The sequence below is a fragment of the Apium graveolens genome, chromosome 5 (genome assembly GCF_009905375.1).
Source record: "Apium graveolens cultivar Ventura chromosome 5, ASM990537v1, whole genome shotgun sequence".
NCBI lineage: Eukaryota > Viridiplantae > Streptophyta > Magnoliopsida > Apiales > Apiaceae > Apium > Apium graveolens.
This window is the reverse complement of record NC_133651.1, coordinates 151,564,869-151,636,957: the sequence shown is the minus strand read 5'-3', so window position 1 is coordinate 151,636,957 and position 72,089 is coordinate 151,564,869. Positions and strand designations below refer to the sequence as shown.

General features: G+C 35.9%; 2 protein-coding genes and 1 non-coding gene across 3 annotated transcripts; 2 read left to right on the top strand and 1 right to left on the bottom strand.

The window, feature by feature from the left end:
• The first annotated feature begins 34,391 nt into the window (after nucleotides 1-34,391).
• Nucleotides 34,392-36,829, top strand: LOC141724574 (mitochondrial outer membrane protein porin of 36 kDa-like). Its single transcript, XM_074526763.1, has 6 exons — nucleotides 34,392-34,548; nucleotides 34,626-34,687; nucleotides 34,759-34,872; nucleotides 34,993-35,079; nucleotides 35,288-35,502; nucleotides 35,861-36,829. The coding sequence occupies exons 1-6, from the start codon at nucleotides 34,500-34,502 to the stop codon at nucleotides 36,213-36,215; spliced, it is 882 nt and encodes a 293-aa protein (XP_074382864.1). The 5' UTR covers nucleotides 34,392-34,499; the 3' UTR covers nucleotides 36,216-36,829.
• Nucleotides 36,830-37,186: 357 nt separating this feature from the next.
• LOC141724573 (eukaryotic initiation factor 4A-8) lies at nucleotides 37,187-40,560 on the bottom strand. Its single transcript, XM_074526762.1, has 5 exons — nucleotides 40,401-40,560; nucleotides 39,678-39,741; nucleotides 39,391-39,497; nucleotides 38,397-38,827; nucleotides 37,187-38,077 (listed from the first exon to the last, which is right to left on the bottom strand). The coding sequence occupies exons 2-5, from the start codon at nucleotides 39,737-39,739 to the stop codon at nucleotides 37,442-37,444; spliced, it is 1,236 nt and encodes a 411-aa protein (XP_074382863.1). The 5' UTR covers nucleotides 39,740-39,741; nucleotides 40,401-40,560; the 3' UTR covers nucleotides 37,187-37,441.
• A 20,257-nt stretch (nucleotides 40,561-60,817) lies between these two features.
• LOC141663464 (small nucleolar RNA R71) lies at nucleotides 60,818-60,924 on the top strand. Its single transcript, XR_012551533.1, has one exon. It is a non-coding gene; the product is annotated as a small nucleolar RNA R71 (small nucleolar RNA).
• The last annotated feature ends 11,165 nt before the right edge of the window (nucleotides 60,925-72,089 follow it).

The window sequence follows — 72,089 nt, the reverse complement described above, 5'->3', positions numbered from 1 at the left end:
GATATAGCAAATGCTGATAGCAGTCCTGAAGCTGCTGAGTTAAAGGTACCTCAAACTACTTATGCCTTTCATACTGATGATATTAATGAGTTGAGAAGATATCTTAAAACCATGTTCATTAGCTATAGAGATCAAACTTTAACATGTGAGAGATTAACTTCTGAAAATCTTGCTTGTAAGAAGAGGAATGATTATTTAGAAAAAGAGTTAGTCATGTTCCATCAAACTCAGAAAGATAGAGATAATGCTTTCTATGTTAGGGATGAAGTACTTAAAATTAATGAATCTCTAAAAGCTGAGTTAGAAAAGGAAAGAGAGATTATCAGGACTTGGACTAACTCTGGCAGAACAACTCAGAATTTGTTAAGTAGTGGAAACTGGAAAGAGGGCTTAGGTTATGGAGATGATGAGAATGATAAAGGAACTGTAGATATTAAGCCTATAGTTGCTAAACAAAAGCCAAAGTTAAAATCTGTTAAGTTTGTAGCTGTAATGTCTGATACTGAGAAATCAGAAGTTAAAAAGGAATTAACTTCTGACAAACTTAAACAGGAAAAGACAACTGAAGTAAACGTAGGCTTAATGACTAAGAAGCAGCTTAAGCATAAGCTGAAAGATGTTAAGAATGCAAACAAGGTAAAATCACCTAGGAAAAATAGGAATGGAAAGGAAGGTATGAATAAAAGCAATGATTATAAGCCTGTTCCTTATGCTCCTAGAAAAACTTGTCAAAACTGTGGAAGTTCTAACCATCTAGCTTCTTTTTGCAGGAAGAATAAGAACATAAACTCCTTACCTTCAAAGTCAGGAGTTAAGAGTCAGTCTGTTAGATATAAGCCACAAAATCCTTGTTTTCATTGTGGTAGTTTATGGCATTCCATTTATACTTGTAAGGAATATCATAGTTTGTACTATGATTATTATCAAATAAAACCTTCTTTAAAGAAAGTTTGCATTGTTCCTTCTAGTGTAAGTTCTGATTCAAAGTCTGATAGTGCAAATTATGATAAGAAAAATGTTAACATAAACTCTGATGCTAAATCCGCTGTAAATGTTAACAAACTTAATAAGGCCAAAGGATCCAAGCAAGTCTGGGTCCTTAAAACTAATCATTAGTGGTCTTTGTGATTGCAGGACAACAGGAAAAACATCCTAGTTCTAGACAGTGGATGTTCAAGACATATGACTGGAAATAAAGCCCTGCTATCAGACTTTGCGGAGAAGGTTGGCCCAAGTGTTTCTTATGGAGATGGCAATATTGGAAAAACATTGGGATATGCCAATATCAATCTTGGGAATGTTATCATTAAAGAAGTAGCTCTGGTCTTAGGACATTAACACAATCTGCTGAGTGTTAGTCAAATCTGTGATAGAGGTTATCATGTGGATTTCTTTGAAGAACACTGTGAAGTTGTAAGTAAATCTACAGGCAAAGTTGTTCTGAAAGGATACAGGCATGGTAACATTTATGAAGCCAAGCTTTCAACAAGTAATGATGGTTCTGCAATCTATCTGATGAGTAGAGCATCAATTGAACAAAGCTGGAACTGGCACAAGAAACTCTCTCATTTAAATTTCAACAATATAAACGAACTAGTCAAGAAAGATCTTGTGAGAGGACTGCCAAAGTCAGTATTTGCTTCTGATGGCCTTTGTGATTCATGTCAGAAAGCTAAACAAAGGAAATCTTCATTCAAGAGCAAGACCGAATCATCAATTCTTGAGCCTTATCACCTACTACATGTTGATCTATTTGGTCCAGTGAATGTCATGTCTATTGCAAAGAAGAAATATGCTATGGTCATAGTGGATGAGTTCACCAGATACACATGGGTGTATTTCTTGCACACAAAAAGTGAAACTGCATCTATCTTGATTGATCATGTCAAGCAACTGGATAAATTGGTCAAAGATTCTGTGAAGATAATAAGAAGTGATAATGGCACTGAGTTCAAGAATTTGACAATGGAAGAGTTCTGCAAAGACTAGGGAATCAAACAGGAATTTTCTGCTCCTGGAACTCCACGGCAAAATGGAGTTGTTGAAAGAAAGAATAGAACTCTTATTGAAGTTGCACGAACTATGCTTGAAGAAGCAAAGCTTCCAACCTATTTCTGGGCTGAAGCTGTGCAGACTGCTTGTTTTACTCCGAATGCAACACTCATTAACAAGCAAGGAAAGACACCATATGAGATGGTGAAAAAAAAGAAGCCAAATCTGAAGTATTTTCATGTATTTGGATACAAGTGTTTTATTCTTAAGACTCATCCTGAACAGCTATCCAAATTTGACTTAAAAGCTGATGAAGGAATCTTTGTTGGATATCCACTTTCCACAAAAGCCTTCAGAGTCTACAACTTGAGAACAAGGGTGGTCATGGAATCTATCAATGTCTCCTTTGATGATAAGAAGATTACTGGACTTGAAGATTTCAATGATCATGATCAGCTGAGATTCGAAAATGAAGACTTAAATTCTGATACTGAACTAACAGTCTAAGTCCTGAAATTGCAAACTCTGATGGATTAAACTCTGATGTCATTGAAACTGTGGTGAATACATCAAAGGAGGATGCACCTGTGCAGGGGGAGCATACTGAAGATAAAACCACATCTCAAGAAGCATCAGAACATATAATAGGCTCTTCAAGTTCTGATTCATCAAGTTCTGATAAGCCAAGTTCTGATTGTTCTGAAAACTTAAATTCTGAAGGATCCAACTTAGAGAGCATAGTTTCAGGGGGAGCATCAGAAAATGTTGATGAAGATAGCATGGATCATGGGGGAGCATCCAGTTCTAGAGAAAACCTTCCAACTGCAAGGAAATGGACTAAATCACATACACATGATTTAATTATTGGAAATCCTGATGCAGGTGTCAGAACTAGAACAGCTACTTCAAATGAATGTCTTTATAATTCCTTTCTCTCTCAGACTAAACCAAAGAAAGTGGAAGAAGCTCTTCAAGATGCTAATTGGGTGCAAGCAATGCAGGAAGAGTTAAATGAATTTGAAAGAAATAAAGTCTGGACCCTAGTGCCAAGACCCAAGAACAGATCTGTTGTTGGTACAAAGTGGGTATTCAGAAACAAAACTGATAGTGATGGCATAATTACAAGGAATAAAGCAAGGTTGGTTGCAAAAGGATATTCTCAACAGGAGGGAATTGATTATGATGAAACATTTGCACCAGTTACTAGATTAGAAGCCATAAGGATATTTTTGGCTTATGTTACTCACAAAAAGTTTACTATCTTTCAAATGGATGTGAAAAGTGCTTTTCTCAATAGAGAATTGGAGGAGGAAGTGTATGTTGAACAACCTCCAGGCTTTGTAGATCCTAAATATCCAAATCATGTCTACAGGCTTGATAAAGGACTTTATGGCCTTAAGCAAGCTCCAAGAGCATGGTATGAGACTTTAGCCCAGTTTCTTCTGGAAAGTGGATTTAACAGAGGAACTATAGACAAAACACTGTTCTACCTCAACCATGGAAAGGACTTACATTTGGTTCAGATATATGTATCATCTTTGGTTCTACAAATGACAGACTTTGCAAAAAGTTTTCCAAACTGATGCAGTTAAGATATCAAATGAGTATGATGAGGGAACTTAGCTATTTTCTGGGCCTTCAAGTCAAGCAGAATGAAGAAGGCACTTTTATTTGTCAAACCAAGTACACCAGAAATTTTCTGAAGAAATTTGGAATGCAGGATTGTTCAAGTGCATCCACTCTCATGGCCACTGCAATAAAACTGGATAAGGATACTGGTAAATCAGTAGATATTACTGAATATAGAGGTATGATTGGCTCTTTACTCTATCTAACTGCTAGTAGACCTGATATCATGTATGCTACCTGTCTTTGTGCAAGATTTCAAGCAGATCCAAGAGAACCTCACTTAACAGCTGTGAAAAGAATTTTCAAGTATCTTAAGGGAACAGCTGATCTGGGATTGTGGTATCCCAGAGAATCAGATTTTAAACTAATAGGTTACTCAGATGCAAATTTTGCAGGTTGCAAAATTGACAGGAAAAGCACAAGTGGAAGCTGCCAATTTCTTGGAGGCAGATTGGTTTCTTGGTTTAGCAAGAAACAAAAGTCAATTTCCACATCAACTGCAGAAGCAGAGTACATTACTGCAGGAAGCTGTTGTGCACAGATTCTTTGGATGAAGAATCAGTTACTGGATTATGGGTTAACATATTTTAAAATCCCTATTTACTGTGATAATCAAAGTGCTATTGCTATGATAGGTAATCCAGTTCAACACTCAATGACAAAGCACATTAGCATTAGGTACCACTTCATAAGGGAACATGTGGATGAAGGTACAGTGGAATTGCACTTTATTCCAACAGATCAACAACTAGCAGATATCTTCACCAAACCACTATGTGAAGCTACTTTTACAAGATTGGTAAATGAACTTGGAATGGTTTCAGGTTCTTTCTCTAAATCTGCTTAGCTTTTGTTCCGATGCATCAGACCTTGTGATCAGTATTTACAGATATTACTAACTTTGTGTATTCAGTGCTTAATTGAAAATTGCTTAAAGTACTGATTGTTCTCTGATGTGAATTTCTAAACTCTGATAGTGATATGATTGTTTCTGTGACTATTCACTCCTATGAGGATAACTGTGCTAGATGCTGACCTAGTAGTTTTTAATATACTAAAGATCCCATGTTTGTCGTAATTATTTATGTGGAAATCAATTGACACAAGCAAATTCTGATATTGAGCTTAGTTAAGTTTACTTTGTCTATCTTATTACTAAGTCAAAAACTAGAATAATGCTTCTCATCTGTTAAGCTCTGATGTTAGTAAATCTGGTGAATGTACTAAGTGCTGATAAGCCTCACTTATCAAAATAAAAGGAAAAGAAAAAGGAATAAAAATCGGGTACCCCTTTGAGATCTAGAGTAAAAATGTGGAAGGCACGACCCAAGTGCATTGCTGGTATTAAGTAATATGCATCAGAAAAGCAAAAATAAATATTTTTCTTGGTGACTTTTCACACTCTATGATTACTGGAGAAATACTCTGATAATAGCATAAATTTTGATAAGCAGTCGTGACTCACTTACACTGAGAAGCCACTGTAAAATGGAATTTCAAAAGATGCATAAAATGAGCATAAAACAGTTGAGGTGGAATCATGCATGAACTCATTCTAAAGTAGACTTCAGAATCATGACAGATTTTGAGCAAAGTTCTTAGTTATGCCTTATTTCTAAGATGTACTGAAGTGAATCAGACTTTACTCCTTATCTGATATTTAGCTTACTGCACACACATACACTCCATATGAATGATGAAAATTACTGTGGTGATAAATGATGTTTTAGATGAACAGTTTATGTGTCAGATTTCATAAATTCTGAGGACAGGTTCTGATGAACGTTCTGATGATTAAGTTCTGAAGAACCAAAATCAGAATTTGTGTGAAGAATTACAGAAATAGGCATTCACTTTTCGAGTTAAGAAATCATGTTCTGATGATTGTTAAGTTCTGATACAAGTCTAAGTTCTGATATTAACACCTGATTCTTTACTTGACTTATTTATGGTTAAAATCTGAAACAGTCGTATTTGAAATCAGAATATGTCTAGGTGAAATATTAACAGTCAATATAATTTGGATTAGTGGTACACAGCTATGCACAGTAATTTTTACTTGTTTCATGTGCGCATTAAATCCTGTTTTACACTTCCAATGACTGTTTTTCTTCTCCTAAGTCTAGGGAGACGAGGTAGAATTATTTCTACCTATAATCATTAACTTTTCCTTGCGTCTTCTGACATTCCATTGGCTATAAAAACCAACACTTCATTCCAGCCAACACATATATCATTCTCTCACAAACTCACTCTCGTTTTATTCTAAACACCAAAAATGGTTGCGTTTGGCTGGTTTTACAATTATGGCGATGAGATTGTACATGTTTTTATAAATGGAATTCCAACTCCATACCCTATCAACAACATCCCTCACAATCTCTGGATTCAATTTCCAGAGATTATTAAACGTGATATGTTGACAGTTCGAAGAGAACTACATCTCCGTCGTCTTTGACAGCAGGAGTGAATCATACGACTCGTTGTTCTTTTTGTTGAGAGCAGGAAGAAGAAATAGTTTCTGCTCCCTGTTTCTCTTCACCGTTAGCTTTGTCAGGCTTCTTAGCTTAGGACAAAAGCTGTTGATGTTAGGATTTGTAGCTTAGGACAATCTTGTAATTTTGTGATGTAATTTAAATTTCATGAAATGTATTCACTCAGTATATTAATGAAATTTTATATTGTTGCAAGATTTTGTCTCTGAGTTGGTTGGTATTTTGATGCATTGTTAAATCCTAATTAACCCATATTCTGATGACCATTTTATCACTGATACAAATCAAGTTCTGATTCTGACATGGCAGTACCTGTTTACTAGATTTATTTTTTTTGGCCATTCTCTCACTTAGTGTATTTTTACAGGATATTGGACTCGCAGTGAAAATGATTTACTACGTGGCAACAGTTTTAAATTTTAAATTAAAACTGAACTACCTTAATTAATGGGATTACTTGATAAATGAAACATTTTTTCCTTGAAAAACTGCATGTGATAAGTAATGATTACTGTTTTCCCGTGCCCATTAATTATTATTTACTGCTGCATGTCTGACAGGTGTCCAACGGTTACTTTTTCTATCGTGTATAAGTAAAAGAGAGAGAAGATTGTAAAATCTTTTATTTACTTTCACACTTTATCTCTCTTTCTTTACTTCTATTCTCTCTCATCTCCTGATGTTTTTTTTCATACAGACATTTTATCAAACACCTTACAGGCAAACCTTATTTCTCAATTTTTCTCATGGCACCTAAGGATTTGATTATAGATGGAGCCAAGTTTGTACCCAACAACTATACTGCAATCTTAAACCATGATGAAGCTCCATCTGAGTTGCACTTTGTGAAAGATCTTCTCGCACACAGTGAGATTGGGTATGCATTAACCCAGCCTCAAGTCAGTTCCAGTCAACAAGTTCTGACGTTTTGGCGGACTGGGCCTTTTGACAATGGTGGTGCTACTGGTACTCCAAGCATTATTTTTGAAGTAAATGATGTTGAGCATGTGGTAACTCCTGGAGCAGTTCGCAAAGCTCTACATTTACCAGAAGGCTGCATTTTCTCAACAGTGGAAGAACCAGTTCTACAGCAGCACATGGACAATTTGGGGTATGAGAAGAGTTTGGCCAAGCTTGGACAGTTGAAAAGAGCACATATCAGAAAGGAATGGAGCTTTTTCTTCGACTGCATCACTGAAGCATTCGGCAATAAGTGTTCCAACTTTGATGCCATTCCTATTATGAGTTAGCACATCGGGTATGCTATTATTAACCAAACTCATTTTGATTTTGCAAGTGTTGTGCTAGGCTTTATAGGGGATAGGATGACAGAGGATAGGAATGTAGTATACTTTGCTAGATTCTGTCAGCTTATATATACTTTTTGCTGTGCTAATGAACCTCAACCAGCCAGTTCTTTATTTCCACCCTTTAAACTTGCAAAATGGGCTTTTAATGACTTGGTAAATGCTGACCTTAAGAAAAAGGTGGTTAGACCCATACAGATACCTCAGTCTGTAAAACAGATCCTGGTAAATGTTGATCCTCACACTTACAGATCTGTTTACCTCGATATTTAACCCACCACCACATCCCAGACACCTCAACAACCATCAGATCATACCACACATACACCTCAACCTACTCAACCCTCTATCAGAACACATCTCAAACCTTCACAGATAACTCAACCTTCATCATCAGCACATACTGTGAAGCCTTCATCTTCCAAGCCCAAGAGGACAAAGACTGTACCTCAGACACCACAGAAGAGAAGGAGGATTGTTCTGAGAGATGAGTCAGACAGTGAGGAACAGGTTCCTGCATCAGAACCTATTATTAAAGAAGCTGAGAAAGTCTCTTCTCAGAAGGATACTGGAATTGGAGGATCTAAGCTTCTCAAAAGGCTTAGAAGAATGTCTTATGCTGAAACTCCCAAGGAATCTCCATCTTCAAAGAAAAGAAAGAAACAGAGAGCTCACAGGCCAGTTTCAGAGGATGAGGATGAAGCAACTAAAGGAGATCAAGAATCTCTGATCTCAAAAGAGCCAGAATTTGCTGAAGCTACTGCATCTCCACTTCCATTGTCACCAACACAGGAAACTACTCAAGATAAAGTATCTACACCTCCTGTGTCTCCTGTACATAAACCAGTATCTACTGCAGACCCAGGCACAAGTGCTGAAATTGATATTCACAACCTAATTGTGTCTGAGGTTCTCTACTTAGAAGCTCCACCAACTCCACTCAATCCATTAACAACACCAATTCCTGATGCTATTGCTACTCCATAATTGTCTACAACACCTTCTCTGCATCTAGACATTGAAGATCAGACTATAGGTGAGCATCCGAATATGGCTGTTGATCAGAACTTGGAAGCAGATCAGCCCTTAGAGGATGATGTTGAAGCCTCTATAGCCTCTCATACTGTTCTTTTATCAGAGGATGCTGAATCTGTAAATTCTGAGGCTGCAAATGCTGATGATACTGGTGATGCTGCTACAAATGCAGATGCTGATGAAGCTGGTCCTTCAGGACATGCACCTCAACAAACTGTTCCTAAATCTGAACTAGTCAAAAAGTTTGTTCGAGGAGATGCACCAGTACCTTGGAGTGAAACTCATAGAGGAGAGGAGTGGACTAAGGAGTGTAACACAGTTACCTTTGTTCCATCTGAAAATATTCTTGCTGAGCACTTGGCAAAAGCTGATGAGATGCTAGCTAATGCTGATTTCAAGACACAGCTGAGAGTCACTGCATTGAGTACGAGACACCTTCAAGGTCAACACTCAACAACTCATGATGAGTTGCATAAAATTCAAGAAGCTTTGCTCAAGCAAGAAATGACTATGAAAATTGAAAAGAAAAGCTTTTTCAAGCCTACCTTTGACAGAGTTGCCTACATTGAGAAGATCCAAGAGAAGCAACAATCTCAGATTAATAAAATTTTGAAAAATCAAGCTTCTCAGCAATCTCAACTCGATGAAATCCAATCCTCAGTGGAATTGCTTGTCTCTCTTCTTTTACCTGCAGATGCCAAAAAGGGGGAGAAAGTAATTAAGTCCAAATACAAAACTGTTAAGACACTGAAAGGGAAGGATGATGAAAAAGATGACCAGGGAAACTCTGGAATGGATGGAGGTCATGGTCAAGGTAGAAGTCTCTCATCAAGAAGAGCTGAAACTACAAGTCATAGAACAAGTTCTGATACTGGGGGAAGAATAACCTTTGATACTGGTAAAAGGATAAGTTCTAATGAACTTTTGGATCTTGATGAAGAAATTTCAAGACAGTTATTTCTGAAAGAAAATCCAGGGATGGACTTTGAGAGTCTGATGGAAGAAGAAGCTAGACTTAAGTCAAAAAAAGTCATTTCTAAATCTGAAGCTTCTGTTGGTAAAAAGAAACTTCCTAAGGCCAAAGGAATTGTGATAAAAGAAAGGACAAATCTTGAGGTAACCAAGGCTAAATCACAATTGCAGATAGATCCAAGGTCCAAGGGCAAAGAAAAAGTTGGTGATCCTATAAAGGTTTATGTGCCTCCTGTGGATGAAGAAAATTCTGTTGAAGATGCTGATCTTACTCTGACTTCAAGAAAGATTTCTAAGACAACCTCTGACATAGCTCAAGTTGTTCAGAGTCAAGATATAGTAAGTTCTGATATAACCTTGAAGCAAGTAACCTCTGACATAGCTCAAGTTGACTTGATATCAGAAGATAAGGAAAAGGAAACCTCTGACATTGCTCATGTTAAACCTTCAAAGATACTCCTACCAGGTTTCACCAAAGCCAAACAGACTCAACCTTTGAAGACTGCTGCAAGTGGTTTTGAAGCAAGAGTGGTTACTGGAAAGGAAGCAAGAGATAAATCTGGATTGGGTAGTGCTGATGAAAGAAGAGTACAGAACACAACCAATGATCCAACTTCCTTAAGTGAACCAGGTGTTGGAGCAACTCCTGAAAGATTGAATCAACTAGAATTTGTACAAATGGTTTACCATACTTACTTGAAAGAACACATCTTGTTATATTTCATGACAGATGGTAGGGTTTACCATATAAGGGAAAATGCTATTCCACTGAAGTATTTTGAAGAACTGGAACATGTATTATTCTTACTTCAAGTGAATGACAGAATAACAGAAAGTGCTGCAAACTATTTGAAGACTCAAATTCAGAGACAGAAAAGGCTTTATTCTGTAAAGTCTGACAGCACATATCTTCCAAAGTACAGAGAGCACAAGGGTGATATTGTTGAGATGAAGCCTAACTCTGCTAAGATTATAACTACCTTTCTGGGTTATAAGGCTGTAGAATTCAATCTTGAGTCTGACAAGGCGTATTTGATTAGACTGGATCAGGACATAAGGAAAGCTAGAATTAATGATCTCAGGGTTGCTATCTTCCAAACTGGTGAAGATTCTGCAGAGCTTAAAGATGCTAAAAGGAGGATGATTGATGAACTCAGATATGCTGAGAGATGTTTGTTAAAGAACTATCTCAGAACAACTCCTGACATCAGAGGGATCAGAAAGTGAAGCCAAGTCAAGATCTACAACTGCTCAAATTCTGATATGTATACAGACTAAAGTTGTTATCTGAAGTTAAAGTTGGTAAAGCTTTAAGGACTGTAAGTTGTAGTTATCTAGTCAGTTTTTCATGCATTTGTACGTAATTTTTTTGACATCATCAAATATCTGTTAAACTTGTATATAATGCTAATTTACAAGTTGGGGGAGATTGTTAGATATATTTGATAATGTCATAACTAATATGATTTATGTTTAGTTTTCAGATCTTACTTAAACAGGATAAATCAGTACTAACTGAAATCAGCACTTATACTGAAGTCAGAACTTAAGTCATCAGTACTTAAGGTTCAGGAGATATTTATTAGGAGATAATATCAGGACTTAAAGGAAACGTTCAGATAAGGAAGGCGGCTGATTGAAGGAAGAGAAGATCGAGACAAACGTAAGAAGAGATATGCATGAAGAAGGAATTCTATAAAGAATAGAATACTTGGAAGAAAAGATATCTGATTGATATATTTTAGGAAGCAGAATTATATTCCATATCAATTAGCGATTATCTTGTAACTATGTTGTATATAAACACAGACATAGGGTTTACACTATAAGTGTTATCATTATCAAGAATATTATTCATTATAACCCTAGCAGCTCTCGTGATATTTGTTCATCACTGAGAGAGGACAGTTCCATATTGTAACAGAGTTTATTGCTTTATTTTCTGTTACTTGTGTTATTTGAATTCAATTTGATTGTGCTATACACTGTATTCAATCCCCTTCTACAGTGTGTGTGACCTAACAGTTAGACTCTTGTTTCATACCATAACTTGTAAATGATCCGGAATAATGAGGAGTTATCTGTATATTTGTTTTAATATACAGGATTATATTGTTTAAAGTTGTTTAGTGACCCCCAATCCTGACCCCGGGATTTGGGGATGTTACAGTTGGTATTAGAGCCACGGGTTATTGGTCCCTGAAATAAGAATAGGTGGAAGATAGGATTGACAAGTTATATAAAATAAGGAAGACCCTAAGTATATTCATTTCGAGTTCGAGTTGAGTGTGAATTAAGATTAGCAGATCCGATATGGATTAGTAAGATAGGATATTGTTAAGATAAGTAGAAGGCGAATATATTGACACTATAGATATATTGAGTTCCTAGATACTATATTTGTGAAGAGTCGACAGCTCGACGGAGAATGGGTAAATTACCCTATTTTTTATGTGGTTTTAAAGAAAAAGGAGATTGATTCGCATGTGAACTTCGTATAAGGAAAGGTAGATGAGTTTCAGTATGATCCAACTTAGAATTATGTAGTTGGATAAGGTTCAGACTGGAGGTAACGAGTTGATTGAAGCTGGCGAAGAGCCAACGTTGCAAATTTCAAGGGCACCATCATTGCGAGAAGTTTCTTATCACTTTTCGGGCGCTGCTCAAGGAATGATATCTACCATATTAGGTATACCTAAGACTAGCAAGGGGATACGACCTTATCTATGGATAGAATGTTGAATTGCGTTAATTGGTTGTACATATGACATCAGGGACGATGATGAGAACATCAAAAATAACATTAGATGTCTGCATTAAAGTTAGGAACATGAATAAGATAGTATGCAATGGTAAATGAAGTTTTCGTTGACTAGTGAATGAGAAATGAACCTGAGGAGGAATAGAAGATATATCAAGGTGAATGGACCCTTATGTGGTCATTTCTTAAATTAGGTACCTCATTAACGGATTATGAGAATAACAAATAACTTATATAGTAATGAAGACCATGTGTGCAATAATACGAGGAAGTTAGTAAAGAGGTAATAAAATTGTATTTAATTATAGTAAATTTTAGAAGGTTAGATTCTTGTTTCATACCATAACATGTAAATGATCCAGAATAATGAGGGGTTATCTATATATGTTTTAATATACAGGATTATATTGTTTAAAGTTGTTTAGTGACACACAATCTTGACCCCGGGATTTGGGGATGTTACAATATATATATATATATATATATATATATATATATATATATTCAAAATAATATACACAGGCATATACACGCACCAAAAATCATATACATGCTCACATATATCAAAATTGTAAATATACAACCGAATTAAAATGTTTCGCAAGTAGCTCTGATGCCATTGTTGGGATTTGTGGCACAAACGCAGCAGAAAAATCAAAAATAAATATGAAAAACGAAACCTCAAATGCAGGATTCATGCGAAACAAGACATTTAATTCGGAGATTGGATGTTTACCTTAAATAAAGCTTTCCTTCTAATTGTAATGGAAATTCTAATCTTGATGAACCACAGCAGCCCTCCTTGCGAATATCTTCTCTCCAAGATATCCACACGAACGTTCGATCTTCCAACGATCACCGGAGCCGATACTAGCCGATTTGGTTGCCTCTTCCTCTCTCTCTTTCTCTCTAGCCTCTCTAAGATGTAGAGCTGCTAGGGTTTTTTCTTAAAAATGTGATGTGACTAGTAACCCTAAAAATATACATCTTAATGTATATATAGGGGAGAGAGGATTAAGGCCTAACCCTAAACCTAATGGGCTTATGAAAAATGACCCATTCTAATTTCGAGTTTATATTACTATAAAATTCAAATTCTAATATATATACAATTAATCAAGTCCCACTTAATTAATTTAATTATTAAATTCGAATGAATAATAATAAAATATTTAAATTCATAATTTAAATAACACTCCATTTTAAACGTTCTTTGTGTGTGACCCTTTAGGTTATTATTACATTGGCAATACTTTTTTTTTAATAATAAAATTATAAACAATGAGTGGCATCTAGTAATACATCATTGCTACCCAAGTAATAATAATAATCGGTGATTCAATTAAACCTTTTGTGAAAAATGTATAATGTAATATAATCCCTTTAGCTTTATATTATAGATCAAACTCGAGACATGCATTGTGTCATCCTCTGTTAATATAGACAGCTAAATCTTATCTAGATCATTCATGTTTCTCATACGGTTCATAATATACCCAATATCTCTTGATAAATGATAAGTCCCTACAGCTAAAATATCAACCTTTTCTCCATTTCCAACATGTAGGTCAACTTCTCCCTTCGCCAATGTCGTACTTCCCTGTAGTTCTTGCATATTTATACAAAAGTGAGAACCACATCCAGTATCTAATACCCATGAAGTAGAAGTAGATAAATTGACTTATATAACATAAATACCTGAATCAGAAGCGACAACAACCTTCTTCTTCTTCAGATCCTCCAAATAAGCATGACAGTTCCTCTTCCAATGACCTGGTTTCTTGCAATAGTGACAATCACCAACCTTTTAAACACCACCTTTGAGCTTCAAAGCCTTGGTCAGATCAAGTTTCAGATTGGCATTAGATTTAAACCCCATCTTGCTTTTACCTTTTTATTTACCCATTCAGTTGGCCTTCCCCTTATTCACCATCAACATGGGAGTAGAGGACGCCTTCTGAATTTTGGTCTCAGCAGTTTTCAACATCGCCAACAATTCGGTGGGGTTCTTATCTATCTCATTCATATTGTAATTTATCAAAAATTGAGAATAACTGTTGTTTAAATATTGTAAAATTAGAGCAATCTAGTGCTCCATGGCAATCGGGGAACCCAATTTGGCAAGGTACTCAATATACCCTATCATCCTTAAAATATATAGTTCAACCGGATCATGTTCTCCTTGCTTAAATGCGTTTAATGATTTGAAAGTATCAAACCTCTCCTGACGAGACTATCCTTCAAATATACATTTACGGTGCTCAATCATATCGTAAGAATCTATATTCTCGTGCTATTTTTGAAGTTCGGCACTCATGATCGCTAACATGAGACATTGAACATCCGTGTCATTATTGATATATTTCTGATAAACAGTATATTGGGCACGGGATGATCCTTGAGGGAGAGGTACATGGCGAGGAATATCTATCACATAGAGCTTGTGCTCTTGTTTGAGGACAATTCTCAAGTTCCTCTTCCCGTGAAGGACGTTTGTTCCTATCAGCTTGTCCTTCTCAAGGACTGATCGCACAGAGAAGTTGTTTGAATTGTTTGCCATTTGATATCTACAATGTTTTAAAATGCATAAGATAAATTAGTCTACAGATGATTATTAAATTATGTTCAAGTAATTATTCATATATATTCAAAATATATATCTTCCACTATTTTTAGCAAATTAATAGCCCTAACTATTAATTTAGAAAGAATATCTTCTATATACTTTCTAGTGAGCAAAGATCCATATTTCATCATATCTTAGGTCAGTTTTGGCTTTTCTCCCAAAACAAGATTATTTAGGTAGACAACATTTGTCAATTATATTAACTATACAGCTCTTGGATAGTTTAGTGGAACAACATTTGTTCGTATTTATCTAATAAATCTCGCCAAACTTCACACATCTAAGTTCACAATCCTATTGTGGTAACTTAGTTAAGTCTAACCCAAAGGTCTAAAAAGTATCATATACTTCAACACGCCTTACCACGATAAGTGCGAGAACTTCGCTTTGGCAAACCCACTCCTTATCGATCTAGGGGTTAACACATTGGACTCATTGGAAGGCATCTGATCAATTTAATATTAATTTTAGGGTTTTGTTAATTTTAAAATGATCATTATCCTATCATAAAGAGATTCCAAATTTTCCTTGAATAAAATACTTCAAATCAATACTCGTCAATGGTTTGATTTCCAGGTAGTGAAGGAGTCACATCGGTCTTGCTTAAAACCCACAACCTTATAAGTTCAATGAACCCGTTTTTGACAACATCGCCCCATGTCGGGAATAAAGAAAATTCATATTTTATTCTGTGTTTCATAAATGTTAGGAATATATGTATTAGTTTGATGATAAGTTAAACAAAACACTTAAGTAGAAATCTAGTATTTGTAGCCTCAACGGATAAGACCACTTTGGCTATCCGTTGATGGAGTAACTTTACATAGAAATAAGTTAGTATTGTAGCACATTTCAGTCTCTGTATTTAAGTTATAATTCTTAGAAGTTGTGGGAAATTATAAGTCATGTTGACTACTAGTGGATATGCAAATAGGAGGGCTAATTGTAAATATTTCATGCCTTGTAATTTTTTATAAATGAAGTAGTATCAACTGATAGATTAAAGGCCTTCAACGGATGAGAAACAAAGCTTCAACGGATGTCTCTAAAGCTTCAACGGATAGCATCCATCAACAGATGAGTGCATAAACGGATAAAGCTTCAACTGTTAAAGCATCAACGGAAGTCACTAAAGCATCAACGGATAAAGCTTCAACTGTTAAAGCATCAACGGATGTCACTAAAGCATCAACGGATAAAGCTATCAATGGATGAAAGCTTCAACGGATGCTCAGTTCCATAGCAATTGATAGTGACAATTCATAAGCTGACAGAGGCACATGGGTTGACAGAGACAATTGGAATGTGGTAGCCTCTTGGAGGAATCAAGAAAAAACAGCATTTCCATTCTGGTGCAAACAAGGAAGTATTCAAAGATTCACAGATTATCTTAGATTGCATTGGATAGAGAAATGAAGAAGAAACATGTGAAGAACTATTTTTTATAATTATATTTTATCTTTGTCTTCACTTGTAAACTTGGTGATATATAAACCAAGTTGCAGCTAGTAATTAGATGTGAATTTTCCAGAGCTGTTTAGAAAAACATAGAGAGAAAATCATCTAGTTTGTACTACGAAGCAGCTGTGAACAATTCTTTGTATCACAGATTTTCTGAAATACACATCTCTGGTGGAACAACAAATCCACCAGAAAAGTTTTTAAAGCCTTTGTGTTCTTTACATTTGTGTCTTGAATATACATCTGTCTGCATCTGCTCAAAGCAATTCACACACATCTGTTCATCATACACTTAGCTTTTGAAACTGCTTAAAACTTGAAAAAGTTTTGAGATTTACATTTAACCCCCCCCCTTCTATAAATCTCGTTATTAGTTCCTTGGGAATAACAATTGGTATCAGAGCAAGCTCTTGACATACAAAGAGTTTAAAGATCTATTCTACTAACATCATGAGTAAGAAGGATATTGGAGTGAAGATTTCAATCCTGGAAAGAGATAATTATCATCACTGAAAAGTGAAGATGCATCTACATCTTCTCTCTCAAGATAAAAGCTACATAAACTGCATTGAGAATGGTCCTCACATCCCTCACAAAGTGGCCACAGCTGCCACTGCCACAGTTGCTGTTGGACAGTCTATTCCCAAGCCAAAAGCAGAATGGACTGATGAAGATATTGAAGAGGTTCACAAGGACAAGAAGGCCATGAACATTCTGTTTAATGGCCTATACAAAGATATGTTTGATAATGTCATTAACAGCCAAACTGCTAAGGAAATTTGGGATATTGTACAACTTATCTATGAAGGTACTGAACAAGTTAGAGAAAACAAAATGCAGCTTCTCATTCAACAATATGAATATTTTCATTCCGAAGAAGGAGAATCATTAAATGATACCTTCAATAGATTTCAGAAACTGTTGAATGGATTGAAGCTGTATGGCAGAGTGTACCAAGTCAAGGATTCCAACTTAAAATTTCTGAGGTCTCTACCAAAGGAATGGAATCCTATGACTATTTCACTAAGGAATTCTCAAGATTATAAGGACTTCACACTTGAAAGATTATATGGAATTTTGAAGACCTATGAACTTGAGATGGAGCAAGATGAGCTGTTGGAGAAGGGAAAGAGAAAAGGTGGATCAGTTGCACTTGTAGCTGAAAATGAGAGAGTTGAAGCCAGGAATGAAGAAAAGACAATGCCAAGTCTCAAAATTGGCACAAGAAAATCAGAATCAAGCAAGGGAAAGGAGCAAGCAGCTGAGGTTAAAGACAATTCCATTCAAGATGACTCTGATGATGTTGATGAATATCTGGCTTTTCTGTCCAGAAGGTTTGCAAAGATGAAATTCAACAAAAACACTAGAGCCACTAAGCCAAACAAGAATATGGTGGACAAGTCTAAGTTCAAGTGTTATAACTGTGGCACAAGTGGACACTTTGCAAGTGAGTGCAGAAAGCCAACTTCTGAAAAGAAGAAATTTGAGCAAGTGGATCACAAAAAGAAATATTTTGAATTGCTCAAACAAAAGGAAAGGGCTTTTCTGACTCAAGAAAATGACTGGGCAGCTGATGGAGCCAATGAAGATGATGATATGGAGTATGTCAACTTAGCCCTGATGGCTAATTCTGATGAAAATGAAACTAGTTCATCAAGCAACTAGGTAATCACTACTGACCTCTCTCAGCTTTCTAAAAATGAATGCAATGAAGCTATAAATGATATGTCCAATGAATTATATCATTTACGTGTTTCCCTTAAATCACTGGCTAAAGAGAACACGAGAATTAAAGAGAATAATCTGTTTTTAAGTGATAGGAATGCTGTGTTAGAGGGTAAGGTAATTGAGCTTGAAAAAATTAAGATCAAATGCTTATCTGTTGAGAGTGAACTAGAAGAGTCTGTTAAGAAAGTAGAAGTTCTTTCTAAATAACTAGAGCGTGAGCAAGAGGTAATCAAGGCCTGGAAAACATCTAGGGATGTTAGTGCTCAAATTGTCAAGGTTCAAGGAATTGAATCACTCTGTGAGAATGCCTGGAAGAAAATCAAAAAGGAAATGGAATTAATTGATGGACTGTCAACGGATGTGGAATCAACGGATGATGAGAGTCATCCGTTAAAGGAAAAAAAGGAGCATCCGTTGAAGGCTTATCAATTGAAACAGGCAAATGACTCTAAAAAGGATAATTTGAAAAATCTCAGTAAGAAGTTTGGTTCAACTTCCAAGAACTTTGTCAAAGAAGAAGCTAGCACATCCAAAGATGCCAGTAAGGTGAATATAGGACACATGACTTTAGATCAGTTGAAAAATAGGCTTAAGTTGGTTGAGGATAAAAAGGAAAGTAAAAGAAAATATAATAGAAATGGGAAGGTAGGGATTAATAAACATAACAATTACACACCTGATAAGTATGCTCCTAGAAAAAGTTGTGTGCATTGTAGTAGTGTTAATCATCTATCTGCTAACTGCAAATCTGTTAAAAATGCTCCCATGCCTTTAACTCCTTCCATGCCTAACATGTCTATGTCACCACTGCATGTTATGCCTGTTATGTCTCAACAGAATCTACATGCACATTTTGCAAACATGCCATATGTTAATAATCCTTATTTTGCTGCATTTAGTATGCCTCAAATGCCATACAACATGCCTATGTGGAATAATATGTTTGCACAATCTATGCCTTATCAAATTCAACCAAATGTGCTAAATGATTCTGTGACTAACCCTACACTTCAACCAATTACATCTAAGATTAAGGTTGACTCAAAGTTACCTAAGTCAAAAGGTGCAGGAAGTGTGAAGTCTAGGAAAAAGACTAACAAGGCTGGACCCAAGGAAACTTGGGTACCAAAATCAGCTTGATTTGATTTTGTTGTGTGCAGGGAAAAAGAAGGAATCTATGGTACATGGACAGTGGTTGTTCAAGGCACATGACAGGAGATTTCACCCTGCTCACAAAGTTCAAGGAGAGAGCTGGCCCTAGCATAACCTTTAGAGATGACAACAAAGGGTTCACTATGGGATATGGCTTGATTTCAAAGGAAAATGTCATCATTGATGAAGTTGCATTAGTTGACGGTCTCAAACACAATCTATTGAGCATCAGTCAACTATGTGACAGAGGAAATACTGTTTCCTTCAATTCTGAAGCCTGTGTTGTTACCAGTAAGAAGGATAACAAAGTGGTTCTAACAAGTTAGAAAATGGAATGTGTACTTATCTGACTTCAACTCTACAGATGCAGAATCAATTACTTGTCTTTTCAGCAAAGCAAGTCAAGATGAAAGTTGTCTATGGCACAAGAAGCTGTCCCATTTGAATTTCAAGACAATGAATGATCTAGTCAAAAAGGACTTAGTTAGAGGAATGCCTCTAGTGGAATTCTCAAGGGATGGACTGTGTGATACTTGTTAGAAAGGAAAGCAAAAGAAAGCATCATTCAGTAAGAAGCTTGAATCTGCAATTGATGAAGCATTACAACTGCTACACATGGATCTGTTTGGACCAGTCAATGTATTGTCAATTTCAAGGAAAAGATATTGCCTAGCGATTGTAGATGATTTCTCAAAGTTTTCATGGACCTATTTTCTTGGATCAAAGGATGAAGCTAGTGAAATCATTATCAATCATATCAAGCAAGTTAACAACCATCCATATTTCAAAGTAAGGAACATCAGGAGTGACAATGGAACTGAGTTCAGGAATTCTACCATGAGGTTGTTCTGTGAAGAAAATGGGATCATGCATGAGTTCTCAGCTCCAAGGACTCCACAACAGAATGGTGTGGTAGAAAGGAAGAACATATCACTAATTGAAGTTGCAAGAACAATGCTTGAAGAGTCAAAACTCCCAACATATTTTTGGGCTGAGGCTGTTAACTGTGCATGTTACACTCAGAATATTTCTCTAATCAATCAGGCAAAAGGCATGACTCCCTATCAATTGTTCAAGAGAAGAAAATCAACCTTAAACTTCCTTCATGTCTTTCGTTGCAAATGCTACATTCTAAGGAACCAACCTGATCACAAAGGCAAGTTTGATGCAAAGGCTGATGAAGGGATATTTGTTGGTTATTCTGCTGGAAAATCATATAGGGTCTACAATCTAAGAACCAACATTGTTATGGAATCTGTGCATGTTGTGTTTGATGATAAAAAGATTGATGGAGTAACAGATGAGGGACATCATGAAGGACTCAAATTTGACAACATTGAGATATATTGTGATGATAGTGAAGATGAGAATGATGAAGAAGACACTTCAAAAAGGATTCAAAATTTGCCTTTGGATAATGCACAAAATGCTGCATCAGTTGAAAGTCATAACTCAGCATCCGTTGACAGAAGTAATGCAGTATCCGTTGAAAGACAAACTGCATCATCCGTTGAAGTACATAATGGAGCATCCGTTGATCATAGTTCATCAACGGATAATCAATTTACATCATCAGTTGATAGAACTCCCAGTTCCTTGCAAAGGACCAATAACTCAGGGGGAGTTTCAACCAATCAACACTCTATCTCACATTATGACAATACTGAGGCCACCTCATCTAGAGCTAATCTACCACCTCAAAGGAAATGGACCAAGAATCATCCCTTTGAACTAATCATTGGTGATGCAACATCTAAGGTGCAAACTAGAAGGGCTACTCAAGATGAATGTCTATACAGTAGTTTCCTATCACAGGAGGAACCTAAGAGAGTGGAAGAAGCTCTATTGGATCCAGATTGGATTTTAGCTATGCAAGAGGAGCTAAATCAATTTGAGAGGAACAAAGTATGGAAGCTGGTACCCAAGCCAAAGAACAAGAGTTCTATTGACACAAAATCGGTATTTAGAAATAAGATGGATGAAAATGGCATTGTCATAAGGAATAAAGCTAGATTGGTTGCCAAGGGCTACTCTCAACAAGAGGGAATAGATTTTGATGAGACATTTGCTCCTGTTGCAAGACTTGAAGCCATCAGAATTTTTCTAGCCTATGCAGCCCATGCCAATTTCAAAGTCTATCAAATGGATGTCAAGAGTGCATTTCTGAATAGAGAATTGGAGGAAGAAGTTTATGTGAGCCAACCTCCAGGGTTTGGAGATCCAAATTTTCCAGATCATGTGTATTATCTGTTGAAAGCACTTTATGGACTAAAGCAAGCACCTAGAGCCTGGTATGAGACTTTGTCAAAATTTCTCCTAGATAATTACTTCATAAGAGGTACTGTTGACAAAACTCTTTTCTTCAGAAATGTTAATGGCTCTACAATACTTGTTCAAATTTATGTAGATGATATTATATTTGGTTCTACAGATGATAAACTTTGTAAAAAGTTTGCTAAGTTAATGCAAAGTAAATATGAAATGAGCATGATGGGAGAGCTAACTTATTTTCTTGGTTTACAAGTTAAACAAGTTAGTGGTGGAATTTTCATTAGTCAAACTAAATATATTTATGATCTTTTAAAGAAGTTTGACTTAATGGAATGTTTATCTGCAAAAACTCCCATGGCCACTGCCACTAAGCTTGAATTAAACAAGGCTGAAAAGTCTGTCGACATTACAAGCTATAGAGGCATGGTTAGTTCACTTCTATATTTAACTGCCAGTAGACCTGATATAATGTTTTCTACATGTCTTTGTGCTAGATTTCAAGCTGATCCTAGAGAATCTCACTTAGTTGCTATTAAAAGAATTTTCAGATATCTCAAAGGGACTCCAAATCTAGGAATTTAGTACCTTAGAGAGTCTGGTTTTGATCTAATTGGCTACTCAGATGCAGATTATGCAGGTTGCAAAATAGACAGGAAAAGTACAACTGGCACCTGTCAATTTCTAGGGAATAAGCTTGTGTCATGGTTCAGTAAGAAGCAAAATTATGTTTCTACATTAACAGCTGAGGCTGAGTACATTGCTGCTGGTAGTTGCTGTGCACAGATATTATGGATAAGGAATCAACTATTTGACTATGGGCTAAATGTTGAAAAAATTCCAATATTCTGTGACAACACAAGTGCCATTGCCATTATTGAAAATCCAGTGCAGCATTCAAGAACCAAGCACATTGACATCAAGTACCACTTTATAAGGGAACATATGATGAATGGTACAGTGGAACTTCATTTTGTTCCAAGTGAAAAACAAATTGCAGACATATTTACCAAGCCACTTGATGAATCAACATTCACAAGATTGGTAAGTGAGCTAGGTATGCTTAATTATTCCTAAATTCATGTCCTTATTGTAATTTGTTTTGTAGCCTGAAATGAATTTGTTGCAAGAACAAAGTTGGCTTTAAGTAAAGCTCATTCTATCAATGGATATCCCTATCCGTTGAAAGTCAAAGTTGTTCTATCAACGGATGTCCATTATCCGTTGAAAGAAAAATACATTTCTGGTAATTTTATCCTTCAGCGGATAAAACTATGTTAGTCTTCAACGGATGACCGTTTACCTCATCCGTTGAACTGTCACATCAGGCGTTTTAAGTGAGTCACAGCCGTTGATTCTATTTTCTTAACCATTGATACATATATATATATACAGTTGTATGTATTTGTATTAAAGGCAATTTTTAGAATACATACAGTTTTTTTTCTCAAACGACTGTAATTTACTTAAAAATATTGTTTAATCATTATTTTTATGTTTTAATTTGAGAAAGTATAAAAGCCTCTTTGAATTCTTATTTTCACTTTACGCTTTCTTGTAATTTTCAAAAGCTTTTACTCTCTTTCTCTCCCAAAACTCTCAACTTTTCTCTGCAACTTCTACCCACAACAATGGCACCAGTAGTATAGATAATGTCCCAATCTGGGTTTGTCTATGAGAAAAACAATTTCGTAGCTTTGGTGGAAAAGAATGAAGCCCACTCAGATTATCACAAGATGATGGACTTCATCAAAAACTGCAAACTGAGCTATGCAATGCTGGAAGCCCCAATGATTTACTGTGAGGTAGTTGAGGAAATTTGGACAAATGCTGAGTTCAACCCCACTGATATGACCATCTCTTTCTCTCTCAAAGGTAAGGATTACTGTATTAACTGTGATGATATACAGTCATGTTTTAAATTACCTGAAAATAATGCCATGACACCACACACTGATAATAATGTATCTAGCATATTAGATTCCATAGGATATTCCCTTGATTCTACTAGTTTAGGCAGTATTAAGAGAAAAGGTCTTAGGAAAGAATGGAGTTTTCTCAGTGATGCCTTTATCAAGGTTTTCTCTGGGAAAATTAGTAATTTTGATGCAATAACTTCATCTCTTGTTAATATGCTCTATATGCTGGTTTCTGATAGGTACTATAATTTTAGCAACTATGTTATGCTAGAATTGGGTACTAGGTTAGGTAACAAGGCTAATAGACCTCATAACATCTACTATGCTAGATTCTTTATGTTATTGGCTAACCATGTTGCTGAAGGTTTGGTCATACATAATGAGAGTAATAAACTCAAATGCTGGGCATAAGAGAAGAGGGTCTTTGCAGACCTTTTAAGGATTAACCTCAACAGTAAGGTGTCATTGGTATACTTACCAATCATGGATGCACCTCAGGTAAGTGAGGTAAATACTTATTCAACTCCTACTACTTCCAACCCCATCATTTATTTGCCTTCAAGTGTGGCCATGGAATCTGTGTTAATGCCCCAATAGGTTCCTACCAAGGCCAGCAAACCTAAAGTTTCAAAATCCAAGTCAAAGAAAGCCACCTCTGTTGTCTCTCAAAAGACAACAGTTGTAACACCTACCATAAACCTTGAGGGGAGTGAACAGGGTGTTAGTGGTGAGGGGAGGGGTGAACATCAAGAGAACCCCAGAATAAGGTAGGAGAGGTGAGTGGTACCCAAGCTAGCCAAACCACAGTTTCTCAAAAGACTGTGGTGGTTGAAAAGGATTCAAACTCATCCCTAGTTGCATCCTCCTAAAAGGGTGCATCTATTGAAAATAGTCCCCAACCAGGGACACAGAACAAAAGAGGGAGGGACACTGAAGCTACACACTCACCTGTAAAAGCCTTCACAAGAAGAAAGAAGGTCAAAACCCTAGTTTCAACACAGGGTGCACACACTGCACAGATACAACCACCTGTATCTATGCCTTCACAAATTCAGGTTGATGTGACTCCAACAAATATGGAGTCACAGCCCCATTCTCTCAAAATTGACACACACCAACCACGAAATTCTCCATCAACATCTCTGGATGTGGACATGATTTTCACATAAATTCCTGATTCTCCATCTTTACAACTCAGGGAGGAGCCCCACTCAAATACTGGTGATCATCATCTTTTAGATGATTTGTTGGATTATCAGCCAATTCTTTCAAACTTAGTTGAAGAATCTGTGTCACCTAAACTAAAATCAATCCACACAGATTCAACAATTATGTCACTTTCAATTTCCACTTCTTTTCCTTCTTCAACGGATATCCCTCATCCATTGACAAGTGGTTGTTCTTCAATGGATAAGCTTAACAGCAATTATCCGTTGATACCATCAGCTTCAACTTCAACGGATATTCCTTATCCGTTGATGGTCTCTACACAAACAACTGAATTAACTCCAAGTATAGAAGACATGGTTACTGTACAATCACTTCTAGGGTTGAGGGAAGGGAGTGAAAACTTGAGTGAGAGGCTGGGTTGCTCCCAGGAAAAAGGAGAGCTTGAGAGTCTAAATATGCATGCTATTTCTTCCAGCATGGCAAAAAAAAGTGAGAGGAGTACCACCTTAGTAGGTGAAGGTGAGGGTGTGAGGAGTGTGAGCCAGGGGGAGCCCCTGATGCAAGAAAAGAGAGAAATTGAGAGAAAAGCAGGTACAGGAGGTATAAGGGTAGATCCAGCCATTGCTAGTGAGTCAATGATTGTGGATGATGCTGAAAAGGAAGGACAATTTCAGCAACATTACAAAGCTGTAATTGATAACATTTCCTTGGATGCTGACACTTTTACTCATCCTGTGTCAGCCTATCAACTGTTGGCTACTCAGGGCAATGAGGAGGCAGAAAAGACTTTAAACCTAGTACATACTTCAGAATCTCTACAAAGGGATAAAGCTGCTGTCAATGTGATGCCTTCTACAGCTGGTGAGCCATCTGAGGAATTTGGAGTAAATTCTAATGATGATGATTCTGGTTCTTTTGATGGAAGCATGAACTTAGGGGGAGATGAAGGCCCAAGTTCTATTCCAGAGTTACCTGAATGGGCATTGACAAAGGAGTCTACACCAGGGCATTTTAATGTATCCCTAGTCAAACAAGTCATGTCTATCCAAAAGGCAATTCAGGAAACTTCAAATGCTGGTACCAAGGCTATTCTTCAATCCAACTTAGATTCCCTACATCTCATGAAGCTACAACAATTAAGACAGAATCTAAGTATGGATGAACTCAAGAAGGATATAGCTGACTTGAAGTCCTACAATACTGAGAAGCTGGATTCAATCATGCCCTTTGGTACCATGCAGGAACTGTTACTGAGACTGAGAAGAGAATCAGATGCTGAAAAGAAGATGGCCAAATTGGAGGAAAGAGTTCAAGTTATTGAAAACTCTATGGTCACCATTCTTCACAATCAACAGTCTCAGACTAGTCTTTTAGTGCAACTGGCTAAAGCACAGGGCTTGACCCCTCTCCTTGATGATAACAAAAAGGCGGAGAATAAAGGGGAAGGGGAAGGGGAAGGGGAGCCATCTACACACATTCAAATATCCAAAGTGCTAGTTCCTGCCATCACTACTTCTCCAACACTTCAAATCAAAGGAAAGCTTGATGGAATTGATCTAATCCAGCTAGCAGCAGCTGAGATGAAGGTGAAAGAGCAAAGGAGGAGAATTGATGAAAGGATGCAACAAGTGTTTGGCTCTACAACTACAAAATCCTTATCTGTGAAATATAGCACAAAAGTTGAGCCAATCATTATGGAGCACAAGCCAGTAAGGAGGAATAAGGTTGGAGAAACTTTCTTAAGGAACCTGAAGCCCATGGTACTCAAGCCAACCACCAGATTCAACAAGGACTCTATAAAGAACCCTCTAAGCTTTGCTCAACTAAAAGAAGTGGATTTTCCTCTTCCAAAGCCTAATGAAGACAAAGTTTTGGGTGGCAATATCATAAAGCACAAAGAGACCAAGGATGTAGTGGAAAGAATGAATATGGCTATCATCTATAGAGAGGGAAAAAGTATCTGTGTGATGCAAGGACATCCCAAATTCTCAATACCCAAGAGGGAAGAAACCATGAGGTTAAAGGAAGAAGCTAAAAAGCTGAAGGCTGACAAAAGAGCACAAGCAAAGCTTGAAAAACAGCTAAAGTCGAGTCAAATTGAAGAAAAGAAGAAGATTGAAGACAAGAGTGAAGGAGACAAGACTGAAAGCATAAATGTGGATATGGGGAATATGGTTGGTGAGAGTGTGGAGGAAAGAAGTGAGGAAAGAAAGGAATGGCAGAAAGGGAACAGATTGAAGGCCAATGCAAAAAGAAAGAGTGGAGATGACACTGAGGAAACCCAATCAAAATCTAAACCACTACCTTCTATTCCTGAACCTGTTATGGCTGATTCCAGTATAAATATCCATGGTGAAACAATCATCCCTAAAGAGGAACCTATTGATTGGGACACCATCAAATTGCCTACCTTCTTAACTACTTCTCCACCACTAAAGAAACTGAAAAGAAAATCCAAATCAACACCTCCTCTAACCTCAAGTAAATTCACTCAGAAACATAAACCTAAGCCTAAGCCACAAGCCTCAAAGGATGATTATGTTCATATTTGTGACATAAAAGAATATACAGATATTGAACTCTACCTGGATGAGCTGGAGGAAGTAAGGGGAATAAATTCCTATGGACAGCTACCAGAAAGGTTAGTGTTCAAGTATAAAGGAAGTGTGAAAAGGACTTGGCCTCTTCAAAGAATTCTAAGTGAGGGCTATTCTACCTTGATTAGAGTCTACTCAGCTATCAAAAGGGATACTGGTTTTACCAGGACTGCCAAAACTGAGATTCTCAACAAGATTTCCAGCATAAGGAAGAATTGGTGGGAGTCAAATTTCTTGCCTAGAACATTACTCATCCCTGAGCATGGAATTACAATACATAAATCACCCCATTGGTTGATGGAGTTCAGAGACAATAAAGGAGTCAGAAGATTTTTCAGACTTGAAGACCAGCTTAAAATTGCCAGTAATGAAACTCTCAAGGACATGCAATCTAAGTTGGATATCAGTGAAGAAGATGAAGCTGAATTCTACAGACAACTCCAACTTCAAGTAGAGGAAAATGACATGAGGCTAGGGAAGAAAACAAGGGAACAAAGGAAAAGAAAATGATTTGCTCAGTCTAAAGGAGCACCCTAGGAAAGACTGTAAATCTTCTATTCTATCTCAGTACATACACTTTTGCAGCACTTTTGAATTTCTACTTGGTATCAACTCATATATTTGTAAAGTGTTTTGTTATCATCAAGTTAACCCTGAATTTATGCCTGCAATTCTAGTAGATATAAATAGGAGGAGATTGTTAGGAATATATGTATTAGTTTGATGATAAGTTAAACAAAACACTTAAGTAGAAATCTAGTGTTTGTAGCCTCAACGGATAAGACCACTTTGGCTATCCGTTGATGGAGCAGCTTTACTTACAAATAAGTTTAGTATTGTAGCACATTTCAGTCTCTGTATTTAAGTTATAATTCTTAGAAGTTGTGGGAAATTATAAGTCATGTTGACTACTAGTGGATATGCAAATAGGATGGCTAATTATAAATATTTCATGCCTTGTAATTTTGTATAAATGAAGTAGTATCAACTGATAGATTAAAGGTCTTCAACGGATGAGAAACAAAACTTCAACGGATGTCTCTAAAGCTTCGACAGATAACATCCATCAACGGATGAGTGCATCAACGGATAAAGCTTCAACTGTTAAAGCATCAACGGATGTCACTAAAGCATCAACGGATAAAGCTTCAACTGTTAAAGCATCAACGGATAAAGCCATCAATGGACGAAAGCTTCAACAGATGCTCAGTTCCATAGCAGTTGATAGTGACAATTCATAATATGACAGAGGTACATGGGTTGACAGAGACAATTAGAATGTGGTAGCCTCTTGGAGGAATCAAGAAAAAGCAGCATTTCCATTCTGGTGCAAACAAGGAAGTATTCAAAGATTCACAGATTATCTTAGATTGCATTGGATAGAGAAATGAAGAAGAAACATGTGAAGAACTATTTTTTATAATTGTATTTTATCTTTATCTTCACTTGTAAACTTGGTGATATATAAACCAAGTTGCAGCTAGTAATTAGATGTGAATTTTCCAGAGCTGTTTAGAAAAACATAGAGAGAAAATCATATAGTTTGTACTAGGAAGCAGCTGTGAACAATTCTTTGTATCACAGATTTTCTGAAATACACATCTCTGGTGGAACAACAAATCCACCAGAAAAGTTTTTAAAGCCTTTGTGTTCTTTACATTTGTGTCTTGAATATACATATGTCTGCATCTGCTCAAAGCAATTCACACACATTTGTTCATCATACATTTAGCTTTTAAAACTGCTCAAAACTTGAAAAAGTTTTGAGATTTACATTTAACCCCCCCCCCCCTTCTGTAAATCTCATTGTTAGTTCCTTGGTAATAACAATAAACACAAGAATCTCATAATCATTTATAAATTTTAAAATCTTGAGTCATTACAGATTTTATCTTTCTTAAGCATGCATAGCATGGGTGTCGTATCTAATACAAACATAAACAATCTAATTAATCATGCATTATATATCCATACATTGCAACATATACATTACATATATATAAGTGCATAAATCAGATTGTGTCATGGTTATGGCCCAATCATATGTGATCTTTTTAAGCTAATGAAAAGATTAAGGTCAATCTATGGTGGTTAAAATACTATACTATTACATGTCTTCTTCTTCTTTCTTCATTACACCAACATCCTCTTTTGGACCATCTTCTTCCTTGCAAGTCTCCATTAATTATTACATAGAATAATAAAAAAAATATTCTAATTCAATTACAAGAATAATTTGAGTTACATTCGAGATAAACGAATTACAAAGAATCAACGACATGCAAGTCATATTTAGAAACCAAAACCATAAATAAAAAACCATTAACTAAAGGGTCTTAAGGCCATAACCATACACCATGCTATCACATGACACATAACAAAATACTTATAATCTTAACATGGTATCACATATCATATTTCAGATTATATTATCAAACATAGCATATTTACCAATATTCAGAAAATTAAAATCAGCTTTCTGAAAACTAAAAATCGGTGTTTCAAGGCCTGTAACGACATTCAATGGCTTACATGTGCAAAACTGACTATGTCTGTCTTGCCCAGTAACCCAATTTCATTCAGAAAATACTTATTGTTTGCACAAATCGGACACTCGACATAGATTTCACCAAATATGTTTAGTTTTCTCAAAAATCGTATCGTAAACAATCTCCAAAGTAAAAAAACATATATCATATATACGGATACAACGATACATACAACCATCACATGATTATAAAATACATCATGAATATCATATATATTCAAAATCATATATACAGGCATATACACGCAACAAAAATCATATACATGCTTATATATATATATCAAAATTATAAACATACAACCGAATTAAAATGTTTCGCAAGTAGCTCTGATGTCATTGTTGGGATTTGTAGCACAAACGCAGTGGAAAAATCAAAAATATATATATATGAAAATGAAACCCCAAACGCAGGATCCATGGGAAACAAGACATTTAATTCGGAGATTAGAAGTTTACCTTAAACGAAACTTTAACAATTGATAAATAATGGAGGTCCAAACTTGAATCACCACGTATCTCGTATGTATGATTTACGTCTCTAGCAGTATCCACACGAACACTTGATCTTCGAAGGAGGAATGATGTACTAGCACCTAAGACTGTTTCTCTCTATCTCTCTCTTTCTGAAAAGGCTAAGGTTTTTCCAAAATAACATTAGCTTAACCAGCCTAGAAAAAGATGTATTTATAGAGTACATAAACAGGCTTTCTAGCTTATAATCTGATTGGGCCTTTAATTTATTTAAACTTTGAATTCTAATTTAAATAACTAATTCAGTCATACTTAATTAATATTTAAATATAATTCGAATTCTAATGAAATCAGATTTCTTGTTTTATTAATTAATTAAGTCCAACTTAATTAATATCATAAACAAATTTAAATTTATATTTTATTTAAATAAATTCTCCTTCACGTGTTCTTTGTGTATAACCCTATAGGTTATTATTACGTTGGCAATAATTTTATTATCCAATAATAAAATTATAAACAATGGGCGGCAATTAGTAATACATCATTGCTACCCATGTAATAATAATAAATCAGTGATTCGATTAAACCTTTTACGATAAATGTTCCATGTAATATAATATTTTTAACCTTGATATTTTGGATTAAACTCGAGGCATGGTTTGTGTCATCCTCTTCATAATTTAATCTTTATTTTCTTGATCGATGAGTAGACTATATTAAACAAATCAATATTTGAGCACGACCATGCATTTCATAGTCTCACTCAAACAAGAGGCCAATAATATCACTCCTAAACTAGGAGGGTTAAATTCCATATAGATCATTCATATTTCTCGTACGATTCATAATATACTCAATGTCTACTTTTATTATTACCCGTTTAAGGATAACTTTTAATAAAATCAAAGTGTATTAATTCTCGTATTGAAATATAATGACTTCAGGTTTAAGGACCAATACATCATTATCACTGTGAGCTTAACTTATGACACTATAAAAATATAGTATCTCACAACGGGTTAACCAGCACCATGTATCTAATACATGTGCATGTATTTTGACTTTAGTATCACCATACCTATTATCAATGAGATGTGATCATCAGTCAACAAACACACTAGTCTCAATGTATTATTATCGTCCCTTAACAATAATACTTGACTAGAGACCTTTAGGAATATCAATACTATTCTCATAATCTCATTTTTAAGTCACGTACTTAGAGATATAGATTTACATATCATATTCCAGGAATATTTATTAATCTAAGTTTTTATCGCAGAAAATAAAGATATAAAAATTTATAAATAATAATCCATAAAATCATAATTAATAATCCATATGTCTCATAACATAAACAAAATAGTGTTGTCTCTAGGGCACACATACTAACAACTTTACATATGATGTTAGGTATGAAATGCAACACAAAGGGGGGGGGCGAATGTGTTTTCTTATTTTCTTGATGAACTGTGAGTGTTTATGGCTTGTGAAACTAAACAACTAGATGAATTTGTAGTGATAAAAGACTAACTGTAAACACACAAGTAATTTATCAAAAAATCACTTGATTTGTATTAAATCAAATTTGTCTTGCTACAAATCAGTGTTCTTAAAAATAAGAACACGGCTACTTCTCTTGAGAGAATTACAAGATTTTCTAGATCTGTTTGTTACAACTAAACAAAGGACCCGTGACATGTTTTATAGATCAACATGCACAGTTTACAGAGTTTTCACTAAAATAGACTAACCCATTTTCTAAAACTTATTTGTCTGTTTCTATTTCTAGTGCAGTGTATATGTGCATAATCTACTAGGTCTGTGATCCTCCTTTGTCCAGTTTATCTTGGCCCTTGATCTTGAATTATTCAACCGACATTTGTAGCCTTCTACTTGGTCGAATAACAATCAAATATAATATAATTAAATTATATACTTACTTGATAAGAAGCATAATAGTTGCGGTATCTTGAAAATAAACAATTCCGAACATGTGTGATTATCATTATAAGATATGATATCTTGAAAGTAAACAATTCTCAAAGATATATCATTATAATACCTGTTAAGAAACATAATATTATAATTATAATATAATTATATTATATACTCGTGAAATTAATAGTTGCGGCCAAACATGAAATCACATGTATATTTTTCAAGCTGCCTAATTATCTGTAAAATACAGATAAAAAATTATCAAAACTCACTTGATTTTATTTAAAAATAAACTGGGTTGTGCTACAAATTTAACCTCTTGAATATTAGGAACTTAGCTTCCACTTGAGAGAATTACAGGAGATCTAGAGTGTTTTATTACATGTAGACAAATGATATGTGATATGCTTTTATAGAACAACATGCACAGTTTACAAGAATAGCACTAAAATAAACTAACATAATTTTTAAAACTCTTTTATCAGTTTCTATTTTAAGCTCTACAAATTTGCAGACAGTCTTTCAGAGCTGCTAAACTTATTTGTCTACTTCATCTTGATCTTTGATCTTTGCACTCCTCAAGCTTCATTTGTAAATTTTCCATTTTAATGATAAAATGATTTGTTGACGGGTGATTTGAAATCTTCATGATAGATGCATTTTGTAAATACAACTATTATCGAGATCTTCTAAGTACAAAAGCCTTGTAGAAATTTCCACATCGTGATATAAAAGACGTAAATATCTCTGCACGGTATAAAAAGATTTGTTGATATCTCCACATCGCGATATAAAAACCGTTAATTATATAAACCGGGAATATCAACCAAATTCAAGTAACTATATTTATTTTATTTTAAATATTATTTTAGTCGAGGTTGAACATTATTTTGTTTTAACCCGAATAAATAGTATATATTATTTTATTTTTCCCCATGTTATTATCGACTAACAAATTATCTTTCAGTTCTAATTTTGTTTTAACACGGTTCAATAATTTAAAATCTTAAAGTTATATATTATTTTTTTTAGCCTGATACTGCAAATCCAATTAACTATATATTCTTTAGCCCATAAAAATATTATAATTTTGTTTATACTTGGATGGATAATGTATAATATTCTTTAGTCCAATAATATAAATGTTTTTAGGGAGATCAATAGTGTTAATTATTTTATTTTAGATCGAAAATACAAATTCAACTAATTATATGTAGCCTATTTTTATTAAAAATTGAATCAATAGTATAATTTTATTTAGCCCGACCCGAACATATATTATATATTATTTTGTTTAAAACAAGAATATTATAGATATTATAATTATATTTGTATTTATATAATTATATTGTGAATATTAATCTATTTATGAGAATATTTTATTTTAAATATTGATATAATTACGGTTACCATATAGATTACCAACAACACTTTTATTATTTCCTCTTTAATATAATAGTATAGATATGTTATGACCATAATTGTTTATAAATATCTATTTGCTATAAATTTTACGGATGAATTTAATACTAATCTTTTGCAGATTAAGTGGGATTACATTTGTTTATTTACCCCTAATTCGACCTTTTTAGGATTTTTCTTTATTTGCAAAATATTACAGGGGACAGACTTGACAACAACATGATCGGCTTCCTTCTTTTAAGTAACACAGGAGCTTAAATAGAAGTATTTGTGTCAACCGAAAGTATATATCTTTTAAATTATTAATTTCTTGACGAGTTGTGTAATTTTCTTAATCATTGATATTAATTAATTAAAAATATGAACACTTGATAATTAATAATAATAAAATATGAACACTTGATAATTAATAAATTAGGACATGTTAAGTGGATAATGATTTAGGCCCCTTTTATGCCAACTTATAAGTTACTTGTAGTTTATAAGCCCCTAACGACTTATTTGAGTATTTGTCGACCCAATTTAGAAAACGACTTATTTCTGAGTATTTGTCAACCCAATTTAGAAGTTGAATTTATAACTTATAAGCTCAATGTTAGTAACAACGTACTTTTCCTCAACTTATTTTGAATTTTTGTTTTTTATTAACTTTAATTTTAAAAAATGTGTTCTAAACTATTATTTTAATATAATAATTACGAATTAAGATAACTTTATTTATAATTTATTTATTTTTATTCAATTAAATAAAATAATTCTGACTTTTATTCAAATACTTATACAACTTATAAGTATTTATCTACTTTTATCTACTTTATCAACACTTATGACAAAAAGTAGGAGTCCTTTTATTACAAAAAGAAACGTAGGAGTGCTTTTTTCTTTATAGCCTTGAAAGTGGAGTCAGTACACTAACAAAATAGCCCTGTTTAAAAGGTGGTTAGCAAAGAAGTAAAGACCAGACCAGTATATCACTCTCATATCTTAATCTATCAAGAAATTATGGAGAAGAATCCTGGTTTTTACTCATATTTCGGCAGGAAAACAAGAGGTTTGTTGTAGCAAGTGTTTTTTTTTATGTTAAAGAAGTTTATTGATTAAGGTTACATTTGTTATTTGATTTGTCAGATCTTCTGTACAAGGATCACAACAACAACCTGGACTTGAATCCATATGTTTTTACTGGATATGTGAGTTGATCATTTGCCCTATATTACATAAATCGATCTGGTTGTAGCACTTGATATATGTGTTTTTGTAGGCTTTCACGTCAGCACTCAGAAATGGACAGTTGGTGTCTAGTTTCAGTAAAAAACTTGAGTTCAAGAACATTACTCATGCCAACTTTAAACTTAAACTCGGCGAAGATTCCAATGTAAGCTCCGTTCTGTGTATTTTTTTTTAACAAGGGTCATATACTCATGTGTAACAAAATTGATGAACTTATTCTGTCTATGTAACTCTAATTTTTTCGATCATCATGCTGGATTCTCAGATATTGACCACCTTCACTGTTGATCAACTTGATCTCTTTCCTGGACTGAAGGCTATTTTTAGCTTTGACATTCTCAAGCCTCACACGGTAGGTTAAGTAATGTCTTCTTGTTAACAGGCTATTCACTTCTTTATCTTATCTATTATAGTTTACTGGCTGGTGAGGGAGGATGAGAGTTTAGACTTTAAAGAATCGATTTCCTTATATCTGCTAGGGTGAAACCTGCTGCTCCTGCTTATATGATGCATCCAAATTATTGTGATATGATTGTGTTGTGCTTAAATGCAATTAACAGATTGGACTCCGATACCTAAGTCGCTATGCTGGTATCAACGTAAACATTGGTGGTTTGTGTGGTTCCCCCATTTTCAACTTCTCAGCATCACGCTTACTAAGAGATAAAACCACTTTACTGCAATCAAATATCTCAATCGACACAAAAAGGGGAATAGCCAAGTGCAGTGCTGCTATCAGCTACTGCTACCGAGACATGAATGCCTCCTTCACCTTGTAAGTACATATTTACTACATTAATGTTATTTCAAGTAGTTTGTGGACATTTCTGTTCATTAAAAGATTCAATCAAAGCACAGAGGTATAGTATCTTTTAACACCTGCCAATTGCCAATATATAGACATAATTGTTTGCTAGTGAAGCACAAAATATAAAAATTTTATTATGGTTTTGAAGGAGGCACATATTGCAACTATATACACTTAGTTTTGGTTTCATTGAGCTAATCATGAATACTACGGTTAAGTCCAAAAGCTATTTCAATTTCAGGTTCTAGAATGAGTAATGTCTGCTTAATTCTTTGGCAGTATCCTGCTGTATGATCTACTAATGAAACCCTGTAATGTTTTACAGAAATAGTAACAGAGGGATCGCGTTGAAGGCTTCTTACTACCATAATTTGGATGGCAAACTCTGGAAGAATATGAACATTATTCAACGTGCTTTGGCTTCCCTGTCCATAACCGCAGTTGCAGCTAAAGCAAGTCACAAATTCTTAACCAATGAGAATATCATCACTGTTGGCACTCAGTTTGCATTGACTCCTGCAACCACGCTGAAAGCACGCATCAACAACGTTGGCAATGCAAGTGCTGTTATCAGGAGCAAGTGGAGCCAAAAAGCCTTCATTGTTATATCAGGTGAAGTTAACACGGAAGCAGCGGACCCGATTCCAAAGTTTGGGGTAGCTTTTTCTACCAAGTCTTGAGTCACTTTATATGCGGTTCAATTTACTTTTGGCTTTGACAAGAGTGGTGTGCTGTAATGTTGAGATAATTACATAAAAGTTTTTTATCATCTGCACCACTGACTAATCGCAAAGGAGTATTGGACTGGTAAAACCATATGATATTGATTTGAACTAGTGAGTTTCGAGTGACCTGTTTGTGTACTTAACAAAATGGAGTTGAATATCAAGTTATTCAATTGTTCACGACTCAAAATGAGCCGAGCAATTCTCGACAGACCCTTTTTAACACCTTTTTCTCGACAGAGTAAACTCCCATAGCTAGCTAGCTATTCTCTTCTTTCTCTGCAATTCAGGGTCATCGAAACTCCATCCATTCACGGACATTGCTCTCTTCAACTTATTATCTTCATTCTTGGGGACTTCCTGTACTTCAGGTTGTACATAAGAAGAAAATGTTGCACTATAACATCTCAAGTTTCGGAGATTGAAAGGTTCTGGTAATTTGCTTGTGGTGTTGAGCTCATCTTTAGTTTTGCATGTTTTCAACACCGTTGGTTTTGCGTCTCAAATCTTACACACTATCTTGTATTCAATTTTATTTATGTCTATATAACCTTTCTTTACGACAAGGATTCATATCCGTAAGTTACTAGGGACCGTAAGTTATATGAAGTTCTGTAATTGCTTTCTTGGCCCTCCGCAGAAAGGGACTATTCCCCTCTAATTGCTTACAAAAGCACTATTACAAACCCTAATTTTATTTTCTAGGCTTCATTAAAGCACTATAGGGTTTTCAAGGCCCTCTAATTGCTTCAGCCAAAAGGGCTTGTTATTTTGCATAACGAATTCACCCCTGGTGAACACAATAACATAGATGACAGAGCAACCAATTTGGATCCATCACCCTTTTTAACACCTTCTGGCAAGTGCTAAAAGATAATAAGTCAAAATAGACTAAAAACGAAAGAAAAATCGACTAAAAACAAATAAACAAATCCAAAAATAAGAAGTCAATAGAAAGACTATTAAGTTGCACACATTAGTATCAAGAAAATTGGAACCACATACACATGGCCAGAGACAGAGAACAGAAACTACCCAAGTCGCTCTGCATCTAACTATAATAAAATAAAACTCATACATATTCAAACGCAGACACTGATCCTACTTTAATAAAAAGCCCTCGCCCCTCGGAATGGAGAAACCAGATACCTTTCTCAATAACAACAGGAAGAAAAACTCAGTTACAGGAGGTCAGCAACATTTGATGGTAGCTCCTCAACTTGCACGTTGTAGAATTTCTGAATATCAAACAGCATCCTCTCATCATCCTTTGTCACAAAGTTAATAGCAACACCCTTCCTTCCAAATCGACCACTCCGTCCAATACGATGGAGATAGTTCTCAGGTTGAGTTGGAAGATCATAATTGATAACCAGGGAAACTTGCTGGACATCAATACCACGAGCCAAAAGATCAGTAGTGATGAGAACACGGGAAGACCCAGAACGGAACTCGCGCATGATAATGTCTCTAGTGTTCTGATCCATGTCTCCATGTGTGGCTGAGACTGTGTGATCACGGCTTCGCATCTTGTCCGTTAACCAGTCAACCTTGCGTCTCGTGTTCACAAAGATGACACTCTGAGTAATAGCTAATGTTTCATAAAGATCGCATAGTGTCTCGAGCTTCCATTCTTCCTTGTCAACATTGACATAAAATTGCTTAATACCTTCAAGGGTGAGCTCATCACGCTTCACAAGAATCCTAACAGGCTTATTCATGAACTTCCTTGTGATCTCGAGGGCCTCAGGAGGCATTGTGGCAGAAAAGACCCCTACCTGGACCTTGGCAGGGAGAAGCTGGAATATATCATAGATCTGCAGGCAGCAGATAAAAGATCATTAGAATATTTTGCATAATGAAGGGGTACAGTATACAGCAGTATCTAGCCTTTCATCCTACTAAACCCATTATCTGAAATTAATACAACTACATACAGATCCTAAAATTTAACATTTCATCAGCTGTTTTTAGTTTTTACACTATCTTTACAAGCCACATTATTGCAACACAGTCAAGTGCTAATCCTTACGTGTTATAAATAAAAACTGTAAACTTCCAATAGAAGTTGTATGACATTAAATATAAGTACAAAGGTAGATATTTATAGAGGCTAGTGCAGGGTCAGTGACAAACCTGATCTTTGAATCCTCGAGAAAGCATTTCATCAGCCTCGTCCAATACAAACATCTTAATGTAGTCGGGACGAAGCGATTGCCTTCGAAGCATGTCAAAAACACGTCCAGGAGTGCCAACAACAACATGAACTCCAGCAGAAAGAATGCGCTGGTCCTCTCGAACACTGGTTCCACCTACACAAGCATGCACCTTCACCCCAAGGTAGTCACCAAGAGCACGCATAACCTTCTCAATTTGTTGAGCAAGCTCACGAGTTGGTGCCAGTACCAGGGCCTGGCATTCCACTATATTGTAGTCCAGCTGTTGTAGTATACCAGAGCAAAAGGTTGCAGTCTTCCCAGTTCCAGACTGAGCCTGTTGAATGACATCAAGCCCTTTGCAGAAAGGGACTATTCCCCTTTGTTGGATAGCTGAAGGTTTCTCAAAACCTACATATAATTTCAAATACTCAAGATGACATCTTATGAAGCTAAAAAATGAGTTACCTAAAAGTTAAGGGGCAACTGATTGTAGTTGGATGTGGAAGACATCAATAGGTCAAAACGAATTCATACATCATCCTGTTGTCCTCTAGATAATAATTAGATAGTATACTCCTATCTAGAGAAAAAATATGCAAAAATCATACAAAATCTTACCGGAAAAACAAATTTTTTTTTTCCAACAAAAATATTTATATACATAGAATCTATGTTTGAAAAAATCGTTTTACTGATTCCTGTTTTTATTTGTAGCTAGTCTTTATGATTCACATCTATATATATAGAGTCCACTTCAGATAGCATGATCATATGTGCAAAATCAACACATGGTGAAGAAGCATTAAAAAAAGAATAATTCAATTAAAGCTGCAACAGCTTTACCGAAACCGATTATATAAAATAGGGTATTGTTAAAAAAAGAAGAGGAGAAAGTACGGTCAAGTAAAGTTGCAACATGTTGGCCAAAACAAAAAACATAAAAAAAAAAAACCTGGCCCAATCAGATTTACCGTATGCATAAATGCCCCTTAAAAGGTTCTCTTGCAAGCCCATTCCATCGAAACTATCGTAAACCTCATCATAGGAGGTAAAGAAATCTTGTCCATCAGATGCAAGCCTATACACAGAGACAAAGATATGACCAAGATTTACAATTCACAAACACAACAAGAACTTTAAATTAATAACAATAGAATTCGTGACCAATTCTAGATAAAATTCTAGAAGCCTTACACACAAAGGCAGTAATAGATATGCCTTAATACACACAGTAACTATGTTAAAGATAAGTACGTACAGATCGCTCATCTTTGAGTCATACTGACGAGTATCAAACTGAGATCCTTCAGGTGCCGCCATGACTGAGAAAGAAAAACAAAACATCAATATATAGATATAACTTGCTTCAAACGAATGCTAAATCGATTATCTCACAACCTCAATTAACCATGTCATAACAGATGGAGCGAGATTTAAAAACAAAAAAAAACATATGGCTGGATAGCAAGATCCAATAAAATTACAAACCACCCAATATTCCTGCAAATTCTCAATCCTGTGTTTGATCCCAATACAAAAGAACATATATTTCAACTAGCACGGAAAATTTTCTATTTAATGGAGCTAAACCATAAGCCTAAATCCAATCAAATAATACACATATCTACTCACAAATCACACTTCACAAGAAAAGAAGATCCAAAAGTCTAACAATACAAACTATTGCATCCCCCTTAGTCCTTCCACTACAAAATCAAACAAAACAACCAGATAGGCATGTACAATAACACTCAAACCCAAAAAATCTCACTTTATTACACAACCAGATGTATACATACATAAAATTGAAAAACATCAAGATTCAATACAAACCCATATACACGAAATACACAGCTTTTTGACAGAACCCAGATCAAGAGATTGCAACTTTATCACACATATACTAAAAAGATGCAATCTTTACAACAAATAACGGTATTACAAAAATCAAGAACTAGAGAGAGAGGGAGAGAGAGAGAACCTGAAACGAAGGGAGGTATTCTAGAAAGAGAGTAGGAGAAATAAAATTAGGGTTTGTATAATCCCAAACTCCTCGGATCCACGCCGTGGAGTTGAGGAAGAGGCAGAATAAAAAGTGTATTTGTGTTTCGTAAAGATGTGTGTGCGCGTGCGTGTAAATCAAAGGGCTATATATGTTGCTTTTGTATTTGTCCACTTTGCCCTCCTACCAATTACATTACGTGTCGGATTCGGAAACGCCGCCTTTCCCCTTCCCATTTATTTTTTATTTATTTATGATTTATTACTCTGTCTTTCCCATTTATTTACACTTTTCTTTTTTAATGTCTCATCCAATTGTTTATATTTCAAAACTTTCCAAAAATAGTAAGGTTCTTATAATTTTTAAAATAACTACATTAATTACTTCTCTCCATTATACCCACTTTATACATATAATATTAATCGGTCTCACTATTTTACTCACTTTTTTAACTTTCCTCCACTATTTTATCATTTTTCTTAAACTCCGCGCCCCTCCCAAAACATTTGGGAGGGACGGAGGGAGTATTTTATTATATTTATTTTAATTGTGACGCTCTCAATTTCGGGGTTAGGAAGTGAGAATTCACACCATTAACTAATATAATAATAGCGAATATAATAAACCCCGATTAAACACTAACAGGATCTAAACAGGATTAAGTATCAGACAAGATTACAACTAACAACCAGAATAAATATATTACAACCCAAAATAATAAATCCAATTTTATTCGATTTCGACATGGAATCGACAGATAACCCATTGTATCTAAACCAACTTATACAATCCTTCCAACTCATAAGGGCTGCACAGAATTCCGGTCTGGACCTGTAACCCGGACCGAACCGGGTCTACCGGACCGAGACCTGGACCGGACCGGACATACCGAGTCCGGTCCCCGGTCCTCATAATTGAAAAAATCTGGTCTTCGGTCTGGTCCGGTCCAAGACCTGAAAAAATCTGGTCCAGGCCTGAATGGACCTGAATTCATATATATAACTATTTTACCTTTAATTCATGTCTTATAAGATCATATATAAATATTAAATATTCACCCATATCATATTTTATTGATCCAAGTTAATATATAATAAATTCATATAATAAAATAGATCGATACTACACTTTAAATTATTAAATTTCGTACTTCATGTAATAAAATATTGATATTCGTACTCTTAAAATTTTATATTTACTTTTAAAATAATAAAATGTGTACTTACTTTTAATTTTTTATTGATGTACCAAGTAACAGAAATTTTAATGTATATAAATTTGAAAAAAAAAATTAAAAAAATTATATAAATAACTTTTTTATGTAAATATTAATTAAACCGGTCCAAACCGGTCCGGACCCGGTCCAATCCGGGTTTTTCCGATCCGGTCCTCGGTACTTAATTCTGAAAAAATCCGGTCTTCGATCCGGTCCGGGTCGGTCCGGTCCGGTTTTTGACCTTTGTGCAGCCCTACTCATACGCTTGCTCACACACACACAGCTACCTGCTATGGCACCTGGAAACCTACGACACGGTAGGGACCGCCAGGAACGCTCTGGCGAGCGGTGCGCCTAAGTCTGGCCATCTTCTGTCTTAACTGCCAGGGTTAGCAAAATATATGAGCAAAGAAGCTCAGCAAGTAACTATATAAACAGTTCTATAATGCAGTAACAATATCAATATCAACGTACGAGGCATTCTACTTTAAATATCTAGGTGGCAGATTTCTATTTCTGACTATTAAAGGGTTATGAAGAAAGATTTGGGCTTTCAGGAATCAAGACTCAAGATCGGATGAAAGTCGACATTCATCACAAATCATTAGCAGGACTTTGAAGTGTTTCGCAACATATGGAAACAAACCATCAAACTTTGAATCTTATCATCAACGTAAAGTGACAGGGTTCACAACATTACAATCAAAACGAAGACTCGAGTTGTTCCATTTCATTTCATTTCATCTTTTAAAGAATAAGGAGCAACTGCTCAAAGTATATAAATATATTCATCTTTATAGAATATAAGGGAACCCTTATTTGGAATATCCATCTTTAAATTATAATACAGGTGATTAGCCCGTACCGACCTATATCTGGTCGTTATGGTACCTATGACATTATAGCCTTATATTGGAGTAGCCCTGCTAGCCTCTTATGTGACTGGACTAGTCCCACTAGCCTCTTACGTCTCTATCCAATCCATCAGGAATTTGTTTGGAAAACCTTTGTATTGGAAAAAGGAAAAAAGTTAACTAATTCATTTTAACATTACCAAGAATGTGAAATCATTTGGACTCAATCAAGTCGAAAATCATTCTTAAGTTCAATTCAAGATTTCAAGTAAAGTGAACGGATAAAGCGTAAACAGGGATCAATCCAAAGGAACTGGATCAAATGATAAACAAGGTTAACTAATTTTAATTCAAAAGAGTTTCAACAATCAACTCATGACAGGGTTCACGGGTCAACGAATAATTTGGATTGATTAAGACATTAAGCAAAGAAGAATGTAAAAGTTCTTGTAGGGTTTACGGTATCATAAGATAACAAAAGAAATAATGCAATAATCAGGGTATGAATCAACAGGGTTACTATAAAGGATCGAACAGGGTCTGATATCAAATTGTCAAAAGAACAATATCAGGGTTTCTCAAAATCAATAACAGGTATATCACAATTGCAATAAAAAGCCTCTATTTAATATGGCATCAATAATTTCCTCTCTATAAACAATTCACAAGAGAAGGCAGAGTTACTTGCCTCAAATCGCTTTCCTGCTTTACTGAAACTGAACTGGTGCCACCTAGGATTCCTTTCCCTTTTCTATCCTCAATGCCTCCGCTATCCGGATCTACAATCCAAAACAGAATCCCTAATCAGCAACTTCTCGACACCCGACGTTTCTCAGAAAGCCTAATGATTACCCCATATCACGATAACACTTAACTCGTATACTCATGCATAATTATAGTATACTTACACAACACATAGCAAGTATATACTCGACCATATTCTCATAGCATAAAAAATAATATACTCGTATAGTCCAAATTTACAATTAATCATCGAATCACATAGTACGACCCAACGACATCACATAACACACTATACCTTAATACTCCAACCCTTTATATAACCTTATATCGAAATGATTCAACCTTTTCTTTTTAAACCCAAAATTTGAACCAAAATACATAGTAAACCAAACAAATAACTTGACAACCAAACAACTAAACAACTTATTCCTTTCTTTTTAACTCAAAAATTCGAACCAAAATAATGGAACCAAGCCAAGAAATCAACATGTAACCACTTATTGCCATCATGCATAATCTAGATTTTTATCCTAGCCTTATTAGGACTTAAACTAATTAAATGTGGCCATACCATCCATTCATACCACAAAATTCGAATCAAAACAAGGTCACAAGCAACAAGTTATCAAATCACAAATCTCATCAACCAATATACCTAGGACTCAACTTTCCTTTCTTCCCGAATCTGGTTAAACCTTTCCACGGAGATATTTTTAACAACACTTTGTCTCCGGGTTCGAGTAGCACATCCTTTCGGCTCTAGTCTGCATACTTTCTTTGTCGATCTTGAGCAGCTATCAGTCTTTTGCGAATCACTTCCACTTTCTCTTTCGTTTATTGCACTAATTCTGGGCCTAGCAGCTTACGCTCGCCAACTTCATCCCAATAGGTAGGGGATCTACATTTTCTTCCATACAACGCTTCATAGGGCGGTATATTGATACTCGCGTGATAACTGTTGTTGTAGGAAAACTCAATAAATGGTAAATGATCGTCCCAATTCCCTTCGAAATCCAATGTACAAGTTCTCAGCATATCCTCAATCGTTTGAATAGTCCTTTCGCGTTGTCCGTCTATCTGCGGATGATACGCGGTGCTCATTTTCAACTTCATTCCCAAATGATCATGAAATTGTCGCCAAAATATTGAGTTAAATCTCGGGTCTCTATCAGATACGGTAGACACTGGAACTCCATGGCGCATTACGATTTCATCCAAGTACAATTTGACCAACTTTTCCAATGAGAATCTTTCGTTGATAGGCAAGAAATACGTGGATTTTGTCAGTCGATCGACTATCACCCAAATCGTATCATGATTAGACTTAGTCTTTGGCAATCCTACCACGAAATCCATCGCAATATGCTCCTGTTTCCATTCGAGTATATCTAGTGGTTGAACCAATCCACTCGGTCGCTGATGTTCCGCCTTTACTCTTTGACACGTATAACATTTACTTATCCATTTCACGATTTTTTTTTCATGTTTGGCCACCAATAACTTTTTTTCAAATCCTTGTACATTTTCGTACTTCCAGGGTGAATCAAAAATTTCGAGTTATGCGCTTCGTGCAAAATCTCGTGCTTTAATTCCATAACGTTAGGAATCCAAATACGTGAGCCAACGCGATATATTCCTTTTTCGTCCTTTTGAGCTCTCACTTCTTCTCCTGTCAATTTTCCCTTTTCGTGATTCATCACTTGTTCTTGACAACATCGAATCTTTTCCAAGATTTCTGGATGAAATGCCATCGCATACATCGCTTAATTTGCAACTTCTGGAACTCGTACTTCTATTTCTAATTTTTCAAATTCCTTGATTAACTCTTCAGATGAAGTCAACACATTCAACCTTTCGTTGCGACTCAACGCATCCGCTACAACGTTCGCCTTCCCAGGATGATAGCTTATCGTATAGTCGTAATCCTTGATCAATTCCAACCATTTCATTTTCCTCATGTTTAGTTCTTTTTGCGTAAAGATATACTTTAAGCTCTTGTGATCCGTATAAATCTCACACTTTTCTCCGTATAAATAGTGCCTCCAAATCTTAAGAGCAAACATTATTGTTGCTAATTCCAAATCATGCGTAGGATACTTCTGTTCGTGGGACTTTAACTGCCTTAATGTATATGCTATTACCTTCCCGTGTTGCATTAGCAAACAACCTAGTCCTTTATACAAAGCATCGCTGTAGATGACAAACTCGCCTTTTTCATCAAGTAGAACCAATACTGGTGCGGTTACTACCTTTTTCTTTAGCTCTTGAAAACTTTCCTCGCACTTGTCTGTCCAAATAAACTTCTCGTTCTTCCTTGTCAACTTAGTCAATGGGACAGCGATCTTAGAAAAAATCTTGCACAAATATTCTATAATATCCTACTAGTCCGAGAAAACTTCTTACTTCCGTAGGAGTCTTTGGCCTATCCCAATTCATCACAGCTTCTACCTTTGCGGGATCAACTTTAATACCTTCATTGTTAACTACATGTCCAAGAAACTGAACTTCCTTTAGCCAAAATTCACACTTATAAAACTTCGCGTATAACTTCTCTTTTCTTAAAATTCCCAAAGAGATTCTCAAATGTTCCATATGTTCGGCTTCCGTCTTGGAGTATATCAAGATATCATCAATAAACACTATTACGAACTTGTCTAGATATTGCTTGAACACTCTATTCATGAGGTCCATAAATGCAGCTGGCGCATTCGTCAAACCGAACGCCATTACCAAGAATTCATAATGCCCGTATCTTGTTCGAAAAACCGTCTTGGATATATCGTTCGCTTTAATCTTTAGTTGATGATGCCCAGATCTCAAATCAATCTTCGAGAAACAAGTAGCTCCTTTTAAGTAATCAAATAAATCATCGATTCACGATATAGGGTACTTATTCTTAATCATCAACTTATTCAACTCATGATAATCGATACACATACTCATAATTCCATCTTTCTTTTTTACGAATAGCACTGGTGCACCCCACGGGGATACACTTGGGCGAATTACTCCTTTGTCTAACAATTCTTGTAATTGCGTCGCTAATTCCTTCATCTCGATAGGCGCCATTCGATAGGGAGCTTTCGAAACTGGTGTTAGGCACAAAGCATGCGCTAAATAAATCATGCAAGTACACGCGTTCGCAAGTAATATAGAATGATTTCTAGTTCGTTCCCACAGAGACTCTGATTAATTATATCTAATTAACACTTACTCACCAATGTATGATTATTCTTCAATGTCAAGACAATAAAAATTAAGGTTGATTAACTAATATTAACTACGAGAATTAAATACTTGATTTAACAATATTAAACACACATGAGATCATAACTTCATTACTACTTCATTCAATAGTCATTGTTATTGTAACACCCCCAAATCCGGGGTCGGGGATCCGGGTTGTCACGAGTTCCATTTCCCTTAATAACACCCAATCTTAATAATTAATCAACTATTTTGTACTGTGACCCCACCATAAACACACACACCACAAGTTATAGTCTCAGAGATGAATATCCAAAAATAATCACAAGTCGTTTTATTCCACAATTATATGCCTATACACCTTAAAAGGGTTTCTGAATAAATTTACATTTCTTTGCCATTATTACAATTCATAAATATACATAATCTGGTTCATCAATAGTTGAAAACCTAGCCTATTGGTAGCTCCTACCTCAGCTACGGCGGCATCAATGCTTCCAGAAAACCGCGGAACATTTTCTAACCGCTTGTGAATTGGAAGCTTGGTCCTGTTCATCTTGTCTAGCTGATGTTGTGTGATGAAAGAAGAAAGTAAGGGTGAGCAACAAGCCCACCAAAATAATATGTATAATGATTTACAATATATGAGCATTCTCATAGTACTCATGAAAGTCTTGGTCAAGAAGAAATGAACCAAGTTTGATATCTTACCGCAACCAAGTCGCAAAATATTCAGTATATATGTACATATATACTTTTCACAATCTTTGAAATCCTCTGACATGTATAATATACACAGAGTTCCCGTTTATAACTGTATAAAATATCGTTGCAAGGTGATCTCATATATCTAACCTTGTCTCAACATTTTTCCGAAAATCTTTGACATGCACAAGATAATCATTTACTAGATATAAGTTTAAAAGATGAGTTACAAGATACTCCAATATACTTATATCCGAATACTACTTGAACTACCACCGTTCAAGATATAATGAGCTTTCAATAGTTCATCACATAGATGAGACTACAAGATAAGATTTGAATAGATTAAATCTTTGAAGTATTATTGAATGAAATGAAGTTATGATATACTTCATTAAGTCCCGATATATATATATCCACATATATATCTCTTTATACATTTCCTGAAAACCTCTGTCATGTAAAGTATGAACAGAGTTTGTAACATCCAATGAATTTTTGGAAAGGAAAAGAATTGTGGCATAAACCCAGTATCTTGCTGATCAGGCAAAGATACCAATAAGTAACCTTTTCTACTGTAGATGGATGAATTCCTCGCCGGTCATCACCCTGGTCGCATTCGGACCTCGCGCTAGACCATTACCCGGCCACTCATGCGTGGATGGACTGTTACCCAGCCACTTACACCTTCATAGACCGTACCCCGGCCTGTCGCTTATGCCGACTCAATCAGATGGACTTACTTCCCGAACATTGGGCAAGTAATCAAATTGATGTCTCAAAAGAGCAACCACGTTGCGAATATAAAATACACCACAGAGCCGGATTCCTCAGGTTTTGAGCGAGTATTTAAATCCCTTGAAAGGAAGATCTTATATATAAAAATGAGTTTTGGGATCCGCTCTAACTTTTAAAAATCACTTTGAAGACTCGAAAACATTTTTAAGAATGTTTGGAGTAATGCTGATTTAATAAAATAAATCAGTCCCAATATATTAGAAAATATCTGGATATTATTATTTAAATAATATTCCCATAAGGATAATCCTTATAAAAATAATTTGAAGTAGAAGTTGTAAAACTTATACTTGAAATGAGTATTAAATAACCAAAGATATACTTATACAAAAGTACTATCTTTGTTTGAATAATAAAAAATAAGTTTGATTATCGACGCCTTATTCTTTAATAAAATAAAGAATATATTTCAGTAAATAATCGGAGTCATAGGTCCTCAAATGAATATTCAAATAATATTTAATAAATAATATAAAATGAGTCATAAGTCCTCGAATGAATATTCAAGTAATATTCCTTAAATAATGTAAAGTGAGTCATAAGTCCTCGAATGAATATTCAAGTAACATTCATTAAATAATATAAAGTTATCGAATAAACCTTATTCGATTAATAGTTTTTAAAAACCATATCAATATATATATATATATAAATATATATATATATATATCATATACTCGGGAACATCTACTCCCGGTTTTAGAAAAGGGTTCACCTTTGGGTCCCCTATACTCAGGGTATACGCAACTACTGCTTATCTCTAGCATAGGTATTATGCAACTAATAAGCATTTGAACCAACAGATATATAAATCAAGAATACGAAACATGCATGCATATATACCATATCACATGCTCCAATATATCGCAAGAATTTGCTAATAACAAATATGCATTTATCACAAGATCATGCATATACACATATACATCACAACAACAAAGTTATACGGGTAGAAAACTTGCTTGAGCGAATGGGGGTGGTAAAAGGCCTGGGATGAGTCTGGTAACCTATAAACAACATATAAGTTGGAATTAAACCAAAGCCGCTTAAGAATCTAGACTTTAACCAATTAGACTCTAACGCTTGCTTTTGCGCTTAACGATTCACTTACGTCGCTCGAGTACCCTCGGCTCCACCATTTTTAATAAATTAACCATTATGAGTTTTAAGGCGATTCTTTCGCGAGTGTCTTACCAACTGCCTATTACACTTTACATAAATGTTTCATACTCCAATTAGTCCTTTAAGGTCTTTAACCTATGTTTCAAAGTAAGGTGAGGGGTAATGGTTCGTTCGCGAAACGTTGTTACTTAAAACAGCCGTTTCTCCTAAACCGTACATCGGAATCAAACAAACCACATATCAAAACGAAGCTCGTAACATGAAATATCTAATCATGGCAATGGTCAAAACCTAGCAGGGATTTCTCAGGTCCTAATGTTAAGAACAAAACAGCCTAAAGTAAATCGGACATTACGACGGCTATATTTACGCGATTTCCCAAATTTAAAACACTCCAATTCAACCCACAATCAATCCACAATCACAACCCAATCAAAACTCCATCCATGCTACATCATAACAGCCCCAACAACTCAAAATCAACAATTTATACTTATTCTTAAACTTGAATTTAACTACACTTAAGTTCATTAATCAACAATCCAAGAACTACCACTCCAAAAACTTCATAAAATCAACTAATCTCTACATTTACAACTAGCAAACCTCTCATGAATTATAAAAACAAAACTAAACCTAATTACTCAAATAAAGTTAGGGTTTGGAGAGGTTATACCTTCCTTGGAGAGTGGAGAATCAAGAGAATGGCTTGGAATCACCCTTAAAGTCCTTATCCAAGCTTAATCTAAACAAAACTTCAAGAACAAAAAATTTAGTTCTTGAAAAACACTATTCACCATCTTCTTCCATGATTTTTAGGAAGAGATTGTGGATGATTTAGGAGCTCAAACTTATAGGATATTCATAACTATGCATAAGGAGTCTTAGATAATTACCTTGTAATTTAACAAAGCTTGGAACTATGATTTTGACTTTCTTGCTTTGGAAAAGAAGAAGAAGCCGAGAGCAAGGTGAAGAAAATGAAATGATCTTTGTGTTTTGGGTGAAATGATTGTTGGTTGGTTGTTTTTAGCTTGATTTTGGTTAATTACCTTTTTAACCATGAACTTTGTGTGGTTTTAAATCAACCACACCTCCTTCCCCCTTATGTCATGCTTATGTCACCTTGTTATGTCATCATCCCTTACTTGCCCTCTTCTCATTGGTTTGATGACATCATCCCCTCTAATCTCTTTGATTAGCTTTTAATTATTTGGCTAATGACCGCTGATCTGTTATACGGTTCGCTTAACTTTCATTTTCGTTTATCGTTTGAGGGATCATACCCGGGATCTTATTACTTCGGTTTCCTTAACCTTTCTCAATACATTATTTTCCTTTTTATGATCCTCTCTTATAATCCTTGAATTTAAATCCTTTTTATTCTGTTACCTTATACTCAATTCTTTCTGTATCTGGTAGATTTCTGGGAAAAATCAAAGTGTCCGGATTTGGATTCTGACGATCTTTACATACACTTATATGCCACATAGAGTACTAATAATATCCCTGAAGATCAATAAAAGAACCCCTACATAGTGTGGCATGAAAAGTTTTCTTATTCAGCAAAACACTATTCATAAGAGTTTCAAAAATTCCAAAATTTGGGGTTATTACAGTTATTACCCTTAGCATGTAATGGTGATAATATTAATCGAACACACGAAACTGATAGACGCCAACTTTCGTTGTACGAATACCATTCTACCAAGCATCCACAATTAAGATAGAAGTTGAATAGGCATCAATTATGTTGAGACCCTATATGTCTACAGAATTTGACAATATAACGATTTAAGCGCAAATTATTCATTATGATTACACAGGGCAAGTAAAACGGTTAGAGTTATCCACTATTCATGCATACAATACACGAACCTATGCTAGCATGGCAAGTTTTAAATCTCAAGATTCACTGTCGCTTCACAAGAGATTAACAGGCTATTTGTTAGGCACAAAACATGCGCTAATAATTCACGCAAGTATACGCGTTCACAAGTAATATAGGATGATTTCTAGTTCGTTCCCACAGAGACTCTGACTAATTATGTTCAATTAACACTCACTCACCAATGTATGTTTACTTCTCAATGTCAAGACAATAACACTTAAGGTTGATTAACTAATTATTAACTACAATTAACTATGAGAATAACACACTTAAACTATTACTTGAATTAACATTATTAAACACACATGAGATCATAACTTCATTACTACTTCCTTCAATAGTCATTGTTATTACCCTTAGCATGTAACAGTGATGATATTAATCGAACAACACGAAACTGATAAAAGCCAACTTTTATTGTACTAGTACCATTCTACCAAATATCCACAATTAAGATAGAAGTTGAATATGCATCAATTATGTTGAGACCCTATATGTCTACAGAATTTGACAACATAACGATTTAAGCGCAAGTTATTCATTATGATTACACAGGGCAAGTAAAACGGTTAGAGTTACCCACTAATCATGCATACACATACATGAACCTATGCTAGCATGGCAAGTTCTAAATTTCAAGATTCACTGTCGCTTCACAAGATATTAATAGGCTATCTTATATGTTCGTGACGCACATAAGACGAATAAGCACAACCTATGCTAGATATCATACAATCATCACAGACCAAGGTATTAAACAATTAACTAGAGAAACCCATAGTAAATCCGCTATGACCCCATGATCATGATTAGCCCATGATAGAACTCATCATCACCATGGGTTCATATGAAAACATGATAATAACACGACAATATAAACTAATAAAATACTTATTAAAACCAGAGTACGTTACAAGAGTAAATAGGTTCAAAGTAAAGAATACTAGCATCCACTATTACAACGAATAAAAGAATCATAAGAAATCGTATGCTTCATCTTCTTCGTTGTGGTGTGCTAAAACGGTCTTCTTAATCTTCTCTCCTTGCTCCTTGCTTGTTACTTCATATCGTGAAATGTCTCTGAAGATTACTTATATAGAAGTCCACAAGAATCAGTCATCTCAGAAGTCCACTTGAACACGAATTATAAAAAGCAGAATTAAAAATCTCGACCCCAGGCGGCCGCCCCAGCTTCCCAGGCGGGCGCCTCAGCTTCTAAGCGGCCGCCCCAGATCTTTAGGCGGGCGCTTGGGACACTTCTGGAAAATTCTTCGTTCTGGACCTGATTTTGCCGATTTCTTCGCATAACTTCACGCAACCGATTCCAAGTACTTCCCTAGGCTTATTTTTATGAATTCTTCCTACATACGCAAGTTATACCCTGAAATGCAAAAACACTAGAAAAATGCATCAAATACACAAAAAACTTGATTTCAAGACATCAATTCAAGCCATATAAGACGTTCTAAGTGGTATAAAATGCCACTTGTCACTATCTTACATGTTCGTGACGCACATAAGATGAATAAGCACAACCTATGCTAGATATCATACAATCACCACATACCAAGGTATTAAACAATTAACTAAAGAAATCCATAGTAAATTCGTTAGGATCCCATGATCATGATTAACCCATAATAGAACTCATCGTCACCATGGGTTCATATGAAAGCATGATAATAACACAACGATATAAACTAATAAAAATACTTAATAAATAATGAAGTACATCACAAGAGTATTAAGGTTCAAAGCATAAAGAAAACTAGCATCCACTGTTATAACGAATTAAAAGAATCACAAGATAAACGTATGATTCCTCTTCTTCGTTGTTGCGTGCTAAAACGGTCTTTTCAGTCTTCTTGCCTCCGCTCTCGGTTATCTTCTATGAAGAAAATGTCTTCCCAAAAGGTTTATATAGTAACCCAAAAGAACCAGCGTCCGCAGAAGTCCAATCGTAATAGAATTATAAAATCCAGATTCTGAAAACCCGCACCCAGGCGGCCGCCTCCTTCTTCCAGGCGGGCGCCTGCTACTAGAAGGTCACCTGCTCCCATCAGGAGGGCGCCTGCATCAGTTCTGGAAAATTCTTATTTTTTCTGAATTCTTCGCACATCAACACGGGACTTATTCCAAGCACTTAATCTTATTTTGATGAAATCCACCTATCTAAGCAAGTTATACCCTGAAATGCAAAAACACTTAAAAACGCGTCAAATACACAAAATACTCGAGTTTAAAATACCAATTCAAGCCGTTATGAGACGCTCTAAGTGGTATAAAATGCCACTTATCACACCCCCAAACTTAAATCGATGCTTGTCTTCAAGCAACACAGACTCAAACTCAGAATAAAACATGCATGAATGCAAACTATATGAATGCAACGATCCCCATCGCGATGACTAAACCAACCAACACATGACATATCAACAAATGCAATTAGGAGACTAAAGATCAATCAAATCATGCAAGCTAACATACAACTAGAAACGTGGTGTGTGCGAATGCTTACAGATATGCTTCGAAACTAGATCAATCACTATAACTTAATTATCCTCAAGGCAATCACAACCTTATACGAAGAATATATTCTAGACACAAAATGACTTATAACACTTCAAGATTATTGGAGTTTATTACGGAATCATGCTTTTATTCAACACATAAATAAATGCTTATTTGGTCGTGCAATGAGTGAGGTCCACAAAAGACTTATGCAATGGTACCCATTTAGCGAGCGTTAGGTTAGCGGATCCCAGACTATAAAAGCCTTAGATCACTAGGCACAAAGTCCCCTAAGAACTTAATAACTCGAACACCAAAAAGCTCACTCGTGATCAATTGTGCATTAACCATTTTTTTCTTTTTTTTTCTCTTTTTTTTTCAATTTCTGAGCAAGTGCGTTTTGCTCCATCTTGCTCAACCCTAGACTACTCGTATACAATACGAGCCTGCTACTAGCCATTTGACGCCTAGCCACACCTAGCAATGAATTCCAATTTTTTCCAATTTTTATCTTTTCATGTCTTTTATCATTAAGAGCCTATCATGCATTCTAAGCATAAGCAATAGATTAACCTCAAAAACCATCAAACCCTGACAACAATCTAGTCTTTAAGCATACTCTAAGACTTAGTGAAATTACAAGTGTTTCTAGCATGCATGCCAACCTAACAAGATTCAACATCACTCTAACGCTATCACTACACTCGCATCAATATCACATATTAATCAGTAAAGTAACACAAAGGGATCATGGTATATGCATGAGCTATATGACATGATAAATAAAGCTATAAAATAAAAAAAACTATATAAAAAAAACTATATGGAAAAAATATGCAACTATATGAACTAAACTAAAATGCAAATGCAACTACATGACACACACATAAATATGTTCCTTAACTACCACCCCCAAACTTAAAATCTTCACTGTCCCCGGTGAAGGTAATAGAAAGGAACACAGGGTATACCTACTCAGAAGAATCATCATCATCATCATCACCCTCAGAGGGTGGAGTGTCAGGAGGTGGATAAGCAGAATCCTCACCATAAACGGGCCACTGGATGTCAGCTCCAAGGCCTCTAATTGCATTCCCAAGTGGTTAGGTGAGCTCCTGTACAAACCGACTCTACGACTCATACATCGCATCCATCATCCTGGAAAGCCTCCTGTACTGGACATCAGCCAATCCCGAACCATCTCCTCCCTGGGCTCTCGAAGGACCTGCCTCTCCCTGAGCCTGACTGGGCCTAGCCATGGTAGCACCAACTGCTGGAACTCCTCCTGGAATGTGATATCCCAAACCATGTGACTCGGGCTCTCCACCCGTCCACTTCTGCATCGCATTCAACGTTGATGAATCAATAGGAGCGGCCGGCATCTGCAGCTGCCCATAAGACGGCCACTGGACTCCACATGCCTTGCAAAGCTTAGTGACAATAGAGGCATACGGGATAGAATACTGCGACTTCCCCCTCAAAAACTTCAAAATCCCTTGGTAGATGTACTCACCAAGGTCCACATAATATTCCTCATTCAGAATTCCCCATAACAACCTAGCCCTCTCCACTGTAACCTCATATGCATGCACAGAAGGAAGAATATTAGCACACATAAATGCATTCCAAGCACGAGCATACCTGTTCATCACGATAATAGGGAAATTATGATACTCGTTGGTTCCCCTTTTGAACTTCCACACTGTGCCCGGCCAACAAAGAGTAGCAATAATCAAGTCCATATCAAAGTCCTCAGGGGACTTTTCATTCCAATTCTCCTCATGTGGTTTCCTCTATCGCTGCTCAATAACACGCGAATCACCTCGGGCTGATAATTAACAGTAAGCCCACGAACAACAGAAAACCCATTCTTATCAACCTTGGCGTTTGCATAGAACTCGCGAACGATACTCATCGGAACCGCCTCAGGTGACTCACAGAATATAATCCATCCTTTCTCAGCAATCATCGGTAACAAATCACCATCCCTCCCTGATGGCAAGAACCCCCTCTCCCTCATAATAGGCTTAGTCAGAAGCTTGGTGTACTCTTCTTCAGCAGCCCCATCCAACAATCGGGGCCTCGCAATAGTGTTCCTCGAAAAATCAGCAGTCGGAATGGTGCTGCTGCTCCCTACAGTTCGTGATCTCTTTGGGGCCATTAGAACTGAAAATAAGGGTTAAAGAGTAGTGTTTGGTGTGTAGGAGAGATTTTGTAGAGTTGAAAGTATATGTGATGTGTATGGAGAGGTTGTATGTATATATATAGCAAGATTAGGGTTTGAATTTGATTATGAGTGGGGATTGTGGCTAAGTATGGGGGGTAAAATCGTGGGTTAGTGGTGATATGCTGCTGTGGTTTTTGTTTTGTGTTTTTGTTTTTTTATAGGCTGAAAATGAATTTTTTAAAATTCAGGGGCGCAGGCGGTCGCCTGGCACCAGCAGGTGGGCGCCTACAAGGTCTCTGGAAAAAAATTTCTGCCAATATTTTTCTGATTTTTTTTTGGGTTTTTGGATAAAGTGCTAAATTCTAAGGTGTCCTATGGTCTCATATCTTGTGTTGCCTCCCAAGAAGCGCTTCTTTTACGTCATTAGCTTGACGTAGAGTAATGCGATCAAGATGACAATAAAACGACACTAACCACTTCACGATTTCCCGTATCCCCATAATAGTGCTTCAATCTTTGACCATTTACTTTGAATGCTTGGCCCAGATTGTTCTAAAAAATCTCCACCGCTCCATGTGGAAACACATTTTTTACGATAAATGGTTCAGACCACCTTGATTTTAACTTTCCAGGAAAAAGTCGGAGACGAGAGTTGAATAGAAGAACTTGTTGCCCCGACATGAATGACTTAGGCGATAGCTTCCTGTCATGCCACATTTTTACCTTTTCCTTATACATTTTGTTATTTTCGTACGCTTGAAGTCGAAATTCATCAAGTTTATTTAACTAAAGCATTCGCTTCTTCCCAACTACATCTAGATCAATGTTTAACTTCTTCAATGCCCAATAAGCCTTATTCTCAAACTCCGCAGTTAATGACATCCCTTACCATAGACAAGTTGAAACGGGGATATCCTAAGTGGAGTCTTGTATGCTGTTCTATAAGCCCAAACAGCTTCATCGAGCTTCAAAGACCAATCTTTCCTTGACAGACAAAGGACCTTCTCTAGAATGCGCTTGATCTCTCTATTAGACACTTCAGCTTGACCATTAGTTTGCGGATGATAGGCAGTAGCAATGCGATGATTCACATTATAGCGTTGCATCATAGAAGTGAACTTAAGATTGCAGAAATGCGACCCTTCATCACTTATGATAACTCGTGGCATTCCAAACATTGTGAATATCTGCTTATGAAGAAAACTCAACACTACCTTTGCATCATTAGTCGGTAGAGCTTTGACTTATACCCATTTCGAGACATAATCAACTGCCAGCAAGATGTACTGATTATTGCAGGACGAGATAAACGGTCTCATGAAATCGATTCCCCAAACATCGAAGACCTCAACTTCAAGCATCATATTTAAAGGCATCTCATCCTTTCTGGTAAAATTCCCAACTCTTTGGCAACGATCACACCTTAAAACGAACTGATGTGTATCCTTAAACAATGTAGGCCAGAAAAAACCTGCTTGAAGAATACGAGCTGCTTTCTTTTCACCACCATAATGTTCACCATAAACTGTGGAATGACAGTCTCGTAATATCCCTCCGTCTCACAGAATGGGATACATCTCCTGATGATCTGGTCAGCTCCTTGTCTAAACAAATATGGTTCATCCCACATGTACCACTTCACCTCATGCAGAAACTTCTTCTTTTGAGCCGCATTCATATTAGGAGGCATTATATTGCTAACAAGATAGTTCACAATGTCTGCGAACCATGGCTCTTCGTCTTGAATTGCGAACAACTGCTCATCCGAAAAAGATTCGTTAATCAATATCTTATCATGTGAAGTAGACTCGGGATTCTCCAATCTAGAGAGATGGTCATCTACTTGATTTTCAGTACCTTTTCGATCCTTTATCTCTAACTCGAATTCCTGTAGCAAGAGAACCCATCGAATAAGTCTAGGCTTCGAATCCTTCTTTGAGACCAGATAGCGGATGGCAGCGTGATCAGTGAACACTGTCACCTTTGTCCCAAGTAGATAAGATTGAAATTTTTCGAAACCAAAAACTATAGCCAAGAGCTCCTTCTCAGTAGTGGTGTAGTTCATTTGGGCTCCATTTAGCGTCTTACTAGCATAGTAGACCACATGAAAGATATTATTCCTTCGCTGTCCAAGAACTGCTCCCACTGGGTAATCACTTGCATCACACATCATCTCAAAAGGTTCTCTCCAATCAGGTGCCGTAATAACTGGTGTGGTGACTAAACTCTTCTTGAGAGTCTCGAATGCTGCCAAACATTCATCATCAAATTTGAAAGGCACATCTTTCTCGAGCAAGTTGCACAACGGCTTAGATATCTTAGAGAAGTCCTTGATGAAACGCCGTTCAAAACCCGCATGACCAAGAAAGCTACAGATTCCTTTCACAGAAATAGGTGGCGGAAGATTTTCAATGACGCCCACCTTGGCTTTATCCACCTTAAGACCTTTACTAGAGACCTTGTGCCCAAGAATGATGCCTTGATGCACCATGAAGTGACATTTTTCCCAATTGAGCACTAGATTGGTTTCCACACACCTTTTGAGCACCAAATGGAGATTATTCAAACATTTATCATACGAATGTCCAAAGACAGAGAAATTGTCCGTGAACACTTCGACATTATTTCCAATCATATCAGAGAAAATCGCCATCATGCATCTCTAAAAAGTGGCAGGTGCACCACATAAGCTAAAAGAAACTCTGCAAAAAGTAAACGTGCCAAATGGACAAGTGAAAATAGTCTTCTCTTGATCTTCTGGTGCAATGCAAATCTGATTGTATCCCGAATAGCCATCCAGAAGACAATAATACTCATGACCAGCCAACCTGTCAAGCATCTGATCAATAAATGGAAGAGGGAAGTGATCCTTCCTCGTGGCTTTATTCAACTTTCTGTAGTCCATGCATACCCTCCATCATGTGACTGTTCGAGTGGGGATGAGCTCGTTCTTCTCATTTGCTACCACAGTAATACCTCATTTCTTAGATACACATTGCACGGGGCTCACCCAAGAACTGTCAGAAATAGGATATATGATTCCTGCATCCAGCCACTTTAGAATTTCTTTCTTCACCACTTCTTTCATGATAGGATTAAGCCTTCGCTGTTGCTCAACAGTTGGCTTGCTACCTTCCTCTAGCAGAATTTTATGCATGCAGTACAAAGGGCTGATCCCTTTTATATTTGCTATAGTCCATTTGATGGCTGATTTGAATTCTCTCAAAATCCTCAAGAGCTTGTCCTCATCACTTCCTGAAAGGTCAGATGCAATAATAATGGGTAAAGTAGATGCATCACCTAAAAAAGCATACCCTCAAGTGTTCAGGCAATGGTTTAAACTCCAAAGTAGGTGCTTCCTCAATAGATGGTTTGAGCTTTCCCTCAGCATTCTTGAGATCAGTATTTCCCAGAGATTCAAATGGCATGTCTAGCTTTCGTTTCTAAGGAGAAGCATTCAGCTATTGTAACTGCTCATTGCCTTCGTCATCTTCACTGTCAAAATCCCCCAATAAGGCTTTTTCTAAGGCATCAGACCTTAGCACATGATCAACTTATGAAATAACTGCAGAATGAACCAAATACACCTTAAAGCACTCCTCATCTTCCGTAGGGAATTTCATCGCATTGAACACATTGAATGTCACATCTTGATTTTGCACCTTCATAGTGAGTTCACCTTTTTGCACATCTATCAAGGTATGGCCTGTAGCCAAGAAAGGACTTCCCAAGATTATGGGAATCTTCTTATCTTCCTCGAAATCTAGAATGACAAAATCTGCAGGAAAGATGAGCTTGTCCACTTTTACTAGCACGTCCTCCACGATGCCTCGTGGGTATGTAATCGAACGATCAGCCAATTGTAGAGACATGTAGGTGGGCTTCGGATCAGGCAAATTCAGCTTTTTGAAGATAGACAACGGCTTCAGATTGATGCTTACTCCCAAATCGCAAAGGCACCTGTCAAATGACAACTTTCCAATGGTGCAAGGAATGGTGAAGCTACCTGGATCCTTAAGCTTTGGAGGTAACTTTTGTTGCAGCACAACACTGCACTCTTCCGTCAGAGCAACAGTATCAAGATCATCCAGTTTCACCTTCCTTGAAAGAATACCTTTCATGAATTTCGCATAACTAGGCATTTGCTCCAGAGCCTCAGCGAAAGGTATGTTAATGTGAAGTTTCTTGAACACCTCCAGAAACTTACCAAATTACTTATCCAGCATTTGTTTTTGCAATCACTTAGGAAAAGGTGGTGGAGGATAGAGCTGTTTCTCCCCTGTATTACCCTCAGGCAAAGTGTGTTCAACAGTAGTCTTCCTTGGTTCCCCCTCTTTCTCCTTTTGCTTTTCTTCTTCATCAACAACTTCAACTTCTCCATCTTTTGCTTTTTCAGCATCAGCGACTTTTCTAGACCTTAAGGTGACAGCTTTGACTTGCTCTTTAGCTTCCTTCCTGCCTGGCACTTCGGTATTGCTGGGAAGTGTGCCAGGTTGATGATTGAGCAAGGCATTGGCTATTTGTCCAATTTGATTTTCCAAGGTCTTGATCGAAACAGCCTGACTTTTGCACAACAGCTTTAACTCCTCAAAATCAACACTAGAAGGTGGAGCAACACCTCCTTGTTGAGGATATGATTTCCTTTCAGCAAATTGCTGAGGTTACTGGAATCCAGGTGGATTAAACTGTTTACTTGTAGCTTGCTGATAGGGTTGCTGAACATCAGTCTGATTATTGCTCCAGCTGAGATTGGGATGATTTCTGTTATTAGGATGATAAGTAGCGGGCACAGGCTGTTGCGGTCGCTGAAATTTTTTCACATACTGAACAGATTCATTAACAAGAGAACACTGATCCGTAGCATGAGAGCCTGCACAAAGCTCACAGACACTAGCTATTTGATTTACTTCATAGTTGGCTAAAGAATCAACCTTCATAGACAGCACCTGAAGCTGCGCTGCAATAGCTGCAGCTGCATCAACTTTCAGAATACCTGATACCTTCCCAGGAATCATCCTTTGAGTTGGATTTTGATACTCGATTGCAGCCATAGTTTCAATGAGATTATAGGCCTCGATATAGCTTTTGGCCCACAAGGCGCCTCCAGAAGCTGCATCGAGCATGGGCCGAGATTGGGCCCCCAAACTATTGTAGAAACCAGTGATCACTATCCAGTCAGGCATACCATGATGTGGACACTTTCTCAACATCTCCTTGTAGCGCTCCCAAGCTTCACACATAGATTCTCCTTATTGCTGTGCAAACTGAGTAAGAGCACTCCTCATAGCTGCAGCCTTGGCCATTGGATAGAACTTCACCAGAAACTTTTGCCCAAGATCTTCCCAAGTAGTGATGGACCCAACTGGTAAAGAATGTAACCAGTCCTTAGCTTTATCCCTCAGAGAGAATGGGAAAAGCCTCAACTTAATAGCCTCATTAGTAACACCATTATATTTGAAAGTACTATAGATCTCGACAAAATTCCCGAGATGCATGTTGGGGTCTTCAGTCACAGCACCTCCAAAAGAAACAGAATTCTGCACCATCTGAATAGTGCCCGACTTGATTTCAAAAGTATTGGCCTGAATAGCCGGATGAATGATGCTTGACTGAATGTCATCAATTTTAGGCCGAGAAAAGTCCATAAGAGCTGGATAAGCTTGAACTATACGATCACCCATTGTTTCAGGTTCTTTCTTTTCACTCTCTTTATCCGAATCTTCAAAAACTATCTTCTCCGGAAAGTCAAGAGCTGTATCGGTCTCCTCATCTTTATCTAGATTCCTCTTGTGAGTGCGAGAACGTGTTTGCATAAATGCTCGCTAGAGTACCTGAAACACAACCGGAAGCAGTAAGTAACAAGTCTCAATCAATGAATCCTAATGACCACTGATGGCAAGTACATAAACTAAACAAATTAACACCGAGTCCCCGTCAGCGGCGCCAAAAACTTGTTAGGCACAAAGCATGCGCTAAATAAATCATGCAAGTATACGCGTTCGCATGTAATATAGAATGATTTCTAGTTCGTTCCCACAGAGACTCTGATTAATTATATCTAACTAACACTTACTCACCAATGTATGATTATTCTTCAATGTCAAAACAATAACAATTAAGATTGATTAACTAATATTAACTACGAGAATTAAACACTTAATTTAACAATATTAAACACACATGAGATCATAACTTCATTACTACTTCATTCAATAGTCATTGTTATTACCCTTAGCATGTAATGGTGATGATATTAATCGAACACATGAAACTGATAGATGCCAACTTTCATTGTACAAATACCATTCTACCAAGCATCCACAATTAAGATAGAAGTTGAATAGGCATCAATTATATTGAGACCCTATATGTCTACAGAATTTGACAACATAATGATTTAAGCGCAAGTTATTCATTATTATTACACAGGGCAAGTAAAACGGTTAGAGTTACCCAATAATCATGCATACAATACACGAACCTATGCTAGCATGGCAAGTTCTAAATCTCAAGATTCACTGTCGCTTCACAAGAGATTAACAGGCTATCTTACATATTCGCGACACACATAAGATGAATAAGCACAACCTATGCTAGATATCATACAATCACCACATACCAAGGTATTAAACAATTAACTAAAGAAATCTATAGTAAATCCGTTAGGATCCCATGATCACGATTAGCCCATAATAGAACTCATCGTCACGATGGGTTCATATGAAAGCATGATAATAACACAACGATATAAACTAATAAAAATACTTAATAAATAATGAAGTACATCACAAGAGTATTAAGGTTCAAAGCATAAAGAAAACTAGCATCCACTGTTACAACGAATTAAAAGAATCACAAGATAAACGTATGCTTCCTCTTCTTCATTGTTGCGTGCTAAAACGGTCTTCTAAATCATCTTACCTTCGCTCTCGATTATCTTCAATGAAGAAAACGTCTTCCCAAAAGGTTTATTTAGTAACCCAAAAGAACCAGCGTCCGCAGAAGTCCAATCATAATAGAATTATAAAATCCAGATTTTGAAAATCCGCACCCAGGCAGCCGCCTCCTTCTTCCAGGTGGGCGCCTGCTACCAGGCAGTCGCCTGCTCCCATCAGGCGGGTGCCTGCATCACTTCTGGAAAATTCCTATTTTTGCTTCTGTTTTTGCTGAATTCTTCGTACATCAACTCGGGACTTATTCCAAGCACTTCCTTAAGCTTATTTTGATGAAATCCACCTATCTAAGCAAGTTATACCCTGAAATGTAAAAACACTCAAAAACACGTCAATCAAATACACAAAATACTCGAGTTCAAAACACCAATTCAAGCCGTTATGAGACGCTCTAAGTGGTATAAAATGCCACTTATCACCTGGTTCCGCTCTAGGAACCAAATCAATCATGAACTCGGTCTCTCGATCTGGAGGTAGTCCAGGTAATTCATCTGGAAACACATCGGGAAAATCTTTAAATACTGGAATATCCTCAATTCTTAAGGATTCCTTCTCTGCATCCTTCACATGAGCCAAGTATGTTTCGTATCCTTGTCGCAACAATCTCTTCGTTTGGATAGCCGTTAAAACTTCTTTTCTTGCTTCTTCCCTCTAAATATAACCTCATGTCCATCCTTGGTTCTCAACTTCACCTTCTTTCTTTTACATTCGATTTGCGCTTCTTGGTTTGACAACCAATCCATTCCTAATATAACGTCGAATTCTCCTAACTTAAAAGGTATTAAGTCAGCAGAAAAGTGCCGACCTTCTATAACCACATCGCAATTGGGACAAATTCTATTGGCAGTAACTCTTTCTTAATTTGCTACTTCTATAGTCAAGTTAGGTTTGAGAGGGTACGCGACACTTTAATCTATCAATAAAACACTTTCAGCAATAAAGGATTTGGTTGCTCCAGAATTCATTAACACTTTAACTTCTACTGAGTTTATAACAAGCGTATCTTCTACCACATCCACATCCTGTACAACATCTTTCATAGTCATGTTAAATGTTCTTGCCCTTGGCTGGGCTTCTGGTGCTACAGGGGGTGGTGGTCCAGCAATCCTAAGCTCATTCACCTTCTGAACAGGCTCCTGACAGTTCCTTGCCATGTGGCCCACCTTTTCACATTTGAAGCATGCCATCTCTGGTTTCCCTATACCGCTTGGGCATGCCATTGAGTAGTTTCCTTTCTGATTACACTTAAAACAAGTCACGTTCACCTTTTTGCACCTCCCCGGGTGTCGCTTTCCATAAACCTTGCATTCCTGGGCCTGAGGTCTATCGTCCTTTATCGTTGGTCCCGTCTTCTGGAAATGATTCTTCTTGTTTCCATTCCCGGGCTTGAACTTCTGAAACTTCTGACTTTGACCTCCACCATTCTTTCCAAACTTCCCTCCAAACTTAGAATTTCCTTGATCATGTTCAAATTCCTCAAACTTTCTCTTCTTTCCTTCACTTTCCCTCTTAGTTGCTTCTTTCTCTCCTTCTACAATGATCGCTTTCTGAACTAACACGGTATAATTTCTTATTTCAAGAAGAGCCACCTGACTTCGAATCCCTGGTTTCAATCCTTGCTGGAATCTTTTGGCCTTCTTTTCCTCGATATTCACATACTCGGGCGCAAACCTTGCTAACTCCGAAAACTTCACTTCATATTCCGCCATGGTCATGTCTTCCTGTCTAAGATTCAGAAATCTCATCTCCAACCGGTCTTGTATATAACTTGGCAAATACTTCTCTAAGAACATCTCCGTAAACTTCTCCCAGGTTATAACTTTCCCTTCCAGCAACACCTTAGAAGATTCCCACTAATAACTAGCCTCATCCCTAAGATAATAACTCGCGTATTGCGCCTTCTTATCGTCATCTGCTAACTCAAAAGCTTTCTCCATTTCCCTCAACCAAGACTGAGCTTTAATGGGGTCAGGAAATCCTACAAACTTCGGGGGATGTACATATTGAAATTGCTTGAAATTACCGACTTTAGGGACTGAGGGTTGTTGTAAAAGTTGAAAGAGTCGGTTCATCATAGGTGTATCTTGGTTTTGTTCTTGTTCTTTGGTTTGAGTTTCTTCTTCTTGGTGATTTGGTGCAGTGGTCATTTCTTACAAACCTGACTGAGTAATTATTTAGCAATACGATAGCATGGCATACATATCAATAGAAACTCTTTTAGAAATAACTTTGTGGGTTTTAAGTATTACCCAGTTGCGCATGCAATCCTATTAATACATAATTCTCTTATCTGTTAGGGTTCTCACATGATACAGGGTATGACTTACAAGGTATTGAACACGATTATTTAGAGACATGGTATGTAAAACGGTTTATAAAGATTTCCAAGGTCCAAATTATAAAACAAGGTGAAAGATTTATGTGAGGTTTCAACAGTGCATAAACAGAGAAGTTCAAGTACAATAGTTTTGGAATAAGGTACAATGATATGACAGGGTTAAACCGAGGAAAAACTGGAAAATATCTCCCCTATCTACCCCTAACTTCTACCTAACTACTACTACTGCAACCAACACTAGTTCTGAAATACATCATGAAAAAAAAGGGATCCCGGCATCTGACCAAGTATCCCAAAGCCTACCGGCGCTGAAATGAAATAAACAAATAATAACTACTATGGGCTCCACCAGATGTCTCGCTTGCTCATCACTAACTCACTCGTCACCAGAATCCAGAATCTCACTCAACATCCAACGAATGATCTTATGAAACCTCCGAGCCTCAGCATCAGCATCACTGGAAGATGGTCCCTCATCCAATCTCCTCCTGGAAACCTGCTCCACCATCTGAATCCGGACTCTCCACTCATCCTCTAGCACCGACGTCTGCTGCCTTGACTCACGAGCTACTCTATCCACTAAAGCTCCCAACTCAGGAATGCGGGAGCAAATAAAGTCTCAATCCTGGGATAACTTGCCACCAACATTGACAGGCACAATCACATGCATAGCAGACTCTCGCTCAGGGGCTGGGGTCTCTGGATCTGGTCTCAGGGGAGAAACATGCATAGGGATCTCACTGCTCTCAGATGGATCCTCCTCAGGGTCTGAACTAACATACACAGGCTCCTCTGAAGAGGGCGGAATAGGGTCCACTAGGGTACCGGTCAAACTAATCTCTGAGTCGTAATCACTACCATTACTGGGGTCCTGAGATAAAACACAAAACAACAACCAAGAAACAACATTAGGGTTAGATAAGACTTCAATTAACTCCACACCCTAACTCTAGTTGCTACCTTGACTTAATCTCTTTACTTAACTATACATAATAGTCTAACTCAACTCTATATTAGTCGAAACACTCTCGCAATATATATATACCAAAATACCCTTTTATCCTAACTTGTCTCAGGGACTACATCATGTAGCTCTGATACCAACCCGTGACACCCTCAATCTCGGGGTTAGGAAGTGAGGACCCACACACCATTAACAAATATAATAACAGCGGATATAATAAACCTCGATTAAATACTAACAGGATCTAAACAGGATTAAGTATGAGACAAGATTACAACTACCAACCAGAATAAATATATTACAACCCAAAATAATAAATCCAATTTTATTTGATTCCGACATGGTACCGAGAAATAACCAATTGTATTTAAACCAAATTATACAATCCTTCCAACTCATACGCTTGCACACACACACTCATACAGCTACCTACTTTGGCACCTAGAAACCTACGACATGGTAGGGACTGCCAGGAATGCTCTGGCGAGCGGTGCGCCTAAGTCCGACCATCTTCTTTCTTAACTGCCATGATTTACAAAATATATGAGCAAAGAAGCTCAGCAAGTAACTATATAAACAATTCTATAATATAGTAACAATATCAATATCAACATACGAGGCATTCTACTTTAAATATCTAGGTGGCAGATTTCTATTTCTGGTTATGAAAGGGTTATTAAGAAAGATTTGGGCTTTCAGGAATCAAGACTCAAGATAGGATGAAAGCAGACATTCATCACAAATCATTAGCAGGACTTTGAAGTGTTTCGCAACATATGGAAACAAACCATCAAACTTTGAATCTTATCAACAACGTAAAGTGACAGGGTTCACAACATTACAATCAAAATGAAGACTCGAGTTGTTCCATTTAATTTTATTTCATCTTTTAAAGAATAAGGAGCAACTGCTCAAAGTATATAAACATTTTCATCTTTATAGAATATAAGGGAACCCTTGATTGGAATATCCATCTTTAAATTATAATACAGGTGATCATCCCGTACCGACCTCCATCTGGTGGTTATGGTACCTATGGCATTATAGCCTTATATTGGACTAGCCCCGCTAGCCTCTTATGTGACTGGACTAGTCCTACTAGGCTCTTACGTCTCTATCCAATCCATCAGGAATTTGTTTGGAAAACCTTTGTATTGGAAAAAGGAAAATAGTTGACTAAATTCATTTTAACATTACCAAGAATGTGAAATCATTTGGACTCAATCAAGTCGAAAATCATTCTTAAGTTCAATTCAAGATTTCAAGGAGAGTGAACGGATTAAGCGTAAACAGGGATCAATACAAAGGAACTAGATCAAATGATAAACAGGATTAACTAATTTTAATTCAAAAGAGTTTCAACAATCAACTCATAACAGGGTTCACGGGTCAACGAAGAATTTGGATTGATCAAGACATTAAGCAAGGAAGAATGTACATTCTTGTAGGGTTTACGGTATCATAAGATAACAAAAGAAACAATACAATAATCAGGGTATGAATCAACATGGTTACTATAAAGGATCGAACAGGGTCTAAAATTAAATTGTCAAAAGAACAATATCAGGGTTTCTCAGAATCAATAACAGGTATATCACAATTGCAATAAAAAGCCTCTATTTAATCATGGCATCAATAATTTCCTCTCTATAAATAATTCACAAGAGAAGGCAGAGTTACTTGCCTCAAATCGCTTTCCTGCTTTACTGAAACTGAACTACTGCCACCTAGGATTCCTTTCCCTTTTCCAGCCTGAATGCCTCCACTATCCGGATCTACAATCCAAAATAGAATCCCTAATCAGCAATTTACTCGACACTCGACATTTCTCCGAACGCCTAATGATTACCCCATATCGCGATAACACTTAACTCGTATACTTATGCATAATCATAGTATACTCACATAACATATAGCAAGTATATACTCGACCATATTCTCATAACATGCATTACAATATACTCGTATACTCCAAATTTACAATTAATAATCGAATCACATAGTACGACCCAACGACATCACATAACACATTATACCTTAATACTCCAACCCTTTATATAATCTTATATCAAAACGACTCATCCTTTTCTTTTTAATCCCAAAATTCAAACCAAAACACATAATAAACCAAACAAATAACTTGACAACCAAACAACTTATTCCTTTCTTTTTAACTCAAAAATTGGAACAAAAATAATGGAACGAAGCCAAGAAATCAACATGCAACCACTTATTTCATCATGCATAATCTAGATTTTTATCCTAGCCCTATTAGGACTTAAACTAATTAAATGTGGCCATATCATCCATTCATACCACAAAATTCAAATCAAAACAAGGTCACAAGCAACAAGTTATCAAATCATAAATCTCATCAACCAATCAAGTAGTTTAAAACTTATTTCTTTCTTACAAATCCAAGCCTTATTCGGCCCTAATCAAACAAACAACATGCAACTCTTAAATTAATCATGCAAAGTCAATTTTTATCTTTAAAACTTATCTTCACTCAATTCTTAATAAGAAAACCCTTTAAACTCTTTTTCTTTTACATAAAATCAAACCAAAATCCAATCATTAACATGCAAGTCCAAAAATTATCTATTAACTAGCAATGATCAACATGCAAGCCCAAAAGTTAACTATTAACTAACAATGATGAACATGCAATTTCAAGAATCAAGCATAAACTTAAGTTCAAGCCACAACTCATCCATTCAAATCAATTAAAAGTAAAACTGAACCAAAAATTGGATTTGTAAACCAAAACCCTTTGCAAAACTTGAATTAAAATCAAATCATCCTTTGTACTAGCAAAATTCGAACCAACATCAAAACAAAACAATAGAAAAACACATAATTTAGTGCACTATACTCTCTTAAGATCACACACTAAGAAATTATGTTTTCTTAGATATAACCAAGAGATGTTGATGCAAAAACCTTCTTAAACACTTAAATGCAAGGAGTTTATAGATAGAGGATTGAAAATGATGAAGATCAATGACAAGATCTTTGAATTCTAAGTAGGATTTGTTGTTCCATGTAGGTGAAAGAGAGAGAGAGAGAGAGAGAGAGAGAGAGAGAGAGAGAGAGAGAGAGAGAGAAAGACAACTCGGGACAGAGAGAGTGGGAGAATTCGGGAGAGAGAGGGAGAAAAGAAAAAAAGAAAGAAAGAGTGATCCAAGAGGAAGAAGAGAGTGGGGAGGGAGGAAGGGAGAGTGGGTGTATTTATAAAAGAGTGGAGGGGCAAATTGGTCTTTTGCCAACTAATTCTAGAAACTTCTTTTCTTTTATTCAAAAACTCAAAAACGAATTTGGATAATACATAGCTCCCTCAGAAAAGGTGAAAATGATATAATTTTTTTTTTTACATATTTTTGAAAATAATTTTGAGCGTACGGTTTATTTTATATGAATTTTACAAGGTTACGCTCAAAATAGAAATATAACCCAATAAAATTATTTTACAATACGCCGATTATAAAATAACTTCATCTATCATTTTTAGAAAGTCTCCAGGACTATTTTGAAGATAATAAAGCAAATTTCATGCCTTGTCCATACTCAGATAATTTTATAAAAATATATAAGGGTTCAATAAATCTTATTTAAATCAAATAAATCCCTTAAAATCATTTAAGAACTTCCAGATCATATAATCATGTACATTAACAGGTAACAACATAAACTCACATATCACGACTCATTTTGAAATATGCTCAAGCATAAAATTTTCTCCTTTTTATTAATATTCACTTCTCGCGTAACCGGTCGCGTCCTGACTAACGGCCCGACGCTGAGCGTTTTCAACTACGCTTCACAATCATACTCTCTATAGTAGCTAACACGTCAGACTGGAATATAATATTCATTTAAACATTTCTATTTAACACATAATTCGCATTCATATGCTTAAACACCTTAATCCTTTTTTAAGACGGGTTCCGTTCAACTTGACGGCCCGACATCACAGCTTAGCCATTTAGCTGACTCATCAAACTGGAACGAGTTACTTTTCGTTCCCAGTTACTATTATACAACGATAACAGTTAATCCATATAATCATTTAACCTTTTATTTTATTCACAAAATTCACAATTATGACACAAAATTATACTTTATTCACTTAATCACGTCGCGAAATTCCCAGTCGCTACATTAATATTGTATTAATTGTAGTTGTTAAAAGAGTAAGTAATATGTTGTCTTTTAACCCGATATCATTATATCGATAAATGAATTATTTTTAGTTTAATGTTTTATATCAATTCAATAGGATAATTGTTTTGACACCGTCAGTAGTATCTATTATTTTATTTTAGCCCGAATACCGTCTATATCTACCCAAATACCGTCTCATACTCGTCTATTGTGTCCATTTATATATAACTTTACTTTAAGGGTTTCATAATTTTTAACAATAATATTATATAAGATTAAGTATGTCAAAATAATAAATTAATTAAGTGAGGGCAATTAAGTAATTTCAGCAAGTAGTGAGCGACCATCAAACTTTTAATGTTTAGTATAAACATGTGCGATGCGCGCTTGTTTTAAATAATTGTTATTTTAATGTTAATATTTTATTAAATATATTTGTTAAAACTGTAAGCATGTTTGAATAAGTAGAGCAGAATATATCTTTTATTATATTATAATACCTATTTTATTTTATAATAATTAGGTTTTTGGAAAAGATAGTTTAATAAATTCGTTAAAAATATTTTCAAATCCCATCCGTAACAATTTCATATTAATGTTAGAGAATTCTCAGGCAAAATATGTTTATTTCAATTGTTTTTGTTGATTTGATAAAAGATAATATATATGTAAATATTGATTCTGCCTGATATAGGAATTGCCTTTGTAATAAGTTCAAGAATGTGTTCGAATTGATGCAGAGTTTTGTTATAAGTTTAAGACCATCTTCGAATTGATGCTTGTTAACTTATTATAAGCTTGGGTGTTACCGCTATGTTACTAATGACTTTAATAATTTAATATTAATATATTATAATTAATATAAAGTTTTAAGTAAGGATAATTCAGTAAATTCAATGTGTACTAAAAAACAAGTATCGTATCAAAAAAATTAATGTTTCATCTTGATGCAGAGTTGTTGACTTATTGTAGGCTTGGATTTTACCGCTATGTTACTAATGACTTAAATAATTTAATATTAATATAAAGTTTAAAGTAAGGATAATTTCGTAAATTCAACGTGTACCAAAAAATAGGTACCGTACCAAAAATTTTAATGATTCGTCTTTTATATCTATACTATACTATAATAACCAGAATGGGGTATAATTTGGTTCAACGGTTTTCCCCAATTTTCGTTATTAAAAAAACTAAATAAATAGTGTTATATATCCGCTAAACTACTAAATTATTAAACTACTACACACATAGTCTACTTATCCTACTAAACTACAATCACACAACTTATTCTACTATTAAAAAAATAGTGTTATATATCCCTAAACTAGTAAATTGTTGAACTACTAGATATAATACACTTATTATACTAAACTACGATCACATGTTATCCTATTATTTTTATTAAAAATTTATAATTATTATATATTTATATAAATATATTAAAATTATAATATCACGGGATAAATAAAAAATTTAAATATTAACTGATACTCGTGCATCGCACGGGATTTAAGCTAGTAATAGTAATAGATTGGCAAAAGTTCCCCGCATAGTTGGATTCACGTGACCGTGGAATCAACAAATCTGAGTTCATTGTGGAAGCCACGTCATCTTCCGTAATGATTCAATGCGGATGTCACGTTACCTTCCATAATAATTTATTATTAAATAAGTACAACATCCTTGCATTATATTCAAATTATATTGTTAATATTAAATATTTTAATTAAAATAAAATTTATTATTTTATAAATTTAGTAAAATTATATATCATTGAATAATAAAATTATAATATGAATATCTAAGACTATTGATTATTTTAAGAATCGTGTACCCTGGATGATTTTTGATGCATACACATGATGGTTTTTGATTCATAAACTCACGAGTTTATGAATCAAAAACCATCTCGGGTACACGTTTCTTCAAATTATCTAATAGTAGTATTAATGAAACGAGTATTATTTAATAAAAAATATAATTTTATTATTTAGAAAATATAGTTCTACTAAATTTATAAAATACCTTTCTAAG

Coding starts and splice junctions, on each gene's coding strand:
- LOC141724574 (XM_074526763.1), top strand. CDS start 34,500: ATGGAGAAGAATCCTGGTTTTTACTCATATTTCGGCAGGAAAACAAGA. Junction 34,549..34,625: donor TTTCGGCAGGAAAACAAGAG/GTTTGTTGTAGC, acceptor TTGATTTGTCAG/ATCTTCTGTACAAGGATCAC. Junction 34,873..34,992: donor AACTCGGCGAAGATTCCAAT/GTAAGCTCCGTT, acceptor CTGGATTCTCAG/ATATTGACCACCTTCACTGT.
- LOC141724573 (XM_074526762.1), bottom strand. CDS start 39,739: ATGGCGGCACCTGAAGGATCTCAGTTTGATACTCGTCAGTATGACTCA. Junction 39,498..39,677: donor GACTCAAAGATGAGCGATCT/GTACGTACTTAT, acceptor CTCTGTGTATAG/GCTTGCATCTGATGGACAAG. Junction 38,078..38,396: donor CTCGAGGATTCAAAGATCAG/GTTTGTCACTGA, acceptor TGCTGCCTGCAG/ATCTATGATATATTCCAGCT.